Source organism: Myxocyprinus asiaticus, chromosome 3, assembly GCF_019703515.2.
Source record: "Myxocyprinus asiaticus isolate MX2 ecotype Aquarium Trade chromosome 3, UBuf_Myxa_2, whole genome shotgun sequence".
Lineage (NCBI taxonomy): Eukaryota > Metazoa > Chordata > Actinopteri > Cypriniformes > Catostomidae > Myxocyprinus > Myxocyprinus asiaticus.
The window spans coordinates 56,782,151-56,854,239 of record NC_059346.1 but is presented as its reverse complement, the minus strand read 5'-3'; the positions used below and the strand labels follow the sequence as shown (position 1 = coordinate 56,854,239).

The 72,089-nt window shown below is 41.0% G+C and overlaps 1 protein-coding gene across 3 annotated transcripts; it reads right to left on the bottom strand.

The window, feature by feature from the left end:
* Nucleotides 1–47,824: 47,824 nt before the first annotated feature.
* On the bottom strand, nt 47,825–67,611 carry LOC127431121 (fermitin family homolog 3-like). Of its 3 annotated transcripts, none has more exons than XM_051681395.1 (15): nt 67,428–67,611; nt 66,307–66,431; nt 63,732–63,965; nt 61,933–62,049; nt 61,476–61,644; nt 61,238–61,340; nt 58,771–58,878; nt 58,527–58,655; nt 57,090–57,136; nt 52,396–52,520; nt 52,210–52,316; nt 50,696–50,911; nt 50,454–50,578; nt 48,930–49,071; nt 47,825–48,797 (listed from the first exon to the last, which is right to left on the bottom strand). In XM_051681395.1, the coding sequence occupies exons 2-15, from the start codon at nt 66,428–66,430 to the stop codon at nt 48,618–48,620; spliced, it is 1,926 nt and encodes a 641-aa protein (XP_051537355.1). In that variant the 5' UTR covers nt 66,431; nt 67,428–67,611; the 3' UTR covers nt 47,825–48,617. The 3 variants fall into 3 exon arrangements, with proteins under 3 accessions (XP_051537355.1, XP_051537360.1, XP_051537367.1); XM_051681400.1 differs by lacking the exon at nt 67,428–67,611 and adding an exon at nt 67,360–67,427; XM_051681407.1 differs by lacking the exon at nt 67,428–67,611 and adding an exon at nt 67,166–67,312.
* Nucleotides 67,612–72,089: the final 4,478 nt, after the last annotated feature.

Below are 72,089 nucleotides of genomic sequence, written 5' to 3'. Positions count from 1 at the left end.
GGCCAATGAAAATTGGCGAGTGGTATTTGCATGCCACTCCCCCGAACATACGGGTATAAAAGGAGCTGGTATGCAACCACTCATTCAGGTTTTACGCTGAGGAGCCGATATAAGGTCCGGCCATTTCAGCGGGTAGTTCAGCATTGTGGCAGGAGGGACCAACGTCTCGTTCCCTCCATCAGGGAACGGAGGTTACACCAGTAACCATGACGTTCCCTATCTGTCACTCACTCGACGTTGGTGTCGATGTAGTGACACTAGGGGTCCCTATACAAAACGCCACAAGGCTGAACTGTGTTACGTGAACTGGCGGTGTGTGGTGGGCAGACTTGCTGTGTGCCTCATAGCCAGCACACCAGGTCGACACGTAACCTCCCCCAACACAGTTATGAGTGTCGAACGGCCCTTTTTGGGGACAAGTCGACTACCCAGAGATAGAGACAGGCTTAACCCAGTCATGGCCTCTTTCCCCTTCTCTTTTTCCACTCCCTAAAAAAGAAGGGGGATTATCCGACTGGGCCGCCAGGTCTAGTCGGGGGGTGTCCCTCCCAAGGGGAGGACACCGCGGAGACCACACCTCGCCCCAAGAGAGGGGGGATATTTAAGTGGAAGAATACATCACATGGTCTTTCCAACCATGTGGAGAGCCTTCAAGGTAGATCCTACCCAATGGGGGAGGAGTTACTACAACATGGAGACTGAGGGGCTCTGCCCAAGGAAGACGCAGTTTGCCAGTAGGGAAACGAACTAGCGGAAGATATAGATCGCATGGGGTTAGCCTTACAGGGAACCGCCACATGCGGAGCACCTACCCCAGAACCGGGCTCTTAGTTAGCGCGTGTACTGGGCCGGCAGCGAGTCTCTCCGAAAACTCGACTGCCACAGGGCTCGGAGGAAGTCAACCAGGGAACAACCTTTGTGAACACTACTGGGAATTAACAGCGCACGTCTTCAGCTCAAAGGAGGTGGAAGGCGCTATGTGCAAGCGATACACCCAGCCGGCTATCCCGGGCTTATCCGCTTGTGTTGCGTGCCACTACCTGGGACGAAACCGGTTCCACCCGGAGGTTGTAGAACCTTGCAAAGGTGTTGGGTGTTGCCCAGCCCGCTGCTCTGCAATGTCTGTTAGAGAGGCACCTCTGGCCAGGGCCCAAGAAGCCGCTACACCACGAGTAGAATGGGCTCGTAGCCCTACCGGGGGCGGCATGTTTTGGGCGAGACATGCCATAGTTATGGCGTCAATGAGCCAGTGGGCGATCCTCTGCTTGGAGACAGCGCTTCCTTTCCGCTGTGCACCGAAGCAGACAAAGAGCTGCTCAGAGAGTTTAAAGCTCTGCGTGCGATCCAAATAGATGCGCAAAGCGCGCACCGGACACAGCAACGCCAGGGCTGGGTCTGCCTCCTCCTGTGGCAGCGCTTGCAGGTTCACCACCTGGTCTCTAAAAGGAGTGGTGGGAACCTTGGGCACATAGCCCGGTCGGGGGTCTCAGGATCACATGAGAATAGCCCGGACCGAACTCCAGGCACGTTTCGCTGACAGAGAACGCTTGCAGGTCACCTACCCTCTTGATGGAAGTGAGCGCAGTCAGGAGGGCAGTCTTCAAGGAGAGTGCCTTAAGCCCGGCTGACTGCAAAACTCAAAGGGGGCTCTCTGTAGACCCTGAAAAACTACAGAGATCCGATGAGGGAACAAGGCGTGGCCTGGAGGGATTCAGCCTCCTGGCGCCTCTTAGGAACCTGATGATCAGATTATGCCTCCCTAAGGACTCACCGTCGACTGCGTCATGGTGTGCTGCTATGGCAGCAATGTACACCTTCAAGGTGGAAGGGGACAGCCTCCCTTCCAACCTCTCTTGCAGGAAGGAAAGCACTGATCTGACTGCGCACCTCTGGGGGTCTTCCTGATGGGAAGAACACCACTTAGCGAACAGACACCACTTAAAGGCATACAGGCGCCTCGTAGAGGAAGCCCTAGCCTGAGTGAATGTGTCTACCACCGCAGGTGGAAGACAGCTTAGGTCTTCCGCGTCCCGTCCAGCGGCCAGACATGGAGATTCCAGAGGTCTGGGCGCGGGTGCCGGATGGTGCCCCTTCCCTGAGAAAGAAGGGCCTTTCTCAGGGGAATTTGCCCGGGGGGAGCTGTCACGAGGAGCGTGAGGTCCGAGCACCACGTCTGGGCGGGCCAGTAGGGTGCTTACCAGGACGACCTTCTCTTCGTCCTCCCTGACCTTGCACAGGGTCTGTGCGAGCAGGCTCACTGGGGGAAAACGCATATTTGCGAATGCCAGGGGACCAGCTGTGTGCCAGCGCGTCTATGCCGAGGAAGGCCTCGGTGAGGTTTGCGTACCAGAGCGGGCAGTGGGAGGATTCTTGGGAGGCGAACAGGTGCACCTGTGCCTGACTGAATCGACTCCAAATCAGCTGGACCACCTGAAGGTGGAGTCTCCACTCTCCCTTGAGGGTAACCTGTTGTTACGGCGCGTCCGCCGAAGTGTTGAGGTTGCCCGGGATGTGAGTGGCTTGCAGCGACTTGGTGCTGCTAACTCCGTTGGAGGAGACGGCGGGCGAGTTATGACATACAGCGGGAGCGCAGACCGCCTTGGCGGTTGACATATACTACCGCTGCCGTGCTGTCTGTCCGAACTAGCACGTGCTTGCCCTGGATCAACGGCCGGAACCTCCGCAGGGCCAGCAGAATTGCCAGTAACTCGAGGCAGTTGATGTGCCAACACAGCTGCGGACCCGTCTAGAGGCCGGCGGCTGCGTGCCCGTTGCCAACAGCGCCCCAGCCCATTTTGGAGGCGTCTGTCGTGACCACGACGCGCCTGGAGACCAGTTCTAGCGGATCACCTGCTCGTGGAAACGAGAGGTCGGTCCAAGGGCTGAAAAGACGGTGACAGACCGACGTAATGGCCACGCGGTGTGTCCCGTGGCACCATGCCCATCTCGGGACTCGAGTCTGGAGCCAGTGCTGAAGCGGCCTCATATGCATCAACCCGAGCGGGGTGGCCACCGCCGAGGACGCCATATGCCCCAGGAGCCTCTGAAAATGTTTCAGTGGAACCGCTGTTTTCTGTTTGAACGCCTTCAAACAGGCCAGCACCGACTGGGCGCGCTCGTTCGTAAGGTGCGCCGTCAAGGAGACTGAGTCCAACTCCAAACCGAGAAAAGAGATGCTCTGAACCGGGAGGAGCTTGCTCTTCTCCCAGCTGACCCGAAGCCCTAGTCGGCTGAGGTGTGAGAGCACCAGGTCCCTGTGTGCGCATAACCCGTCTCGAGAGTGAGCTAGGATTAGCCAGTCGTCGAGATAGTTGAGAATGCGAATGCCCACCTCCCTTAACGGGGCAAGGGCAGCCTCTGCGATCTTCGTAAAGACGCGAGGAGACAGGGACAGGCCGAAAGGGAGGACTTGTACCGATACGCCTGACCCTCGAATGCAAACCGCAGGAAGGGTCTGTGTCGAGGAAGGATCGAGACGTGAAAGTACGCATCCTTCGGGTCTACCGCCGCGAACCAATCTTGATGCCGGACGCTCGCTAGAATGCGTCTTTGCGTCAGCATCCTGAACGGGAGTCTGTGTAAGGCCCGGTTCAGTACTCGCAGGTCCAAGATTGGCCGCAACCCACCGCCTTTTTTCGGTACAATGAAGTAGGGGCTGTAAAACCCCCTCTTCATCTCGGCTGGAGGGACAGGTTCTATCGCGTTCTTCCGTAGGAGGGTAGCGATCTCCGCGCAAGGTAGCAGCATTTCCATCTTTCACCAAGGTGAAGTGGACACCGCTGGACCTGGGCAGATGCCCAGCGAAGTGAATCGTGCAGCCGAGTCAGACGGTCCGGACCAGCCCTCGCGACGGACTGGAAAGCGCAAGCCATGCACCCGAGTTCCGCGCAAGGGGGACCAAAGGGACAACGTCATCGGATGTACCGGCGGGTGGGGCTTCGCGGCGGGGCGGAGCTTGAGGTGCCACACCACATCGTGGCCGTGCTGAGTCCGAGGACATCGAAGCACTTACCTGGCTCCTTGTGACCACCCCCGGAACAGCCTGGGACGGGGGAGGAAGAGGCCTGTCCTCATGACCCGTGGAGACTGTCACATCGGGGGCGGATTTGTGCCACAGCTGGGCGCTCAGGGCGGGAGACCGCCGCTGGAGCGCCAACCTGCCAAATGGAGTGGTGGACGGTGGTCGTGATGCCAGCCGTACACACCGAATATGTGACCCAGGGAACAAGGAAACCACTCTTGCGGAGCTCTTGAGTACTGCAGCCACTTGGGCATGCAGCGCAATTAAATGCAAAAGGTAACAAAAAGAAGATCTGCTTACCAGCTCCAGAGCAGCGGGTTTCGTTGTCCCTGGGTTGCCCGTCTCAGGGGCGCTTCGAAGACCTCCGTGGGTTCTTCGGTGCCGGCTGTGAGACGGGTGGCGTCGGCTTCCTGCGGTGGGCTCCACGCCGGGGCCGGGCCGGAGGGGCGGGCTGCGGCGGAGCCGGTCCAGTCACCGCAGGGGGACGCCCTCGGCGATGAGTAGATGGGGGGATCTTGAGCCACGCCGGGGCAGGACAAGCCGGCTAACATCCATCTACTGCTCTACCATCGAGAACTGCTGGGCAAAGTCCTCGACAGTGTCACCGAATAGGCCCGCCTGGAAAATGGGGGCAGCAAGGAATCGTGTCCTGTCGGCCTCACCCATCTCGACCAGGTTGAGCCAAAGGTGGCGCTCCTGGACCACTAGTGTGGCCATCGTCCGCCCGGGAGACCGCGCCGTGACCTCCGTCGCTCGGAGAGCGAGGTCGGTCGCCGAGCGCAGTTCCTGCATCAATCCCGGGGCGGAACTACCCTCGTGCAGTTCCTTTAGCTCCTTGGCGGACTTGCAGGAGAGCCATGGCGTGCAGGGCGGAGGCGGCTTGTCCAGCAGCGCCGTAGGCTTTGACCGTCAGAGATGACGTAAACCTACAGGCCTTGGACGGGGGCTTTGGGCACCCACGCCAGGTGGCGGCGCTCTGCGGGCATAGGTGCACCGCGAGCGCCTTTATCCACCGGGGGATTGCCGAATAACCCTTGGCCGCCCCACCATCGAGGGTAGTGAGAGCGGGGAAGCTGAAAAGATCGGGACCGGGCAGTAAAAGGTGCCTCCCACGATCTTGTCAGCTCTTCATGCACTTCCGGGAAGAAAGGAACGGGGCAGGGCGTGGCTTTGAGCGGCGCCGCGAGCCCAGGAACCAGTCACAGAGCCGCGAGGGTTCAGGGAAGAGCGGTGAAATCCGCTCTAACCGACGCTCGCGGCTGTCCCGGAAAGCATGTCGTCATCTCCGCGTCAGCCTGTGACTGGGCGATCGACCCCGAAGGGAGGAGCCCAGCCGAGGCTTCCGACTGGACGAGCCCGCTCTCCGATGCTGCGCTCGAGAGCTCATCACTTTCGCGGGCTCCAAATAAGAGGTCGAACTCGCCGTGAGACGAGCCGGCGGACTCACCCGGAAGCCCGATCGGGGCAGACGAGCGTGCTGGGGAATGGGAGGTCCGCGGGGGGATACCCGGCGGAGGCGGTCCCATTGGGTTCCCCAAATCGCCCCCAGTGCTAGCCGCGCTGGCCTCAAACCCGTGGGTAAAAGGACCGAGGCGGGAGCCTCTGGGGTGGCTCGCTTCCTTACGAAGGCGAGCCGCGACCGCAACGTTGCCATGGACACATTCTCGCAATGAGAATGTGACCATCCACGAACGCTGTCTCCGCGTGAGCAGTGCCCAGACACGAAAGACAGTGATCGTGACCGTTAGAAGGCGAGAGATAACGAGCACAACCAGGAATAACACACAATCGGAAAAGCATCTTTAAAAAGACGCGTCTTTAAAAAGACGTTCCGTGTGTGCGCTCTTTTAGAGAAATATATACTCTTTTAGAGGGGAAAAATGCTCTTTCAGAAAATATACTCTCTAGTTTTTCTGCCGAAGCGCCCAGGGGCGTTCTCTGCAGTGCACCAGTGCAGAGGAGGGAGAAGCCGCTGAAATGCGCCGTCAGATCCAGCAGGTGAATGAACAGTAGTATTCAGCTCAATGAGCATGACCGTTCGGCTCCGAAGAGAAAATCTGAATGAGTGGTTGCATACCAGCTCCTTTTATACCCGTATGTTCGGGGGAGTGGCATGCAAATACCACTCGCCAATTTTCATTGGCCTTTTATCAAAGACCAGAGGTGTCTCGGGCTCCCAAGAGTGACCCCTAGTGTCACTACATCGACACCAACGTCGAGTGAGTGACAGATAGGGAACCTTAGTGAATGAGACTTTAATGAGTAACATCACTGAGTTTAATATAAACCTTCACCACTGAGCGATCACATTTTTAACCACTTACAAATAATTTTACAAGGACATATTGTAAAATTTGGACAGATGACGCAAACAAAAAAACATTTATTTGCAACTCAAAACTACAATATTTAAACCCTTAGCAAGCAAGGAATATGTCAAAATTTGAGTCAAGTATGTCCATATAGACTTTACTTTATGCCTAATAGAACCCAAGTCATTAAAAAAGATTTGAGGACAAATGCAGTGAGGTAAGAAGAGGTTGAGAAAAGATAAGAAGCAAAAACTTAACTTAATAAACATAATAGTGCGGTTAAAAAAAAAAAAAAAAAAAGGAAAGGAATACAAAACTCCATAAGATGTTGGTTAAAGGAGAAAAATAGCCTTGGGGAAAACCAGGCTCACTGCGGAAGGCAGTTCCTCTCTGGCTAAACAGCATGCATATAATGCCAGTATTAGTTATTTATGTGTAGTACAAGTTAATATTTAAAATTAATAAATTAAGTAAGTGTTAGGGGCCAATATTTAAACATGAAGATATTGTATTAACTGTACGATTAATGACTAAAGTCTTAGAATTTCAATTCTTAATTAACTGCGGAGGTGCAAACAGATGTATTGTCTGTTGTTATTTGGCTGATGAAGGCTGCAATTCATTTATTATCTTCGTATTCCATTTTAAGAGTGTAGTCTAGACGTAAACTGAGAGAGTGTGTCTGAGTCCCGAACCATCTTCAGAAGACTATTCCATAGTTTACGAGCCAATTAGGAAAAGGATCTACCTCCTTTTGTGGATTTTGATATTCTAGGAATTACTAACAGGCCAAAATTGGAATATAATGTGATAGAAGGTCACAAAAGTACTGTGGAGCTAGACCATTCAAGGCTTTGTGAGTAGTTAGAAGTATTTTAAAATGAATATGAAATTTAACAGGTAGCCAATGTATTGATGCTAAGATTGGGCTGATATGATCATATTTCTTGGTTCTAGTCAGAACTCTAGCTGCTGCATTTTAAACTAACTGAAGTTTATTTATGGAACCTGCAGGACATCCTCCCAGTAATGCATTACAATAATCTAGTGTTGAGGTCATGAACACATGAATTTGTTTTTCTGCTTTAGAAACAGAGAGCATGTGTCGTATCTTAGCAATATTTCTGAGATGGAAAAATGCTGTTCTACGAACATTGGAAATGTGGTTTTCAAAGGACAGATTACTATCAAATATAATACCTGTAGAAGACGACATGACAGTACAACCATCAAGAGCCAAATTATATTTTAGCATCTTATTTTTTGAGGTTTTTGGTCCAATAATTAGTACCTCTGTTTTGTCAGAATTGAGTAGAAGGAAATTTCTAGCCATCCAATCTTTGATATCATTGATACACTCTGCTAACTTAGAGAATTGTGAAATTTCGTCAGGTTTCGAGGAAATATAAAGTTGGGTATCGTAGGCATAACAGTGAAAACTAATTCCACGGTTCCTGATAATGTCTCCCAGGGGAAGCATATATAAGGGGAAAAGGAGAGACCCTTAAACTGATCCCTGTGGCACCCCATACTTAACTTTAGTTTGATCTGACAATTCCTCATTTACACAGACAAAGTGGTAGCGGTTGGATAAATAGGACCTAAACCAAGCTAATGCCTGTCCACAAATGCCAACATAATTCTCAAGCCTATCCAAGAGAATTTCGTGATCTATGCTGTTGGTAGAGTGAACGCTGGTGTGTTTGTCTGCCGCTGTTCTCCAGGTTCTTTTCAATGATTTTAGATCCTTTTGTTTTAGTGGCCTTTTGTATGAGCGACCTCAGGAAATCGAGTTTTATACTTATCTTTTATGGAAAATCTTATGGACTATTGACTTTTTAGTTTGTTTGAAATCTACGCTACACCTCACATCTGACTGGATAACCTCAAAGGAAATTAACACCGCTGCACTCACCGATGGTCTTTGCCAGGACTGCTACGTGCAGTCTTAAATAGGTTGCTTGATTCCCTGTCCATCGTCGACATCCAGTGGGGCTGGAGCACGTGAACTTTGAATTTGAGTCGTGTTGGTGGATTCATTGAGGATGCTCTGCCTTCTGTTGCCCATCTTGGACTGTTGGAGTTTTACTGTTGGCCCTCACCAGTTTCAACGGAGAGCTCCCAGCTTTTTTGCAAGTTTATGCAATCATCTTTCTTCCGATATGGTTTTATTCTACACATCTCTGGATTTACGGAGTTTATAACTATTGCGCTGCTCTTGGAATTGCGCGTCGGCCCCGGTATGTCCATTGAGGGTCACGCTGACATCCCTGCAGATTACCGGCTAATTCCCCTGACAACCACCACATACCGGCCATATGGTCTTCATGCCGTCGCCCTCCTACTGGTGAAAGTGATGTGACCGGGGTGTCAATTTTGATTATCTCAGTTTGCTGAAACTCACATCTTTTATTTCACAGCAAAACACAGATGTTGCCACTATTAAGATGGCCCTTGTTAATGCACATTTAATATCGAACAAGTCTTTTATTCTGAATGACATTTTTATATCTTTGGACTTTTCATTCATCATTGAGACCTGGCTGAATCCTGGTGAATAAATGGCCCTGGGGGATCTAACACCACCAGGCTGTGACTTTTTAAGTTCCCCATGGACTTCAGGGCGAGGAGATGGTGTTGCCACTGTTTTTAGAAACTCTTTTAAATGCAGAATGCTGCCTATGGACATGTATTCCAGTTTTGAGGTCCAACTATTAAAGATTGACATCTTGGGTCCTGCTTTCTGTGCACTTGTGTACAGACCTCCCAGATTTAATAATGAATTCATCCAACAATTATCGGAAGTTCTCTGGACTGGTGTCTCATGGTGACAGACTCCTGATTCTTGGGGATTTTAATATTCATGTATGCAGTCCATCAAAATCTCTGGTAAATGAATTTATCTCCCGCACCGAGTCTTTAAATTTTGTACAACATGTCACTGGTCCTACTCACAATATGAATCATACATTAGATCTTGTGTTATCTTATGGTCTTTATGTATCCAACTTAGAGGTCTTAGATATTGGCATTTCTGACCATTATTCAATAATGTTTGAGTCTGTCTCTACTTGTCCCCTGCCTACTTTTTCTCAGCCCTTACGTCACTCCTAGTCCATTCACTCGTCTACTGCCAATCTTTTTTCAAAATTTTATCTGACGCATTTCACAGATGTTGGGCCCCATGTATTCAGATAGAAGACAAAGGCAGGCCTAACAGTCATAAAAACATTCCTCAAGCCCCCTCCTTCTAAGTCGTAAATTTTACTGATAAAAACCACACCAAAATCAAACAAAGGGAGTCCAAAACAGACTACAAATCCACGAAGCCTTGCTCACTAAAGGATCGAGTGCTCAACTCCTATAGGATGAGGCACACAACAGAACGTCCCTCAAACATGACATCATCAGGACTTCAAATAATTCTGAAATGCTTCCAAAGTTGCTTCCAGCGACTTAGTTCACCGAATACGGATGTAGCTTTTTGCTGCTCTCCGGTGCAACCTCGTGGCTTAAGGAAGTAATGTCCGACTTGAAACTGTGGCAATACAATCTCCATCTTGCTGGACGAGTTGAGATTACTCTGTGTTCAACCGAACACTCTAACGGATCCGAAGGAGACCGCCGAGCAATTCGCATCTTCATCCGTTGGCCTACAGAAGTGAAGAGATTAAAGATTTCTCTTCCATCTTCAATCAAGTTGACATTTCTGAGTTCTCCGCCAGCCAGCCAAGAATCAACAGCCATACCGCCCGCCGACAGCGCGAGGAAACGGCCTCCCGTCATCACACGAGCCTCAAGGAACTGGGTCAAAGTTAAAGGACGGAGGAAAACACATTCTACCTGTGTCCTCATGCGATTCAAGTAAGAGGTTACGTCTGGGCAGAGATAGAATATTATAGCATGTTATTCTTGTGTTTCAAGGTTTTTGCTTGTACAGTTTACGGACCGCCATGTCCGCTAATTATTAATACTCAGGGTATTAATTATCACAAATTTGTTTTGCTGTATTGTGGTCCAACCAAATTGGATTGTTGTGCATTTTCGCCATCGCGGGTGAGACAGCAACTGAGTTCATCCATTAGAGTCAAATAACGCAGGACTTTTACGAGCCCCGCTCGTAAAACCGCATCTCTGAATGATGAACACGGCTGCTTTATCTCCAGCTATCGCGAAATCAGCTTTCGGGCTGTCACTTAATAATCTCTCTCTCTCTCTCTCTCACTAACCACACTGACACACACACACACGCTGATACACACACACCTTATGTGTTATAGGATTATTTTTATTTCCATATCTAATCATATCACTGATTAGTTTGTAGTTGTAAGTCGGAAGTTTATTGACTGCATTGTATTAATTATTAATTGATATTACTGCATAAATAAACTTTGTTTATATTACAAAGAGAAGTGTTTTGGTTTGTTTTGCATACACCTGTGTCATGCTGACGGGATGTCAGTGCTCGGATTCAAACCTTCATTCATTGTTTTTTTTCCCCCGAACATCGATATTCTTCGGATGTCGATTTTCCTAAGAAAACAATCTAATATTGAGACTGTTTTAATATTTGGTTATTAGTCCCTGATTCCAGGGTGGTGCACCGTCAGTGTTAATCCTTATTAATATTCTATTGATTTTTGATAATTGATAATTATCTTTGATTGAATTTGAATGATCAATAAGCTAGTGTTAATTTTAATTAATGTTTCATCGACGTTAACAATTAACGATTATCTTTGATAACTGTTGATTTAAAGGATTAAAAGCTAACATTGATTCTAATCAATGTTCTATTGATTTTAATAATTAATAATTACCTTTGATAATTATTAATTATTGCTAATAACCAAACTTGCTCCTAAACGTAGCACACTACATTTACTGGAGTCCCATATGAGGTTTTAATGAGTTAGATCCAATTAATTAATTTAAATATTGATTAATAACTACAGAAATAATTATTAATTATTTCTGATAGTAACACTGATCTAAACAACCAGTAAAGCCCTACACAGATGATGTCTTAGCTGGACTCGACACTAAATCATTGGTTGAAGCTTTTAATAAATCTTGTACTTTTACACTTGATACTGTTGCTCCACTCAAGCCAAGGAGAGTTAAGGGTGTTTCACAGCCTTGGCTAAATGACGTCACCTGTGCTCTCAGACAAGAGTGCAGAAAAGCTGAATGCAAGTGGAAACGAGACAAGCTTCAGGTCTCTTATGACATTTTAAAGGAGTGTTTAACTAACTATCAGAGAACTGTAAAGGAAGCCAAAGCTAAGTTTCTCTCTAAATTAATCTCTGATAATGTAAATTGACCAAACATATTGTTCAAAACAATTGATTTTATTTTAAACCCAACTAGAAATGCTTTCCTGGACGCCACCCAAGAGACCTGTGAAACATTTGTAAACTTCTTTACTCACAAAATTTAGCAGATTAAAGGTGCAATTGTACTTTCATAATTTGATCAACCACTAATTGCTTCCCCATCCAGCTCCCTGACTCACTTTGAACCAGTTTCGTCAGCACAGTTAGCAGATGTAGTCTCCAAGATGAAGTGTTCCAGTTACAAGCTGGATATTTTTCATGACTATCAGTTCCAGAGTGACAGCTATGATTAACAGCTCATTAGCAAGTGGAGTTGTTCCAAGTAGTTTTAAACATGCAATTCTACATCCTTTGTTAAAAAAAAAAAAAAAACTTTTTTGGATCCGGCAATACACAACAATTACAGACCAATCTCCAAAATGCCTTTTATTTCCAAGATTTTGGAAAGAGTTGTTTATTTGCAGCTCTACTCCTATCTTAATACATTTAACATTTTAGATACATTTCAATCTGGTTTCAGACCCTTGCACAGCACTGAATCTGCATTATTGAATGTCATTAATGATATTTTTCTCTCCATGGATTCAGGTTTAACTGTCGTCTTAGTTTTATTAGATCTCAGTGCCGCGTTCGACACTATCGACCATAATATTCTTCTCAATCATCTAGAATGTATGGTTGGTATCCAGGGTATGGCCCTCTAGTGGTTTTCTTCCTATCTAAAAGAAAGGACGTTCTCTGTAAATTTAGGTAATCGTTCTCCTACATCAGCTCAATTACAGTGTGTTGTCCCTCAAGGGTAAATTTTAGGACCCTTGTTATTTTCCCTGTATATGCTTCCTCTGAGCTCTATTTTTCAGAAGTACAGCATATTATATCACTGTTATGCTGACGATTCCCAATTTTATTTTCCAGTGAGTGTAGACAAGAATTGTTCATGTGAGAACACCCTAAATTGCTTCAAAGATATTAAACATTGGCTGGCAAACTATTTCTTACAATTAAATGAAAGCAAAACCAAAGTTCTGATTTTAGGTTCCTCCATGTCCTCCATACCTGGCCTGGTTGCCCAGTTAGATCCTCTGTCATTGAATGTACAAGGGCATGTGAGAAACCTTGGAGTGATTTTAGACTCCTTGTTACTTTCCATAAGCAGATCAGTGCTGTTGTCAAGGGTAGCTTTTTCCACCTGAGATCTATCACTAAAATAAAAAAAATTATTTCCCATAAAGATTTGGAAATTGTGATCCACTCACTTATTACATCAAGGTTAGACTACTGTAACTCGTGGTACATTGGTCTGCCCCAAACTGCGTTATCCCGCCTACAGCTAGTTCAAAACGTGGCAGCTAGGCTTTTAACAGGGTCAAGAAAGAGGGATCACATTTCCCCAGTTTTAGCATCTCTACACTGGCTTCCTGTGAAATTCAGGGTTGATTTTCAAATTCTGATTTTTGTCTCGCCCACCAGAGCGCTCAGGTCTTCTGATCAACTTCTATTGAGGGTTCCTTGTTGCCGCTATAGATCTAAGGGTGACCATACCTTTTCTGTGATAGGTCTTAATCTATGGAATAGTCTCCCTTTCCATGTGAGGTCAGCTTCATCATTATCTATTTTTAAATCTTCTTTAAAAACATATTTTTATTCTGTAGCTTTTGAATAGACCTTTGAATAGTTTGATTTTTTTTTATTTTTTATTTTTTTATTTTTATTTTTTATGTTTTATATTTAACTTTAAATCAATCTGTTTTTATATCACTCTGTCATTTTGTTTGTTTGATCTGTAAAGCACTTTGGGTCAGCTTCTGTTGTTTTTAAATGTGTTCTATAAATAAAGGTTGACTTGACTTGTCAAAGGCAGCAGTAAGATCTAAAAGCACTAGAAGAGAAATGAAGCTGTGATCAGATGCAAGTAATTTGTAACTCTGATAAGTGCAGTCTCTGTACTATGATGGTGCTTAAATCCTGACTGAAATTCTTCATATATACCAATTTATTTTTGCAAAAATGAACATAGTTGAGAGGACACTAGCTTTTCTAGTATTTTCAACATAAATGGGAGATTTGAGAATGGTCTATAATTAGCCAACTCTCCAGGAACAAGCTGTGGTTTCTTGAAAAGCTGTTTAATAACTGCTATCCTAAATTTTCTTGGAAAATGCCCTAAGTATAATGAGGAGTTAATAATATTAAGAAGAGGTTCTAAGATTACAGGAAACACTTCTTTTAATAGCTTGGTTGGTATTGAACCTTAACATGCATGTTGTTGATTTTGATGTTTTGATAAGTTTGTTTAGCTCTTCCTGTACTGTGACAGCAAAGGATTGAAGTTGCTCTTGGGGAATAATATGAGACACTGTCTTCAAAGGTGCTATTGCAGATAGTTGCATAATTTCAATTTTGTTTCTGATGATTTCAATTTTATCAGTAAAAAAATCATAAAGTCATTACTACTGTGTTGCGAAGGAATATCTGGTTCAGTCAAAGATTTATTCCTTACTAATTTATCCACAGTACTAAATAAACACCTAGGATTATTGTGGTTATTTTCTATAAGTTTGCTAAAATATGCAGATCTGACAGCTTTTAGAGCCTTTCTGTAGCAAGAGACATTATAATTCCATGCACCACGAAAGACCTCTAATTTTGTACTCTTCCACTTGCACTCCATTTTTCTAGCTGCTCATGAGTGTGATCATTGTAAAAGCACCGCACCTTGGTACAGTGCTTTTCTCTTTAATTTTCTTTAATCAAAAGGGGGGCAACACTATCAAGAGTACTATAGAAGACTGTATCGATATTTTCTGTGATTAAATCAAGTTCTTCTAAATGTTTTGGTTTACTGTATTTGAGACAAATCTGGAAGGTTATTAGTGAAGCTGTCTTTAGTGGTTGAAAGAATAGTTCTACCCGATCGATAACATGGCGTAGATTGAGTGACCTTTGCTAAGCGCAGCATAAAAGAGAGGAGGTAATGATCTGAGATGTCATTGCTCTGCGGCAGAATTGCTATATTATCAACATCAATTCCATATGACAGAAATAAATCTAGCTTATGATTATGGCAATGAGTTGATCTTGTCACATTTTGTCTGACCCCAACAAAGTTAAGAATATTGATTAATGCTAATCCCAGTGTATCATTTTCTTTACCTATGTGAATGTTGAAGTCACCAACGATTAAAGCTCTATTCACAGTAACTACTAGATCTGACAAAAAAATCAGAAAATTATCTAAGGAAATCAGAATATGGCCCTGGTGGTCTATATACTGTAGCAAGGAGAAAAGATGACAAAGGTTTTTATTTATATCTGACAATGTCACATTAAGCATTATCAGTTCAAAACAACTGAACTTATATCCTGACCTCTGAGTAACACCAAAAACATCACTGTAAATTGTAGCAACACTTCCTCCTCGACCTTTCAGGTGAGGCTCATGTTTATAACAATAACCTTGGGGAGTAGACTCATTTAAACTAATATATTCATCCTGAATGGGGAACTAAACAAGAATTTCAACATAAAAGTCTAGACAAAAACAGGGAATACATGACACATACAATGCATGTGAATGGGTGGCAACATTTTAAAGCTAAACAAAATCACATAAGTCAGCATAAAAGTAATCCATAAGACTTCAGTGGTTAAATCAGTATCTTCAGAAGCGATGTGATTGGTGTGGATGAGAAACAGAGAAACAGATCACCTTCACATTCTTTTTGTGTTTTTGGTGATTCACATTCTTCTCTGCATATTGCCCCCTGCTGTCTAGCAAAAAATGACAAATATTGATCTGTTTCAGCCACACCTATCATATCACTTCTGAAGATATGGATTTAACCATTGAAGTCTTATGGATTACTTTTATGCTGCCTTTATGTGCTTTTTGGAGCATCAACATTTTCACCTACAGAGCTAAAAATACTTTTAATAATCTTAATTTGTGTTCTGCAGAAGAAAGGAAGTCATACACTTCTGGGATGGCATAAGGGTGAGTAAATGATGAGAGCATTTTCATTTTTGGGTAAACTATATCTTTGAAGTGATAGCTCAGCCATAATTTAATATTATGTCATAATTTCCCTACCCTCATGTTGTTCCAAACCAGTTTGACGCTTTGTATTATGTGGAACACAAAATATGTTAGACAGAATGTTAAGGACTGACAGTCTCAGTCACAATTCACTTTCATTTAATGTTTTTTTTTTCTCCATATTTTGAAAGTAAATAGTGACTCAGGCAAACATTCTGTCTAATATCTCCTTATTGTGTTGCATGGAAGAAAGAAAGTCATACGGGTTTGGAACAACATGATGGTGAATGATGACAGAATTTCCATTAATAATAATAATAATTCTGTAGTACATGTTCAATGTGTATTATGTAATGGAATATAGGGGAATTAACATCTATTATGTCATTTGTGAAAGTAACGAGTTACTCACTACTTGAGTACTCTTTTAATTGGATACTTTCTTACTCTTACTCAAGTAATTATTTATGTTATTACTTTTACTTGAGTAATTTTTTTAAGTAATTGTACTTTTACTTGAGTAGAGTTTTCGGCTACTCTACCCACCTCTGCTAATTACTTACATTTATCACATGTAAATCCCACACTGCTGACGGATGAGCTGTCATAAACATGTGACATGCTGTGCATTGTGTAATAACGTGTGCTGATGCCATGACTTACCGCAGTTTTTTGTTGTTGTGATTCTTCTTGGGAAGCATGGGTTTGAGATCGATGTGAATCCCTCACACAATTGTTTGTTGTAATGGTGATTCTTGATAAGCGGTGCTTTGAGATCGATGCAATAATCCGTGTAACACAGAGGAGAAAATGGGTGTGCACAGTAAAATGCACGCAGTTTAATCGCGCTAAAAATAGAAAGGGGATGCACGCAGTTGAATCGCGATAAGAGAATAATGCAGTAAAAAAGATGCATGCTGATAAATGGTAAATAGAGATTAAACGCTGAAAACAGAAAGATAATCAATGCTAAAAATGCTAGCAGGCTACAAACAAAGACTTGAGCTAGGCATCAGCAGAAACAGGAAGTGATGAACTCAGCTCTGTAGGTCCATACAATGCAAATGAATGGTGGCCAGAATTTTGAAGGTCCAAAAAGCATATAAAGTCATCATAAACGTAATCCAGTTGTTAAATCTATATTTTCAGAAGCGATTTGAAAGATGTGGTTGAGAAACAGGTAAATATTTAAATCTTTAAAGACTACTTCTTTACAATTTACTGGTAAAATAAACAGACGAAAAGCATTTAATTTTAACTGGACCTCCAGGGCCCTGCAATTGTAAATAAATCATGATTTGCCTCCAGCAAAATAACAACTTCTCAGTTTCTGTACAGTTAGTGAGGCAAACAAGCTTCGAGGGCTTGAGCAGAGGCACACATACACTCCACAGTTGCACAGAGAGCAAACTGACCTGTTTAACACCCAGTGTGCTGTCCGGAGGCCAAAGCGTGATGATGTGGTAACAATGCTTGGTGTGAACTCATGTAAAGCAGAGGTTTGTTTGAGTGCCAGGCTACTGTATATAAGCCCTTAATTACTCGAACCCAACTTGCGGTTCTCAGCACAATGCCTGCAGCAATGCCTGAGGCCAGAGCCTGATAGGGTCCAAAGACACGGACAGGCAGCACACCAGAGAAAACTGCTTCATTAGAGCATAATCCCTCTTTCACCTCACACAAACATTCTTAACTAGCTAATCAATGGAGGAGAGCAGCACTATATTATTAAAGTGCTTTTCCAACTGTCCATATACGTACATTCCTCTAACTGAAGAAATCACTAAATTGGTCTTGCTTCCTCATATACCTTAACAGACGATATTGGACGTATTCGATGGAATAATTACATCACTGTAACACAACCTTAATTGGCTTATTGCTTTAATTAAACAACATCATCCATTTTTTAGTTAAGTAATATCACTGGAGTAAGAATGCTGTTGTACTGAAAATATATAAACAGCTGTGATTTGGGTTTGGGCACAAAGATGCAGGTAATCTTAAAATTAAAGGGATAGTTCACACAAAAATGAAAATTACCTCATTTACTCACCCTCATGCAATCCCAGATGTGTATGACTTTGTTTCTTCGGCTGAACACAAACGTAGATTTTTAGAAGAATATTTCTGCTCTGTAGGTCCATACAATGCAAGTGAATGGTGGCCAGAACTTTGAAGGTCCAAAACACATATCAAGGCAGCATAAAAGTAATCCAAATGACTACAGTGGTTAAATCCATATCTTCAGAAGCGATATGATTAGTGTGGTTGAGAAACTGATAAATATTTAAGTCCTTTTTTACAATCAATCTCCACTTTCACATTCCTCTTCATCTGTTTCTGGCAATTTGCATTCTTTGTGCATATCGCCACCTACTGGGAAGCAAGGAGAATTTATGGTAAAAAAGGGCTGGTTTGAGTATTTCTGTAACTGCTGATGTCCTTGGATTTTCACACACAACAGTCTCTGGAACTTACTCAGAATGGTGCCAAAAACATCCAGTGAGTGGCATTTCTGCAGATGGAAATGCCTTGTTGATGAGAGAGGTCAACAGAAAATGGCCAGATTGGTTAGAACTGACAAAGTCTACGGTAACTCAGATAACTGCTCTGTACAATTGTGGTGAGAAGAATAGGGGGACCTACATAATATTAGGCAGGTGGTTTTAATGTTGTGGCTGATCGGTGTACAGTATATATATATATTTTTTTTCCCTTCAGTGTGTTTATACCCAAGAAGACTGGCTATGCTAGTCTTTTGAAATCCAAAACAGTACATCCAAATGTGAATAAAACAAACTTGACTTGACTTAAACTAGACTTAACATGACATGAACTATCCAACAAAGTTACAATCACAAACACATACAATCCTGACATATCCCCCACTCTAGGGGCGGCTCCTGACACCCCAAAACAAAAACACAAAGTGTGGCAGGCCATGGCAGGTGTGAGCGCTGGACCGTGGAGCAGAGGCGGGCCTGGACCGTGGAGCAGGGGCGGGCCAGGACAGTGGAGCAAAGGCTTACTTGTGACATGGCATGGAGCAGTCTGGGTCTTGGCAGAGACATGGCATGGAGCAGACTGAAGCTTGGTTGTGACATGGCATGGAGCAGACTGAGGTTCTGCTGTGACATGGCGTGAAGCAGACTGAGGCATTATTGTGAAAGGCTCAGGCATTGCTGTGACATGGCATGGAGCAGGCTAAGGAGTTGCTATGATATGGCATGGAGCAGGGTAAGGCATTGCTGTGACATGGCATGGAGCAGGCTGAGGTGTTGCTGTGACATGGCATGGAGCAGGCTGAGGTGTTGCTGTGACATGGCATGGAGCAGGCTGAGGTGTTGCTGTGACATGGCATGGAGCAGGCTAAGGCATTGCTGTGACATGGCATGGAGCAGGCTGAGGCGTTGCTGTGACATGGCATGGAGCAGGCTGAGGTATTGCTGTGACATGGCATGGAGCAGGCTGAGGCGTGGCTGTGACATGGCATGGAGCAGACTCAGGATCAGGGGCAGAAGGTGGGCGCAAGCTTGTCGACCATGACGTGGGACCCTGGCTCGTCGACCATGATGTGGGAAGCTGACTTATCAACCATGATGTGGGACTCCGGCTCGACATCCGCCTCCCCCACAGTGAACGTAGAAACAATAATCTGCAGGGCAAGGTCGGGTACTCTGACCGCCTGGCATCAGAGAAGAGATTGGCTCATTCAGTCCAAAACGGAAACAGTCCTTGAGGGCAATCTCATTAAAGTCAGCAAGGTAGCAAAGACCACAAAACTCTGTGACATAATCCTCCAGGGGACGATTCCCCTGGCATAAATGAAGAAGCTGGATTTCTGGGTTCATTTTGTTCGTTCAGGTATTCTGTAACATTGCTGGCGCTGGCAATGACAAAGACAATGAAGATGACGTGAACGTTGAGACCCCTGATATTTTACTAAATTCTACTGAAGTTCACCAAATTCCAGTTATTTAGCTAAAATAGGCAAGTTGCAAGTAAACTGGTCAGTTTTACTTATTTGCCAGAGACACTTTTTGCATTCACTTGACAAGAAAAGGAAAGAATTACCAGTCTCAATTTCGATTCCTAATGGGAATTTTAACCAAACAGATAAAAGAAAACCAGTGAGAGTGTCCCGCCTCCATAGAACAGGGTACTTCCATTAGGGGCTACTAGTTCCCTGTCTGTCACTCACTTGAAGTTGTGTCGATGTAGTGACACTGTCTTGGGTTCGATCTTGAGAGCCCCAATCACCTTTGCTTAAAATAGAAAAGGCCAATGAAAATTGGCAAGTGGAATTTGCATGCCACTCTCCGTCCCGGACATACGGGTATAAAACAAGATGGCGTGCATCACTCATTCAGATTTTTTCTTCGGAGCCGAATGCTTGTGTGTTCATCCTCTCACCCTTTGCTACGCTGCTGGATTCTTACGCCGCATATCAGCGGTCACCCTCACACGGTTGAGTGCTGTGTTTCCCCTGGGTGCTTCGGCAGCCTGAGTCTCACTCAGGGGCAAGGCACGCTCCAGCACCCATGGCCGGACCACTGGAATCTCCACGTCTGGCTCCTGGCAGGTCTTCTGCCAGTGGTGGTAGACACAATCACCCAGGCCAGGGCCCTCTCTACGAGACGGCTGTATGCCTTGACGTGGTGTCTTTTCGCTAACTGGTGTTCTTCCTGTGGGGAAGACCCACAGAGATGCGCCATCAGGTCTGTGCTGTCTTTTCTTCAGGAAGGGCTGGAGAGACAGATGTCTCCCTCTACCCTGAAAGCGTATGTGGCTGCCATAGCAGCTCCCCACGATACACTGGACGGCAATCCCTCACGACAGCACAACCTGATCAACAGTTTCCTCAAAGGCGTGAGGAGATTGAATCCTCCTAGACCGCGCCTGATCCCCTCTTGGGTAAAGGGTTTTAAGAAAATGAGAGACTAAATGAATTTTTGTAGTAATCAACATTATGCCACAAATGCTGTCGACTGAGCTTAACTTGTATTGAACCTGGAATATTCCTTCAAGTAAAGAAAACTAATTTCCAACACACTATTTACACAGCTATTTTTTTGTTGTTGAGTGAGTTCAGACATTCTGTTGCTTTAAAGGAATAGTTCACCCAAAAATGAAAATTCTCTCATTATTCTCTTCTCTAGTCTTTCTCCAGCAGAACACAAATGAAGATTTTTAGAAGGAGATAGAGCTCTGTCAGGTCCTTATAATGGATGTATACAGGTGCCAGCACTTTGACAGTCCAAAAGTCACATTTAAACAGCAATTAAGTAATCCACACGACTCCAGTCGATCAATGAATGTCTTCGGAAGCAAATCGTTTGTGTAAAAAAAAAAAAAAGTCTATAATTAAAACATTATTAACTTTTAAAAAGTGCTTCCTGCCAGCAGCTGACACGAAGTGTGATGTAAGCGTGTCTGCGAGTTCACGCGATAGTTTGGAAGTGGCGCTTATTTATAATAGAAGAACGAATGTCATGCGAGAGTTCGGGTGTTTCAAACTGCATCAGATCCCTGGATGGAAGCGTCGATTTAAAGATAAAAACTTTAAAATTATCAACTTGTTTCTTACATAAACCTATCGATTCGCTTCAGAAGACATTCATTGATCGACTGGAGTCATATGGATTACTTTTATGCTGCCTAAATGTGACTTTTGGACCATCATAGAGAACAGTAAGCATGTACATTATGCAACAGATTTATGAGGATCTCAGCCCAGGCTTGCTAAAGAGATTAGGTATTTTCTGAATGGTGCATTACAATGGTTTGTATTTTTCAGTGATCTGTGTCCATGAAACAGTTTTACCTATTCAAGGGTTTGATAGTTTTGTGATTTTTGAAAGATTCAGCTGTATAAACTTGCCAATTTTGCAACAATCAACAAATATATCAGGGAGATTATAATTGAAAAAGAAAATAATGGTTTTACTTTACCTTCCTGTCACTTCCTTAAAGGAATAGTTCACCCAAAACGTATAATTATCTTATTATTTACTCACCCTTATGCTGCCTCAAACTCTTTGAAAAAAACTTTCATCTGCAAAACACAAATGAAGAAATTTTGATGGCGATATGATGTGTTTATATCCATACAATGCAAGTCAATAGGGTCCAAAACCTTTAAGCTCCAAAAAGGACATAAATGAAGCATTTAATGCATGTTTTTGGAGCAATACGATCGGTTTTGCATAAGAAACTTAAATTTAAGTCCTTATTCACTTCAAAACTTGACATTAGCAGTCTCCTTGGCATGTTCATGAGAGAAGCTCGAATACACTTTACACTTGACGCATGCGTCTGTCACAGATCCACCTGACCCTCCTGCCACATACACACAACCCGCCTTCTCTCCTAAATACTGATCAATTGCACCTGCCTCTCATCACCACGTCAATCAGCTCCTCTACTTAAACCCTGTTCCCCCTTCACTCATTGTCTGGTTTCAACTCAGAATACAGACTAACTTACCTAAGACCTCTCCTCAATTCCTCTCCACCGTAACTCCAACGATCTCTCCAAACCTCCACTCCTATGTCTACCTTCCACTGTGTGTTTGTCACCCCGAGGATTATCACTACCTGCATCCACATGAACCATCATCAGGTTTCAGTTCATCACATCGACACCGACCTGCTTATTCACCACTCACCTGTTTTCACTCTTTGCGTTGTGTTAATACATATGCTTTAGGCTATAAATACCCTAACATGCTACTTATGTAAAATTTACATAAGTAATAATAAACTCACCTCTTCAATGGTGCATGGCAGCACAACATGGCTGAAAGAGAGTGAGAGTACAGAGATTTACATATGGACAAATAAACAAAGCACTACTTAAAGAAACTATTTTTGTTGAGTCAAGCATACAACAAGAACATTCCTGTGTTTAAGACTGGAAGTAACTGACACAATGTCATCATAAAAAAACTGAAATCAATTTGTAAAACTTTACTCAAATTAAAACAGAACAATTACTTTTTAACATAACATTGCATTATTTTTTTATCAAATCAAGTGCTTCTTTAAAGATCCTTACAGCACAGTCCAAAACACAACTGTAACAGCTCAAAAACAGAAGGCAAGGAGAACACAGGGAAGCAGGTTTTTCCAGGCTCAAGTAGGACTTTTAATCGGCCACTTCAATGCTTTACAACTTCACAAACTCGTCAGCTTCACAAGCACGTGTAACTTAAACACATCAGCTTCACAAACATAACAGATTAAACGTAGCAGCTTCAGGAGCACCGTGGCCTTCCTTGTGCCAGACTCTCTCTCTCTCTCTCTCTCTCTCTCTGCTGGTGGCGTGGCTGCTTATATGCCGCTCTCCCCATGCTCACTGGAAATAGAGACAGGTGTTACACATAATCTAGCTTGGGTGCAAGCACCCTTACCACTTTCTCTCTCTCCTGACGGACGCTTGACCACGCCCCCGCTGCCACAACAACATTGAAGTTATTTTTCTGTAAAATACTGTGCTGCACAGAAGAGCATCACAGCATTAATGGAATCATTGATAAAAGCTTATATTCAGTACAAAAGCACTCTTGCTTTTGAGATAGTGCTGAAATATAATGTAATTATTATTGATATATTTTTATTATTATTGATATTAATAATTATTACTATTTCTACTACATTGAATACTACATTTTACTATACAGTAGTAATTTCTTTCTGTCACAATTTCTTCAATTTCACACATCTAGTTAAATTGAGCTTTTATTTTGGACTAGCAGTTTGCTATATGATTTAATGTGCTTACTAAACCGTGAAAGGCTGCGATTTAATTATAGAAATATATAGACTGCATGTGCTGCACACTTCAATGTTAATGAGTGCTCTGCTCTTTGTAATTTGCTACACATTAGCCGCGTTTCCACTATCGGGCCAAATGAGGGTGTGCTAGTGCGTGCCAGGGCCAGTTGCATTCCCAGTGTTTTGCAGCACATGCAGACTGTATATTTATTTCATTAAACCACAGTCTTTTGTGGTTTAATCATCACACTAGGAAATATCACAATTTTAATTTGATTATTTATGCATTCATACGTTAATTTTATCCCAGATATGTCAAATTCCATGACATTCTGCATTTTACAGTATTAGTATAGCTATTTATTAGTAATTACATTGATTTGTAGAACAGGCAGTAAAACCGAACTCTCTCTTTAAGAATACCGGCAGTTCAGTGTTATTTGGTTGAGCGCATAATAACGAGAGTTTTAGAGCAAGGCTTCCTTATTGTATCAAAGCTATGTTTGATTGGAATTAAATGTTTCTATTTTTTTATTTTTTGATAAACTTACTTTAAAGAACAGAAGATATATTAAAAGAGATATTATTGAATGACAAATGGATTGTGTGGATCCCATGTTTGGAAACACATTACACGGAACGAGTCAAACCAAACTTTTACTCTCAACATGCAGTGAAAGGATCTCGGTGATGGACATCTTCATCACTTTACTAGTCAATCACTGCTGAGTGAAATCTGAACATTTACCAGTCACATAGCCTGAAATTTGTTTGCATATGCAAGTAATTTACTCACATTGTAGAGGGTTGCGTATAAAGAAAAAGATCAATCTTGGGATTTAAAGGTGCACGTAGTCATTTTTTCCTCATTTAAAAAGTTTTCCTCCTACAGAAATTGTTAATTTTCAAACATATTTATAAAATCATGAGCATACACATGAGATGAAGACACATAAAAGCTGCTTAAATCTACATGGAGAGGGTCCCCTCATGGGGGCTGTCATGTTAGGGTAAGAGGCTTTGCATGCTAGAATTAGCAGTGGTAGGAGCATATAGGAAGTTTCTGATTGAGCTGCTATTACCTACCCAAGAACAATGGCAATGGCAACATTACTGGTTCTAAAAGCAGTGGAGATAATTAAAGACGATGAATTCAGCGCATCTTGAATTAAAGTGGTTGCTTCTCACATAGGGATGCACATTTTGGCAAATTCTTTTAACCAATTCACCACCAGCTTTAACAGGTTATTAACCTGTTAACTGATAAACCATGAAACAAACAAGTGACCCAACAAGCATTTATACTGGCAAGGTCTATACTGGCTGAAACAAAACAGGCTCACATGTGTCACGTTTAATGTGTTTTTGTTCATGTTTTGTGTTTGTGTCTTTAATTTTGGAAGTCTAGTTCCCGTTCTATAGTCATGTGTTTAATGTCATGTGATTTCCTGTTTCCCTCCATGTTCATGTGTCTTGTTTTCATTGGTTTAATGTCTTGTTAACTCGTTATCAGTTCTAGTTTGTCGTTGGTTTAAGTTTATTAGTCTTGTTATCTTGTTTATAGTTCTGTCTGTTCATTGGTTGTTTTATTACCCTTGTCCATGTATTTAAACCCTCATGTTTGCCATGGTCCTTTGTCAGGTATTGTTAATGTAACGTTGGTTGGTTGTCATGTCCATGTTTATGTTTACGGTTTTTGGATTTCACATTTATAAATAAACTGCACTTGGGTTCTTCACATCATCATCGTCTGCTCCTGTGTCCAGTCTGCCTGTTACTGCCTTGCCAGCGCACGTTACAACATGACAGATGTGCATCTTTAGCAATAGTTATATAGCAATACGTCAACATTTGAATGAACAACCGTATATTTCCCTTTAAGGCCAATTTTTCGTAACAAACAAATTTGGAATGGATCACTTTCATGCCAAATTAACTTACGAGGCGATAACGAAGGCGATAACTTTTACCAGTTTAACAATGGAAGAATAAAAACAGCCAACCCTCCCACAAATTGTGCTTCTGGGCAATCCTAATCCTGTCTGAATATGCTATGCAGCTCCTGATCCGAGCTCTGGTCATTTCAAGACTGGATTACTGTAACGCCCTGTTGGCCAGTCTCACAGCTAGCACGATTAAGCCACTGCAGATGGTCCTGAACACTGCAGCACATCTGATCTTCTATCAGCCAAAGAGGACTCACATCACCCTACTGTTGATTTCACTTCACTGGCTGCCAGTAGCTGCCCAGATTAAATTCAAGGCTTTGACACTGGCCTTCAGAACAGCCAATGGAGCAGCACCCTCTTACTTCAATTCACTCCATCTGGTCTATGTCCCAATGGCAAGCCCAGCGACTGAAACACACTCTGAAAGCACTGATGTCCCGCCGAGCTTTGCACTCCCATCCCCCGTGCAAAATAAGTGAAATGCAGGGCTGAAAACATATGCTCTTACATGTCAAGGCTTGGAGATATTTGTTTCTTTATATGTTACCACATTTGTACCTGTGCTTCTACTGGGGCTGGATGTAGGCATGGGCAGGGGTGGGCTGAGCCCACCCAAACGTGAGTCTTGCCCACCCAATCAAATATTTTGGAAACATGGTTTTAAATAAAAAAATAAATAAAAATCTAATTTATGCATTGGTTAAAAGCAATATGGGGGCAGGCTGTGTGTTGCAAACATTAAGGGTGGGCTGTAGACTGCCCAACCAATCACAAAACAGCACAGGAAATGTGTAGTGTTTTTCTGTTTTGTCATTGTCCGAAAGCAACAACACACTCAAGAAGTGGCTGCTGTGGGGGGCCTGGGTAGCTCAGCAAGTAAAGACACTGACTACCACACTTGGAGTCACAAATTCGAATCCAGGGTGTGCTGAGTGACTCCAGTCAGGCTTCCTAAGCAACCAATTGGCCCGGTTGCTAGGGTGGGTAGTGTCACATTGGGTTAACCTCCTTGTGGTCACTATAAAGTGGTTCTCACTTTCGGTGGGGCATGTGGTGAGTTGTGCATCCACACGCGCTAGGTCTCCGCGGTAACACGCTCAACAAGCCACATGATAAGATGTGTGTATTGACTGTCTCAGACGCAGAGTCAACTGAGATTCATCCTCCGCCAACCGGATTGAGGCAAGTCACTACGCCACCACGAGGACCTATAGTGCATTGGGAATTGGGCATGCCAAATTGGGGAGAAAAGGGGACAAAATAAAAAAAATAAAAAAAGAAGCGGCTGCTGTGGGGGAGCACTTTGCTAGTTTTAATACTTTTTATGACATAAACCGGTGAGATTCGATACACTCTGTTCCATAACTGTTCTGGGAGGACAATGTGTCAAAGAATTAAAAATCCTCGGGCTCTCAGACATTAAAAGACACTTACATGCTCAAGTTGATGCCCCCGAGCAGGCCGCAAGCCAGGGAGTTGACTTGGTTGGAGAGATGTGGGAAATGCGGCAAGAGATGCTGAACATGTCAGCAATGCTGATGAAGATCGTTGCTGACTTGGAGGATCTTGCTGGGATACGTCGATCGATCACTGCCATGGAAGCAAAGTTCACTGAGATGGTTACAAGAGTGGGGATGTCGAGAAATGGATAGATTATCTGAAGTCATCAGAGAGGGAATAATATCTAATATCTGCTAGCAACCAAGGTGGATTTGGATTGTGTCAGGGAGAAGTTGGAGGACATGGAGGACATCATAGCCGGCGGAAAAACGTCTGTTTTGTCGGAATTCTTGAGGGTAAAGAAGGACATGATATGGTGAAATTCCTAGATGGGCTCCTTCCAAATCTGCTCGACATAGCAGGCCATAAGCTGGAAATTGAGCGAGCTCACATGGTTCCGGCTCGGAGATCGCGGAGGGAGGCAGGCCCCGATCAATTCTGGCCAAAGTTCTGAGATTATCCAATAAAGATCTTGTGTTACACGAGGCAAGGAGTAAAGGATTATTTCTTGGAAAAATCACAGCATTTTCTTGTTCCCAGATTTTGCGAATTCGACAAGACGAAAATGTGATAGATTCAAGGAATGCAAGAAACTTTTACATCAAGGGAAGGTCACTTTTACACTGATATTGAGAATAATGAGAATAGATGCTAAGGAGGGCCACAAAAATCTTCACATGCCCACAGCAAGCAATGTCTTTCATCAAGTCAATGGAGTATGTCATCTTGTGGTACTCACTTTGCAGCCGAGTGGCTGCACTGAACATTTGCTTGACTCTTTGAGGAAACTGAGTGCTTTTTTGTGTGTGTGTGCTGGTTCCACCTAGCTGCTGGTTTTTATTTTGTAGAGTGGCACACCTTCAGGACAGTTTTATGGATGAACCCACATGCTCTTTGTACTTATTCCTGCTATTGGCTGGATTTTGTTTAAACATGGCAAGAAAGAAAAAAATGAATTTCTGACAGGGTATGCAAACTTTTGAGCACAACTGTTGTGCTAAGAAGTTTGCATACCCTGGCAGAAATTGTGAAATTTTGACATTGATTTTGAAAATATGACTGATCATACAAAAAACTGTCTTTTATTTAAGGATAGTGATCATATGAAGCCATTTATCATCACATAGTTGTTTGGCTCCTTTTTAAATCATAATGATAACAGAAATCACCCAAATGGCCCTGATCAAAAGTTTACATACCCTTGAATGTTTGGCCTTGTTACAGACACACAAGGTGACACACAGGTTTAAATGGCAATTAAAGGTTAATTTCCCACACATGTGGCTTTTTAAATTGCAATTAGTGTCTGTGTATAAATAGTCAATGAGTTTGTTAGCTCTCATTTGGATGCACTGAGCAGGCAATATACTTAACCATGGGAGCAGAAAATAACTGTTAAAAGACCTGTGTAACAAGGTAGTGGAACTTTATAAAGATGGAAAAGGATATAAAAAGATATCCAAAGCCTTGAAAATGCCAGTCAGTACTGTTCAATCACTTATTAAGAAGTGGAAAATTCGGGGATCTCTTGATACCAAGCCAAGGTCAGGTAGACCTTCTTTCAGCCACAACTGCCAGAAAAATTGTTCGGGAAACAAAGAAAAACCCACAGGTAACCTCGAAAAAGACGGTGTGGTTGTTTCAAGGAGCACAATATGACGATACTTGAACAAAAATTAGCTGCATGGTTGAGTTGCCAGAAAGAAGCCTTTACTACGCCAGTGCCACAAAAAAGCCTGGTTACAATATGCCCGACAACAACTTGACAAGCCTCACAGCTTATGGCACACTGTAATTTGGAGTGACAAGACCAAAATAGAGCTTTATGGTCACAACCATAAGCGCTATGTTTGGAGAGGGGTCAACAAGGCCTATTGTGAAAAGAATACCATCCCCACTGTGAAGCATGGTGGTGGCTCACAGATGTTTTGAGGGTGTGTGAGCTCTAAAGGCACGGGGAATCTTGTGAAAATTGATGGCAAGATGAATGCAGCATGTTATCAGAAAATACTGGCAGACAATTTGCATTCTTCTGCACGAAAGCTGCGCATGGGAAGCTCTTGGACTTTCCAGCATGACAATGATCCTAAGCACAAGGCCAAGTTGACCCTCTAGTGGTTACAGCAGAAAAAGGTGAAGGTTCTGGAGTGGTCATCACAGTCTCCTGACCTTAATATCATCAAGCCACTCTGGGGAGATCACATACGTGTGGTTCATGCAAGACAACCAATAACTTTGCATGACCTTGAGGCATTTTGCCAAGATGAATGGGCAGCTATACCACCTGCAAGAATTTGGGGCCTCATAGACAACTATTACAAAAGACTGCACACTGTCATTGATGCTAAAGGGGGCAATACACAGTATTAAGAACTAAGGGTATGCAGAATTTTGAACAGGGGTCATTTCATTTTTTTCTTTGTTGCCATGTTTTGTTTTATGATTATGCCATTCTGTTATAACCTACAGTTGAAAATGAATCACATAAGGAATAAAAGAAATGTGTTTTGCCTGCTCACTCATGTTTTCTTTAAAAATGTTACATATATTACCAATTCTCCAAGGGTATGCAAACTTTTGAGCACAACTGTATATACACACTACCAGTCAAAAGTTTTGAAACACTTGACTGAAATGTTTCTCATGATCTTAAAAATCTTTTGATCTGAAGGCAGATGCTTAAATGTTTGAAATTAGTTTTGTGGACAAAAATACAATTGTGCCACCATATTAATTTATTTCATTATAAAAGTGAAATTGAATTAAAAAAATAAATAAATAAATAAATAAAATGTTTGACATTGATGACTTGGACCAAATAATAAAGCAGCCAATAAGTGCCTAACACAGATGGGAACTCCTTCAATACTGTTTAAAAAGTATCCCAGGGTGATACCTCAAGAAGTTGGTTGAGAAAATGTCAAGAGTACATGTCTGCAAATTCTAGGCAAAGGGTGACTACTTTGAAGATGCTAAAAATATAACACAGTTTTGATTTATTTGGGATTTTGTTTAGTCACAACATAATTCCCATAGTTCCATTTATGTTATTGCACAGTTTTGATGACTTTACTATTATTCTAAAATGTGAAGAAAAAAAAAAGATTATAATAAAGAATAAGTGTTTCAAAACTTTTGACCGGTAGTGTAAATAAATATATATATATATATATATATATATATATATAATATCTAAGTCCCTCATGTCATCTGTTGTTGATTGCTCAATTGAAAACATTTTAGTCTCAGATCACGCCCTGGTGTGTTTAGAGGTGTTACCACATACAGAGAAAAATAAATCATATAGTTGCCGCTTTAATATATCGGTTTTTGCTGTATCCCTTTTGCAAAATCCTGAATTCCAACAAATGCTAAAGACTGAAATCAATGTCTATATGGAGACCAACTGGTCCTCTGTGGGCGTGAATTGGGAGGCAATTAAGGCAGTTCTTAGGGGTCGGATCATACATTTTTCACCAAAAAATCCAAAGCACAAGAACTCGTGGAATTGGAAGGGAATATTAAAAGTGCTGAGGCAGAGCTGAAGTGCCGAATGTCATCTAATGGCCTCAGGGAATTGACCCGACAGAAATACAGATATAATTCAATTTTGTTACAGAAGGTGGAGTTTAGGCTCTTCAGGGCAAGACAGTCATACTTTGAGGGGGACAAAGCAGGGAAGCTTCTGGCTAGATATATAAAACAGAGAGAGTCTTTTTCTGCCATTCCCTCAGTGAAATCTGCTGGTGGTAAAATATTTACCTTAGCCATTGATATTAATTTTGCTTTTAAAGAATACTATCTTGATCTCTATTGTTCCATATCTTCATCTACTGATGAGGATATTAGAAACTTTGTGAAACCATTAGAACTTCCTAAACTGACGATTGAGCAAAGGAATTCTCTTGATTCTGAGATAACTTTGGAGGAGCTTGGTGAGGTAATTAAGGCCTTGCCTACAGGCAAGTCTCCAGGGCCAGATGTCTTTGCCGCTGAGTTTTTTAGATCTTATGCTACAGAACTGACTCCATTTTTGTTAGAAGTTTATACGGGATCATTAAAGAATGGGAAGATTCTGCCAGCCATGACGCAAGCCCGGATCAGTCTGATTCTTAAAAAGGACAAAGATTCAAGAAAGTGTAAGAGTTACCATCCAATTTCCCTGATCCAGCTAGACGTTAAAATATTGTCAAAAATTTTGGCTAACCGATTAAGTTATGACATCTTTATACATATAGATCAGGTGGTTTTATTTAGGGCCATAACTTTTCTTATAACATTAGGCGTTTCATTAATGTCATGTGAGCAGTGGCGAACGATCAGACTCCGGTCACTGCCATCTTACTTGACGCCGAAAAGGCATTTGATATGGTAGAATGGGATTATCTTTTTAAGATTTTGGAAATGTACGGGTTCAGGAATACTTTTATTGGGTGGATTAAGTTACTTCATAGACACCCAGTAGCGGCGGTTCAAACAAATGGATTAATTTCAGATTATTTTACTCTGGATAAGAGCATCCGGCAGGGTTGCCCTCTTTCCCCCTTATTGTTCTGTCTTGCCTTGAAACCATTAGCAGCCACGATAAGAAAGGAGGATGATTTTCCAGGGGTGGTGGCAGGAGGCGTGGTGCATAAGCTTTTGCTTTACGCAGATGATATTTTAATATTTGTCTCCGACCCTGCTAGATTTATGCCTTGCCTCCACAGAATTATTCATTCCTTTTCTAAGTGCTCAGGATACAGAGTGAATTGCTCTAAATCTGAAGCTTTGGCTCTGACAGCGTACAGCCCGGTAACGGCTTTTCAGCCAGGTGCCTTCCAGTGGCCCAAACAGGGCATTAAGTACTTGGATATTTTATTCCCAGAAAATTAGTATGATTTAGTTTGAGTTAATTTTGACCCTTTAATAAAACGTTTTTCGAGCAATGTGGGCAGGTGGGCTTCATTACATTTATCTATGATTGGGAAGGTTAATGTTATTAAAATGAATTGTATTCCAAAATTCAACTACCTGCTACAATCTCTCCCTATAGATGTCCCCCTCTCTTATTTCAAGCAATTTGATAGCATAGCGAATTCCTTCATTTGGAATGGTAAATGTCCCAGATTACATTTCAGTAAGTTACATAGGCCGATAGACAAAAGTGGGCTAGGCCTACACAAGATTTTGTTTTATTATTATGCATTCGGTCTCAGACATTTGGCTCATTGGTCACTCCCACCTGAGAGAACTCCTCCCTGGTTTTGTATTGAACAGGAAGTTCTTGCCCCTATTTCACCATTACAAAGCCTTTCTATCAAACTAACCGGAGAAGTTATGTTACACCCTGTTATCTCACATTTGCACTCTGTATGCACAAAAGTGTTCAGAGTGTTTAATTCAGATATTTATTTAAATGTTGCCTCGAGCATATGGCTGAACCCAAAATTATGTATTAATAAGTCCCCTTTCTGCTGGACAGAGTGGATTGTGAGGGAGGGTAATATGCTCGGTGACCTTGATGAGAATGGAGTGTTGAGATCCTTTGAAAATATGGTTCAACATTTTGGGATTCCCAGGTCTCAGTTCTTTAGGTATTTACAGCTGCGCCACCTGCTCTGTTCTATTTTTGGGAGAAGCATACACCCCCCCTAAAGCGGCAGATACTCTGGGAGTGGTTGATTACTGCTTTTGGAAAAGGTCATGAGGCATCAGTGTATTACTCCCTGCTAATTCAGAGTCTTGGGGACGGAGCTTCGGCTTCTCTCAAGAGATTATGGGAGAAAGAGGGGGGAAGGGTTTAATTTTATATCATTTGATTCCACTTTTTCTGTTGTTTATTTAATTTGTTGAATGGAATCAATAAAAATTGTTAATAATAATAAAAAAGAAGCGGCTGCTGCAAACCAGAGAGACATCACGCGAGCGAGAACAGTAATAAGAGATATTTTTGTGCAATGCATAGATTTTTTTAATGCCCATAAAGGTGGCCAGCCTGGTGCTGTCTCAGTGTGCAGTGACCATGTGGCTGCTGTTAATGTACCACAAGCTCCCTCTTATCAAATATCTCCCACTTCCTCCACATCAGCTACCCAAAATTTTACTGCGTGTGTTCGTGAAATACTGGACCTGAATTATAAAGTAGAGGTCTGCGCGGGATGGATTTTCAGACCCGTTCCCGTGAGATTCTGTCCCACTCCCGCAAAAAAATGTTATATTTTGTCCCGCTCCTGCCTGCAACTTTCACGTTTTGTCCCGCTCCCACCCGCAAGACCGCAGGTAGTGATCTGCACTAAATTTTCAGTCCCGGTCCCCAAAAATGCTGTCCTGCTCCGGTATCAGGTTTTTTTTTTTTTTACAATTCCCACCCGAAAAAAAATATTTTAAAAAATGGAGTATTAGAGTGATATTGTTATCACTCTAACATTGCCAAATATCTGATTGACCTTTGGTTGGTTTCAAAGTTTTGTTTGTACATGTCTTTAATAAAGCGTTAACATCCATATCACTTTCCACCACATGGAGCACAAGGAATAATTTGTAGGAATTTGCATTTAGATATTTATATTTTGCGGTAGTCCTGCAAGTCATTTCTTTCTCCCGCTCCCGAGTGCACATCATCCTGCGCCGCACTCTGTTGCCTCCGGTCCCATTGATTCCGCAGCCAATATTAGCTGATAGTAGGCTACCATACATGATCATGATTCATAGCTGGATACAGTGTTTTGCGGGACGTGTGCTTCTGTTTCCCCTGTTGTTAATTCGGTGTTGATGAGAGATGCTGTTTGTCTCCTTGTGTCTTACATCTCTTTTATATACACATTTTTACAGTGCTGTGATAGTTTGTTGTTTATTGTTTGTCACCGCGCTTTAAACTACTCTGTTTGCCATGAAAATAAGCTTTGGTGCTTACATTGCATAAATTTCCATCCAATCCAATCCAAATTCCTGTATTCCCTAAATGACTTTACACATAGGCTATAGTTACACTGGTAAAAAATATCAATACCCTTTACTACCCTACAAAGGCCATATTGAAAGTGAGAAAAGTGGCTTGAATTTTTTTGATGTGTATTTTGTACTTACTGTATTTTCACACAATGAATTTCAGCAAACGAGACAAACTCATCTGTCACCGGACAGATCATAAGAGACCTGTTTCATCCATAACTCTATTTTGTGTTTTGCCTTTGTGGGGCAGGATCATTGCTTATTACATTTCTGTCAAATAGAAAAGTCAAACAGTAAGAATCGTCATCATTTAATATTATATAATTACTTCTTTAAGCAGTTCCCATCTGTGTCAAATTTTAGGTTCTTAATCTTGATCTCTCTATTTAATATATTTCCTTTCACTCCATCTGTTTTTTCCTCCTTGATATTATTTCTCTCCACTCCATCCTTGCATTCGTGGGGATTTGTCTTTGTAATTTGCTTTAAGGCTGTAATTCTAATTACTCTGAAAGTGTAAAGTTGTCAGGGCCCACTTCAATCTTATGATTATATACAATGTTTATCAGTTTATTTATTTCAGTAATTTTTTTAATATGGGGAATAAGTGTAAAATATAGTTATATTAGGCCTTATGATCTTGACAATTACGCAATGTCATGCCAACTAAAGATATTAAATTAGTAGTCTGACTAACCCCAATACCAAATGCCCACCTATAATATCCCCCAGCCCACCCTAGCATAGCTGGCAGGAGCCGGCCCTGAGCTTTAGGGTCCTATTTTACAATTTGCATTGGATCATGTCGTCTTCATGGACTAAATGGTCCTACAGCGCATGCTTCATAGAGGAAGACAGTGGTTTATGTGTTAACAATGCCCTCTTGTGTACATCACATGGCCTTTGTGTACCCATCAAATTACCTCTCTGTTGTTTACCAGTAGTATTTGTCGAACAAACTGATAATGCCGGTCAGTCGGTTAACTGTCAACATATTCTCTCAGTAAATCTGGACAACATTTTTTGCTCATATCCATTATATCACTTGATTGTTTCAGTCTGTAACCACTAAATGCACATCTCTCAGAAATATTCAGCCAATCATTAAGCTCTTAACTTTCGTGTCTGTTCTCCTGTTCATTAGAAATTATGACATAAATAGTGAACAAAATGTGTGCCGTAATTAATAGGTATGTCATAAAATATTGATATATTGATTATTGATCGTCACGATAATTTGTCCATTGATATCTCAGTAACAATGTGTTGTGGAGTCAAAAGTCCAATTGTACAAATGTGTGTTTTCTCTAGCAGAGGTTTTGTATGTTGGTGTCAAACACCTAGTTCAAAACACTCTTAAATTAGATTTATTTATTTTATTTTATTTTTTTATTTTTTGTGAATTCTTCCCTTCAAAGTAAATTTTTATCATTATTTTTTTGTTATAGCTCTTGGGTAAACAAGCTAATATAATCAAACCACACTGGCTCAGGCAAGGGTCAACTATATCATGTTGTCATATTTTCACAGAGCATGTTGTCACATATTTTAATCTTCATAAATGAATACAATTTTACAATACTTGTTGCCCAAAACAATATTAAGATATTTTTGACCGTTACCTTTTCCATTTTTGTCGTCTTTTTTAAACTTTGCTGAAAAGCTTATATTAGCCGGTTTAATACAGGTGCGGATTTAAAGAGAGGTGTAGATTTTGTGGTGGCAAGTTGTCACAAAAGTTTAACGTGTTCAGTGAACTGTATGTTGATCTTGGGCTATAACGGTAAACATTTTCCATAGCTTTTTGTAGCCAAAGAGACTGAGTTATGTGGCTATGCAGAAATGTACTTAAATATTTTTACTAAAATAAAATGAAGTAAAAAGTGTCTAGCACCAGTCTCCCCAATTTTTTATCCTTTAAAGTAGATAAAAATTGCCTACTACTGCACAATTTAACTTAATGAGGTGCATCCTGGGAGCTCCCAGTTTGTTTTTCCAAAACAAAAATACTGTTATTTTCCAATTTTAAACTTGTGGAAAGAGCAAAAACAGTACAGCATTGGTGATAAGCGAGGTTTTTTGAAACAGTACTGAGGGATAAATTACAACAATTCACTCAATCTGAATTTGTAGGAGTTTCACGTGTAAATGTGTCAATTCATAAAAGAAACATGAATTTAATAAGAGTTGAAATTTATCTTTTTAATAAAAAATCGTTTTAGAATATTTTCCATTGTGGTACAGAGTTGCCATTTTCATGTCCAAAAATGTTATAGGAAAAATATTCCAATGTTAGGACATAATGCGTACATTACTGCTGAGTAGCGCTACTCAACACGCGGCCCATGTTATGATTTTATAATCAAAAACAGTGCCGGCCCTGCCTATTAAGCGACATATGCAGCTGCATAGGGCCCCCGCGGCCACCAGGGGCCACCCTACCATGGGTTCAGTATAGCCAAATAATTATTTGCCATAAGTGTAAATATCACTGGGCACACAGCCCAGCTATATGCACAGCAATAATCCAATGGAACCCATCAAAACTATTACAGTTATTGCATACGCTTCGAAGAAATGACATGGAGAGATAAGTATGTGAATTTGACCTTTCTCAGCCTAAGGTTTGATGTGGCAACATTAGTAAGATAATTAATCAGTTGTGTGTGCAATCCGGGTTCAAATCCACCTATTTCAAATCTGCCAATTTCACAATTCTCTCCTTATTGATTCATGTAAATGAAGACATACAGTGGCTGTACATGCCATCAGAAAGCCATTTATTTTAAATAAAAATGAACAGAAAAGGTGTAAAAATCTAAGTAAACACAGTGTTCTCGTTGTGATCGGGGGCACACATGCTTTTCCTGGTCTGCAACACGCGGCCCGGCATCTCAGAGGCCAGTGGAAAACGAGGGTCATGACTCATGGAGGCCATGCGGTTACCCGTTTTCTGGGCCTAAAGAGGCTGCTCAAAAGCCACATGCCGCATTTAAAGACAGCAGTGATGAGGTACCATTATGTGACACATCAGGTGCTATTCATCCAGCTGCCAGTGATGTAGTTAAGTTCCATCACAATACTTGTACTACGTAGGGGAGAGCTGAGCATAAACTAACTCAGGGCTAGTTGTAACACACATGGTTTAATCGTTTGCACACACACTAGTAAGACGCAACTTCATCTGTTTACTTGTTGCCATATCAACACAGTGTAGAGAAAAAAATTGCGACAAAATTCAAAAACCTTTGGAAGATGTTGCCAAAAGTTTATTTTAATGTAGCAAAAGTAAAATTTCACACGAAAGTTAATTTTCATCTCTGTTTTAGTGTTTTATTTAAAATGAGGCAAACTTGGTATCATTTTAATCTCCAATCTGTTACCTAGCATCTTGCATAGTTTTTCATTCTTAGCTAGCCTGGAGAAGTGACGAGCCAGGTTTAAATCCCAGTTGTGCTGATGGGCACGTTGTAACACTGCATTACAATGTGCCCCAATTAGAAAAAACTATATGTGCAGTCATATATGTAATTTACATAATTCCCCTTTATGCATGCGTATGTTGTTTCATCAATCAATGCATTATTTTGGCCAATGATGTGGCTTTGTTGTGTATTCATTGTCAAGTTATTAATATTGTTGCTATATTATATGACAAAGGTAGTAAAAAATTGCTTTTACTGACATAATATTTTAGTTTATTTTTTAGGTATTTTAATTTGATCAGATACAGTTGTTAGAGTCAGGATTTTAAGCTGTCAATTGGTCATGTTACAAGGTGCCCCTCAGCTGTTACAATGTGCCCTGCCTATGGGGCATGTTGTAAAATTATTTTTTCCTTTTTTTCCAGGTAGATGGCGGAAAAACTTTATACGCTGTATTCATGAAACAAGAGCACATATTTGTACCAGATCCATGTGAAATTATTGTGAAAAAAGAAAAATACTCTCCCCTACACTGATGTTGTTAGATTACATACTGTTTTATTATACACCAGGGTGCAAATAGTATGTTAGTATGTAGTGTAAATATCATCTACTGTAGCCTACCGTACATTAATTTGGTAATTTAATTCTTTCTTATTCATTTGCACATAACTTAATTTAATATATTTATTAAGTTGTGCATGTGATGTATTTGTTTGCTTGTTTGTTTGTTTAAAATATATTTTCTTTCTTTTTTGTACATCTGAAGTAGATATACCTACAGCTTATAAACTACAGTTGATAGTTTTGCTTTTTTTAAGCTTTATGCTTTTATATTAATAGACTTGTTTATTTGCACAATTTTAAGCTTGCTTAGTTACTGATGTTGGGCATGTTTGGATAGATGTATTTGTAGGTGGGGGGCCCCATTTGAAAAAAAAAAAATGCTAGGGCCAAACCTCATCAAAAATATGTCATAGCCAATCAAATGTGTATGACTTGTGAGGTGTCCATTTTCAAGAGTATTTACGGTAGTTTTCTGTATTGCTGAATCAGCACAGTTAGAGAGGGAAATAAACTGCAAAAGTATGCCGTGGAGTGCCAGTTAAAAAAGAATGAAGAAATAAATGATCAATCTATTAATTTGAAAATAAAAATGTGGATAAATAAACCAAATAAATGGACAAATAAGTAGACATTTAAATGTCTTTAATTCACATTTAAAAATTTAAATTATATTTAACAATTAAATTGTGCATTAATAAATAATTACCGTGGAGACGAAGCATGTGTGGAGGCCCACGCTATTCTCCACAGCATCCACACACAGCTGGATTCAAACTCGCGACACCAGGGGTGGTAGTCAGTGTCAATACTCGCTGAGCTACCCAGGCCCCCAATAAGTCACTTTTAAATGCAATTAATTTGCATTTTAAAAAAGCATTTGGCAATTGCTTTTCTTAATTCATTTGCTGGTTGCTTTTCTTTATCTATTTGACAATCGAGTTTAAAAATGCCATTGGACAGTTGACACATGGGAGCAACCAATGAACTTTCAAATCAGTTTTAAGACACACCCCCTCTCAAACATCCCACTTAAAGGAGTTGCAAGATGGTCTGTCATTGGACGGCTACTGATAGAGGTTTACGGTCTATGAAGTCAGTGCAAAAGAAACGGACGCGAGGCGTATCAGAAGTTAATGGTCACTTGCCGTTGCTAGTTAAATGTTGAGTGTGGTCCTCCCCGAACGTGCACAGTGGTACATGTCCAGGAAGGGAGCCGGTAACCACAATGCCATTAACAGAACCGATCCGTGTTACTGACTGAAAGCGCGTGGCCATTGGACTCGTTGGAGCAATTGGCCATGCTCGCACTCCAACAGCATTGAGAAAACTTCATGAAAATGTTTATTAGTGATCTGTGTTTCAAAGCAAAACACTAAAAAGGTTCTAATCTAATCTTTATGACTTGTCCCTGGAGCAGAACAATGAATAGAACTGCTCGGCTCTGAAGAGAAAATCTGAATGAGTGTTTGCATATCAGCTCCTTTTATACCCATATGTCCGGGGGAGTGGCATGCAAATATCACTCGCCAATTCTCATTGGCCTTTTAAAAAAAAAAAGATCAGAGGTGTTTGGGGCTCCCAAGAGTGTCACTACATCGACACAACGTCTTAAATCAAATCAAAATCAAATCACTTTTATTGTCACACAACCATATACACAAGTGCAATAGTGTGTGAAATTCTTGGGTGCAGTTCCGAGCAACATAGCAGTCGTGACAGTGATGAGACATATACCAATCTACAATAAACATCAAATTTACACAACACAATTTAAAATCTAATATACACATAATTACACACAACACAATATACAAATAATAACATACAATGTACATTATACAATACACACAATATAGAATACACATTATACAATAAAAAAAATAGTATATATAGTATTTAAAATGTACAGTAGGTTGTATTGTACTGTATTGACATTCAGGCTGTTGGTTGATAGTCAGTTGCCAGTGTGTTGTTAAGAGAATATAATTTATGACAGTCCAGTGTGAGATAATAAGATTAATAAAGTGCAGTGCTGATGTATATTGATCATGAGAGATCAAGAGTTCAAAAGTCTGATTGCTTGGGGGAAGAAGCTGTCATGAAGTCGGCTGGTGCGGGTCCTGATGCTGCGATACTGCCTGCCTGATGGTAACAGTGAGAGCAGCCCATGGCTTGGGTGGCTGGAGTCTCTGATGATCCTCCGAGCTTTTTTCACACACCGCCTGGTGTATATGTCCTGGAGGGAGGGAAGCTCACCTCCGATGATGTGTCTGGCAGTTCGCACCACCCTTTGCAGGGCTTTGCGGTTGTGGGCGGTGCTATTGCCATACCAGGCGGAGATGCAGCCAGTCAGGATGCTCTCTACAGTGCTGGTGTAGAACCGTGTGAGAATGTGGCGGTTCATTCCAAATTATCTCAGCCGTCTCAGGAAGAAGAGGTGCTGATGAGCCTTCTTCACAACGGCCTCAGTGTGGATGGACCATGTGAGTTCCTCAGTGATGTGGACACCCAGGAACTTGAAGCTGCTGACTCTCTCCACTGGTGCTCCATTGATGGTGATGGGGCTGTGTTCTCTTTCTCTTCTCCTGAAGTCCACCACAAGCTCCTTTGTCTTACTGACGTTGAGGGAGATGTTGTGCTCCTGACACCAGCATGTCAGAGTATGCACCTCCTCTCTGTAGGCTGTTTCATCATTGTCAGTGATCAGACCTACCACCGTCATATCATCAGCAAACTTAATGAAGGCATTGGAGCTATGTGTTGCCACACAGTCATGTGTGTACAGGGAATACAGGAGTGAGCTAAGAACACAGCCCTGCGGGGCTCCAGTGTTAAGGATCAGTGATGAGGAGATGTTACTGCCCATACTAACCACCTGGCGTCTGCTTGACAGGGAGTCCAGGATCCAGCTGCACAGCGAGCTGTTTAAGCCCAGAGCCTGGAGTTTCTCATCAAGCTTGGAGGCACTATGGTGTTGAATGCTGAGCTGTAGTCTACAAACAGCATTCTCACATAAGTGTTCTTTTTTCCAGGTGGAAAAAAGGAACCTTCAGGGAACGGAGGTTACGAAAGTAACCATGAAGTTCGCTTACCATCTAATCTATCAAGACCTTGACATGTGGGCCTTGTTAGGAGATGATCAGCGTTATTTGCTTCACCTGTGAATGGTCATAATGTTTTGACTCATCAGTGTATATACTATATATATATATATATATATATATATATATATATATATATATATATATATATATACATACACTGCCGGTTATAAGTTTTGAAACACTTGACCGAAATGTTTCTCATGTTCTTAAAAATCTTTTGATCCGAAGGTGTATGCTTAAATGTTTGAAATTAGTTTTGTAGACAAAAATATAATTGTGCCACCATATTAATTTATTTCATTATAAATTTAAATGTATAATTTAAAAAGTTTTTGAAATTGATGACTTGGACCAAATAATAAAGAAAAGCAGCCAATAAGTGCCCAACATATGATGGGAACTCCTTCAATACTGTTTAAAAAGTATCCCAGGGTGATACCTCAAGAAGTTGGTTGAGAAAATGTCAAGAGTACATTTCTGAAAATTCTAGGCAAAGGGTGAGTACTTTGAAGATGCTAAGATATAACACAGTTTTGATTTATTTTGGATTTTGTTTAGTCACAACATAATTCCCATAGTTCCATTTATGTTATTCCATAGTTTTAATGAATTTACTATTATTCTAAAATGTGAAAAAATAAAATTATAATAAATAATGAGTGTTTCAAAACTTTTGACCAGTAGTGTATATATATATATATATATATATATATATATATATATATATATATATATATATACACACACACCGGCCTAATATTGTGTAGGTCACCCCCCCCGTGCTGCCAAAACAGCGCCAACTCGCATCTTTCTGAGATGCTATTCTTCTCACCACAATTGTACAGAGTGATTATCTGAGTTACCGTAAACTGTTGTGTGTGAAAATCCCAGGAGATCAGCAGTTACAGAAATACTCAAACCAGCCCATCCGGCACCAACAATCATCCATGCGATTATCTACGAGTCAGGTGCTTCAGTTAATGTTCACATCAACCATCAGTATGGGGAAAAAGATTTTATCTCTGTGATTTCGACCTTGGCATGATTGTTGGTGACTTTTATTTTTCCAGGACTGATGGGCAAAAACCAGGACGATTCTGGAAAATCCTGAACCATGGCAACCCTGCTTAGAAGGGCTGTTAACAGGGCTTAGAAACTAAATTACAATTTTTACTTAAATATTAACTAAATTGTAATTATATTCAAATTTTAGACAATATTTTAGTTGGTGGAAAAAACTAAAATATCAGTTTCCACTATCGGGCCAAATGAGGGCGTCCTAGTGTGTGCCAGAGCCAGTTGCATTCCCACTGCACTTCTGGGGCTTCATCATGCCTCTGCGGGGCTGATTATCCTTGGGCCAAAGAAGGCCAGCTGGGGATAGAGGCAGGGTCAATGTCAAAGTCAGAGTTTTGCTGAGAAGGTCTCGCTTTCCACCAAGCAAAGACCTAAATAAGCAAACAAACGGCAGCTTCAGTCTCCACCATGTTCATTTCAAGGGCCAGCTAGTCTACAGAGTCTGATATCTGAGCTTCCTTCATGCTTGTGAAATGGACGGGGTGTGTGACATTGGCCTGATATTGGAAACGTGGCTAGTGAGCACCAGATTTTTAAATCGATGTTGTCTCCTAACTCCACAAGAGGGCGCAACAACTAAATAGTGACCAAGCAGCACTGTGTTATATTGAACATAACTGGCTGTTAGCAAAAGTGCATTTAATTTGAAATTAAAGTGCTTAAAATGATGGAATTAAATATTTAACCACTTAATGTTCTCTAATCTTAAGTAAAAAGTAAATGAGAAAAGATAGTGTTGCACAGTATACCAGTGCCACGGTACTACTCCGGACTCAAGCTTAATAATACAGGCAGTAGGCCCTAACACAGTGTTATACATTAATTACAATTGTATTTACAGTAGTATTATTCCCCACGATAGCGGTGGTATTTATTCGAACTCAACTCACTCGAGAAGCGGCATTTGTGGCTTAGACTCTATCTCAGTTATTTATCTGAGAGCTAAGATAGGGGCTTTTCCTGCTGTATTTTTTGTGTCTTGTGCAGGAGCACTTTGTCTTTTATTCGCCGTGTCAATTTAAAAAGAGATTTAGCCTTTAAATACATGTCTGGAAGGGGGGGGTCACGTGACGCCATGCAAGGAGCGGACATGTGAGCGACAAGCTCTGCGCACTTTGCTGAATTTTCGATTATTCTCATGTTATAATCTGGTGAAATTTGATACACCCAGTTACACATTTGCCCTTTGTTGCAAAACATGGCAAAGAAGTCAAAATCCTCAGGCTCTGGAGACATTAAAAGTCACTTACATGTTCAGGATGAAAGCCCCGACAGGCCTACAGACCGGGGACTCGATTTGGATGGCGCGGCGGGAGAAGGAATCCAACATGTCGGTGATGTTGATGAAGATTCTTGCTGACTAGGAGGATCTCACTGTAATACGTCGATCGATTACGGTGATGGAAACAAAATTCTCTGAGTTAGCTACAAGAGTGACTGATGTTGAAAAACGAATCGATTTTCTGGAATCTTCGGAGAGGGAATTAACCGCTAATCCGCCCGTGACCAAAGTTGATTTGGAACATCTCCTTGAAAAGCTTGAAGATCTTGAGAATAGAAACCGCAGGAATAACGTTCGAATTGTTGGAATTCCTGAGCATGAGGAGGGCAGAGATATGGTGAAATTTCTAGACGAGTTTTTCCCCGAGTCTGCTCGACATAACAGGCCACAATTTGGAAATCGAGCGAGCTCACCGAGTCCCAGCTCACAGATCTGCTGAGGGAGACAGGCCCCGATAGATTCTGGCCAGATTTCTGAGATCATCCGATAAAGATCTTGTGTTGCGCCAGGCGAGGAGCAAAGGGAAGCTTTCTTGGAAGAACCATAATATTTTCTTGTTCCCGGACTTTGCGAGTTTGACAAGAGAGAAATGCGATTGGTTCAAGGAATGCAAGAAACTCTTACATCAGAAAAAGATTACTCGTTTGCTCTAATGTTTCCTGCCAAACTGAGAATAGAAACGAAGGTTGGTCGCAAAGTATTCTCATGTCCAAATCAGGCAATATCTTTTATAGAATCAATGTCTGAGTAAACCATTGGATGTTTCTCATGTGAGCGGGCCTAACTCGCTGTACTTACTCTTGAGGAAGCTGGGCGACATTTTTTTTTTTTTTTGCGTTGGCTCTGCCGTGCGGCTGGAGCTTGTTTTGTGAATAACACTTTCCTTAAAGAAACTTTTGCATTTAAGTTCCCGGACAGATTGAGAGTGGACACTATGGATGACCGCAAAATATCTACATGCTTACACAAAGGATGTCTTTTATAAAGCTGACGGATTGTGTAAGTCATGGTATATACTTTTATGCAGCCTCTGAGTGAATTGACTCAATCATCCGGGGAACCAGGATGCCGGTTTTGTTTCTTTTTGTATTGGTTCCGCCTAGCGGCTGGAGCTTGTTCTGTTGAATAACGTTCTTTTGGAACAGCTGTTGATTCATCTGTTCCGTTCTTCGTGCTTACTCCTCCTGCTGGCTTTGGTTTGTTTTGTTGAGTTTTTTTTTTTTTTTTTTTTACGAGACATTGGAATGATTACGTCATCCGTTGAACTCATAACAGCCAGCTCACTGATCATTCGTTTGTTTGTCTGAGGAATCTGAATGATTTTATATCAGCTGGAATTTGTTTTGTGGAAGATCACATCTTTGAGACAGTTCTGTGAATGAATATACACATTCTTTGTGTTCATTCTTCCTATTGACTGGGTTTATTTATAAGTATTTTCTATGTAATTTTGCCTCACAAATTTGTGAGGCAAAATTGAGCAATCCGATGGCAAAGTTGTTGTGGGGACCTGTGGGCGTTCATGGGCCTTTTGAGTTTAGAGGGATTGACACCAGTTGGCGCTGTCGTGCACGGGGTTAATGCGCACGTTCTTTTTTTCTGTTTGTTTTGTTCGCCTTCCAGTGGCCCAAACAGGGCATTAAGTATTTGGGGATTTTATTCCCAGCAAATTTGTCTGATTTAGTTAGTGTTAATTTTGACCCTATAATAAAAAGTTTTTCGAGCGATGTCAGCAGGTGGGCTTCATTACATTTATCGATGATTGGAAAGGTTAATGTTATTAAAATGAATTGTATTCCAAAATTTAACTACCTGCTACAATCTCTCCCTGTAGATGTCCCCCTCTCTTATTTCAAGGAATTTGATAGCATAGCGAAGTCCTTCATTTGGAATTGTAAATGTCCCAGATTGCATTTTAATAAGTTACATAGGCCGATAGACAAAGGAGGGCTAGGCCTACCCAAGATTTTGTTTTATTACTATGCGTTCAGTCTCAGAAATTTGGCACATTTGTCACTTCCACCTGAGAGAGCCCCTCCCTGGTTTGTTATTGAACAGGCAGTTCGTGCCCCTATTTCACCATTACAAAGCATCTCTATCAAACTAATCAGAAAAGTTAAGTTACACCCCATTATTTCACATTTACACTCGGTATGGACTAAAGTGTCCAGATTGTTTAAATTGGACACTTATTTAAATGCTGCCTCGAGCATATGGCAGAACTCAAGACTGTGTATTGGCAAGTCTCCTTTCTACTGGCCGGAGTGGATTGTGAGGGGGGTTGCTACACTCGGTGACCTATATGAAAGTGGTGTGTTGAGATCATTTGAAAACTTGGTCCAACACTTTGGGATCCCCAGACCTCAGTTTTATAGGTATTTACAACTGCACCATCTGCTTTGCACTATTTTTGGGAGTAGCACACATCCCCCTAAGGAGGCAGATGCCTTGGGAGAGGTGATTGCGGCTTTTGGAAAAGGTCGTGATGCATCAGTGTACTACTCCCTGTTAATTCATAGTATGGGGGACGGAGCCTTAATTTCTCTCAAGAGAGTATGGGAGAAAGATTTCAACTTGGCATTGGAGGAAGGAGTGTGGGCTAAGATTCTTAAAAACGTTAAGTCTGCATCTAGTGATGCAAGGGTGCGTCTTATACAATTCAAAATTTTGCATAGATTTTATTGGACCCCCTCTAGACTGTATAGGCTTGGTCTTAAAGGCACACCCACCTGCTGGAGATGCCAATCGGAGGATGGAGACATGGCCCATGTTTTTTGGTGGTATGTTGAGATCCAGAAATTCTGGTCGAAGGTTCAGAATTTTGTGTGCAACGTGGTGGGCACTCAGGTTTCATTTTGCCCCAGACTTTGTGTTCTGGGCGATGGGGCGGTCATCGATGTGGGGGATGGCCATATAGGGAACTGGGTTCTGACATGTGTGATGATCGCCAGGCAGGTTATTTTGAGGGGTTGGAGGTCAGCTGGTGCGCCCTCATATCCGGAGTGGTGCACGGAGGTGGGGAGGGTGGCAGCTTATGAGGAGGTGTCATCGGGAAGACGGGGTGGCTTGGATAAGTTTGTTCGGAAATGGGGCAAGTATTTGGAGTTTTTGGAGGGCTCTTGGGTATATATGTATATGTATTTATGTTTGTATATGTATGTATGTATATTGACCACAGGGTTGTTTTTTTTTGGGGGGGGGCGGGGTCGGGGAGGGGTGGTCGTGGGGTTTGAATGTTGATTTTTTATATATATATATATATATATATATGTTTACATTTTATTGTAAAAAAAAAATAAATGTCTGCGTGCTAGCTTTTTTTTAGCACAAGAATGCAATTGGTCTGAAGTCATCGTCAGCAATAGGCACACATCCAAAATTAGAATGCAAAATGTTTGCATTCAACTGTGCATTTTTAATTTAAATTATTAAGGACAAATTTACAAATTTTAATTTTAAAGCTTAACTACTCAGTCCCCATTGAATTTCATGGTATGGTAAAGGGCAGTGTTCACATTCTTCAAAATTTCTCATCTTGTGTTCCACAGAAAACAGAAAGTCATACAAGTTTCGAAATGACATGAGGGTGCGTTAACTCTCTAACGGCTGTTCAAAGAGGTTGGTATCTGTACTGTTACATATACAACAGGCTCTGTTACATGCATATTTAGGCATTCATAATAAAAGTAAAGGAATGCTCTATGTTCAATACATTAAATTTGTTGATTTAACAGTGTTGTTAAAATGGAGTTGTAAATGTAAAATATAAACGCAATGATGTGCAGAGAATTTGGATGACCCTTTTATGTATATGTGTTTCATTTGTAATTAATGAATTATTTGTTACATTATGAATTTACTGTTAATCTTTGTTTATTCAAGTTAGAGTGTATTATTCCTACAGCCAATCCACAGTGCAGTCAGATGAACTCAACTTCAGAAGTGGCACTGGCACTGACATCATCGATGAAGTTCATGTAATATCTTTAAACTCTAAGTACACCACTAAATGACTGCAGTGGGCTGAGCGCCCTCAAAGTGTGCTTCATTTGATGCATTACACTTATTTTAGTGCACAAGATGGAGCAAGAAATGCAGCTCTGCAACTGCAGTACACAATGCTTGTGAAACTTGTGGTTTCCTCTGCTAAATTATGTCATCACAATGTATCCTTTGAGCTGCAAACTTGAACATCATAACCTACCTGGGCTACACTGCTTTTAACACTATAGTCTTTCAATGATGCTATATTAGACTAAAAAAGCATGAACTTTGAGGTTGATATATGCAGTCTATACATGAATTGCACTGCACTACTTTGCACCACAAAATCTAAGTCAGTCCGTCATCTATCTAGATAGATCTGTCTATCTATCTGTCTGTCTGTCTGTTTGTCTACTCTGTCTGTCTGTCTGCCTTTGCACAAATAAAGTGATAATGGATGCACCAGAAACTAAACTTTAAAAAAAAAAAAAAAAAAAAAAAAAAAAGCCTTACAAGGTTTGAAAGTGAAATTTAATAACTACAAGATGGGGTGGGGGGATTATAAATGTATTTGTGTTGGTGTTAACACTGAAAATAACCTAAAATGAGAACTATTAAAGCTAAAGAGAAAGAAAGAGACATTCCACACACTGCTGAATATCACAGATTTAAAAACCTCAGCATTTAAAAGTCTTACAATCCTGACACAAGACACAATAGTGTTGTTTTTCAGATGAAGCACATGAAAGTCAGCTGGTCATATCTTAATGTGTTTTGACACTTTCTAGGTTATTAAAGACCCCATGAAATCCAGATTTTTCTGCTTTTAGTTCATGTATGTTAGCTTTTATGCCATCTTTAAGCTAGTGTACTCATTCAAGTTGAAAAATAAACAAAAACAAAAAACTAATTTGCAGATATACACATTCAAAATTTACAGTCTTTCTTTTCTGGCAAAAAAGGACTAAAAATATTGTTCATCTTGTATGTAGGGGAGTATACACATTTTTGTCCACTAAAATGCTTAGAAGCAATAACAAGGAGCAAATCATGGTTTTGCTGCACTGTGACTGAACATTACTGGCTGTATAAAAAAAGGAAAATCCATTCAAAATATAATGCACAACCTCCTTCAATAGAAATACGTCAACACAGGAAGGAAAATTCCATTCATTCAACTATTTCACATAGACTTTAATTACCATTTTTCTCTCTCTCTCTCTCTCTCTCTCTCTCTCTCTCTCTCTCTCTCTCTGTTTAGCAGATCTAATTTTTGGGGCAGTCCATAAGTGTACAAACTTTCTTTCTTCTCACAAAGCTTCATGGCCTCCTGTCAGTTTGTGGAACAGCTCTTCATTCAGGGTGTCACTCTGGTCTCGACTTCTTGTGGACATGAAGATGTACCCGCCGATGTACTCATGGACAATCTTACAATCTGCTGTCACACAGCTAAAGGCGATATTTATGTTCCCATCAAACTCAATGGCAACCTGACACAGATATGGGAGGGATTTATTACCTTGCAATATGGGGCCTTTGAAGAAGCTTTTGCACACAAAAAGTGTCAAATCTCATTGGTATAGAGAAATAGATTAAGATAGAAAATGCTATAGACAGATTACCTGTTTGATGTCCCAGTTGACATTCCATTGCCTCATGGTGTTATATCTCCAGGTTTTCACTACGTCTCCCACACCCAGGTCAATTCGGATTAAACGATTATTGGCGATGCCAAGCACCTCATCCTTGCGGCAACCCTTAAACCTGCATTCGTGTGGACAGATTTTTTTTTTTGTACATATAATTTTTGATCAGTTTTAATGAGTCAGTTGTACATGAAATGTCTTACTTTAATAGCTATCAATAATAATCAATGATCAGGACATGGTAATGTTTTACTCATGGATGTACATAATCAAAAAATATATTGTTTTCAAAACAGTTAAAAGTAAAGTGTGTGATTTTTTTATTTATTTTTTTTAATTTATTTTTTTATTATCCCATTTTCTCCCAATTTGGAATGCCCAATTCCCACTACTTAGCAGGTCCTCGTGGTGGCGTGGTTGCTCACTTCAATCCGGGTGGCGGAGGACAAGTCTCAGTTGCCTCCGCTTCTGAGACCGTCAATCCACGCATCTTATCACGTGGCTCGTTGTGCATGACACCGCGGAGACTCCGCATGTGGAGGCTCACCCCACTCTCCACAATCCACGCACAATTTACCACGTGCCCCATTGAGAGCAAGAACCACTAATCACGACCATGAGGAGGTTACACCATGTGAACTCTACCCTCCCTAGCAACCGGGCCAATTTGGTTGCTTAGGAGACCTGGCTGGAGTCACTCAGCACACCCTGGATTCAAACAAGTGACTCCAGGGGTGGTAGTCAGCGTCAGTACTCAATGAGCCACCCAGGCCCCAAGTGTGTGATTTCTTTGCCAAACGTAACTGCAAACAAAACTACATTTTTACATTTTCTGAAGAAAATTTAGCTTAAGTATTGTGTTATGAGTGGTCGCCATGGTGCTAAGATGTTCTGGGTGGTTCCTAGGGCATTTCTAGGGTGTTCTGGGTAGTTGTCAGGTGGTTGCTTACTGCCCCAATTTTAAAGGGCCCACCCCCAAGTCTCTATGATATCCTGGTCCCCAGATATGGTTTGGGTCCATCCTTTAATGTAAGTCTATGGGAATTTTTTTCAGATAATTGTTCTTTTACCAGGTAAAAATTGTAGTTCTGATCATTCTGAAAAGTTAGCTTACCACAAGCCACAACATTCAAGGTATCATTCATGTCACAAATGATTGTAACCAAGCTGTGCAAGTCCCTAACCGTAATTATGCAATAATAATAGTGATAACTGAAGTTAAGATCTTCTGTGAATAATGATTTAAATAATAAAAAAAGCTATTTTATGGATTCTTAAGACTTGGAATTTAGCCAATAGGCATATGGACTACTTTTATGGCACTTTTGTGGTGTTTTTTATTCATTTTAGGAGCTGGACAGATGTAGTCACTCTGAACTGTCATTGTATGGACAAGCACAGCATGAACATTCCTCAAAGTCTCTGCTTTTGTATTCCATGGAAAAATAACAGTATATGGGTTTTGAATGGCATGAAGTTGAGTCTGCCTACTAAACTCACCTGACCACAATATAGGAGAGCCCAAAATCAGGCAGAGCCTGCCAGATCTGAAGAAACCTCTGAATAGCATCTGTTAATGAGAGCTGAGCTACATTCTGATAGGCTTCCAGGATCCTCGTTGTGAGCTGAACAATGAAAAAGAGAGAGAGAGAAAAATAAAGAAAAACCAAACAAAGAGATGAGATGTCAAACTAAACAGTAGTAATCCAGTAATTGATCAGTTACCATTCAGACTGCAGTACCTGCTTGGGTTTGTACTTCTTCTGGTATCGTGGAGAGACAAGACTGTGTGTATTAATGCTGTCATCAGTCTGAGCTGTTTTATTACAAGGTGAGGTTTTCTGCATGGCCAGGAATGATTGGATACTCTGCACCTCATTGGAGAATGAGCTGTCTACTAAAGTCTTGCCTTTCGAGGCCAAGCGACATGCTGCCATCCATTGGCTGTACTGCTGTTCCTACAGAATAAGACAGAGATGTTTTTATGTGGTTTTTATAGTACTGTGACACACATGATTAGTGACAGACTGAAATACACTCACTTAACACTTTATTAGGAACACCTGTACACCTACTTATTCATGCGATTATCAGCAAATCGGATACGGGTTAGGAGTTTCCCCCCCATCAGAATGGGGGGAAAATGTGATCTCAGTGACTTTGACTGTTGCATGATTGTTGGTGCCAGATGGGCTGGTTTGAGTATTTCTGTAACTGCTGATCTCCTGGGATTTTCACACACAACAGTCTCATGAAGTTTTCTCAGAATTGTGACAACCCCCCCCAAAAAAAACATCAAATGAGCGGCAGTTCTGTGGAAGCCTTGTTGATGAGAGAGGTCAACGGAGAATGGTCAGACTGGTTCGAGCTGACAGAAAGGCTATGGTAACTCAGATAACCACTCTTTACTAGGGTCTGTTCACCACAAAGGCATTTTTGCGTCCATCTGCGCTGTTTCTTTTTATTGTTTTTTTATGTATACATGCACTAGACGGAGATCATTTTTCAGCATCTCGCGCATGAGTGCTCTGTTTTTAAGAGGCCGTGTCAAGTTAAAAGTTCAACTTTTAAAAACGCACCACAATACACCTGTTTTCTGTTCCATTCTTTGTGCTGCATCTAGCTTCTGTAACACAATAACGATAATGCAAAATAGCTTGTCCTAATGGACCCTTTTCACAGACCTGTTATGATGCGTTTCTGCCTTCTTTAACAATGTAATGTAACTTTTTTATATTTCCAATTTCCAAATATTAAGTGTAAATTTACAACATTGTGCTTTGTATTATATTACCCTGGAATAAGTTTTAAAAAATCAGTTTCCATAGCTGCGATGAGGCATCTGACACAGCTGTTGAGGAAGTGACAGAAAATTTGGCCTGTTTCTCTCTTCTTACTGCTGTTATCCAGTGCTATATATTTTTATCTTCTTTTGCAAAGCTGTGAAAGCGTAATTGCTGATTTTTTATTTTGCTGTTGGAGCAAACAGGTAAGCAAAAATGTAATTTGTTGTGGTCCCCCATTCACCACCACTATGACGGCTTCCGCTTCGCGAACGCTGACATGTGAAAAGGGTCCATAGAAAATAAGCAATATATAAGCAACTAAATTTGCGCATTGTTTGAAAGGAGAGATTTGAGAAAGATGCGGTGTATTCGATAAATCAGAAAAATACTCATGATGAATCAATTGTCAAAATAGTTGTTGTTTGCAGCTCTACAGTCAAGCTGTTCTACACAGAGGATCATTGACATACCTGCTCACAGCGCAGGTAGGCCTCATTCATTCCCTCCGGTCCCGGGATCAGCAGCCTGATACAAAACTTCTGCTCGGCAACACTCACATCAGGGGCTACTTCACAACCTGTGATGATGAGAAAGTCATTGTGTGTCTGTGCAGGTCATGTGCATACATGTGTTTGTATACATGTGTGAGAGATCACCTTTAAGGTTAATCTGTTGAATCGGCTCTTTACAGCTCTCCTCTTTACTCTTGTAGTAGGAGAGGGTTGTATCCTTAAAAGTAAACCAGAATTGTTTATATCCTTTCAGGGTGAGCCTCTTTGGCCTGAGAGAAAATAAAACCACAGGAGAAACATTAATAACATAAACCAGAATACCACAAACATTAAGTGTGTATGTGGTGATGTGAGCATGGCCGAGCAACATCTGTGGAGAGCGAGGCCAGGAAAGAAAGAACGGTAAAGATTGACACCTGTGGGAAATTATCTCTAACAGCTGTTCTGTGTTACAGTGAGAGCTGGAGAGGGATACAATGGGAGTCCAGAGTGCCAGAGGAGGGAGAGCGACGCACGAAACTGAGTTCTTGTGTGTGTGTGCATTTATTAAGCTGAAAAGCAAACCCATTTATGTTACACTGAAAAGTGTGTGAAAATAAAGACTTGTGTTGAACATTTACTTTGCCCTCGCTTCCTCCTTGAGAAAGTCAGAGACCTTGTCACAGTGGTGCCAAAACCCGGGAATTTGAAGGAAGTTATGCCATCATGGAGTCCTCGACCTTCACCGATCTGATCAGGACCCTCGCCAGCATCGACCAAACACAACATCAAACTCTGCTTCAGCTGCGCCAGGAATAGGAGCAGCAATTCCAGGTTATCCTTTAAGCTCAACCAGAGGACTGGCAGGTGCTACAGAGCTTGATACCCCAGGGGAATTCCACTGGCTTGACATTGGCCACCGTCCCCGCCATGACCCACTTCACTCTCGCCAAGTTGGGGCCAGAGGACAACCCGGAGGCATTTGTGGAGATGTTTGAGCATGCAGTGGAAGCAGCGGGATGGCCAGAGTCCCAGTGGGTGGTCCATCTGCTGCCGCAGTTGTTAGGAAATGCGTGGCTGGCGGCCCTGCAACTACCCGTCACCAACCTCCTGGGGTATCAGGACTTGAGGTATGCCTTCTTGCAACGGGTCAGCTGCTGCGCAGAGCAGGTTCTGCTGGTGGGGCTGCTGGCAGCATAACACGATGCCGCTGCGTAGTTGACCTGACTGACTGACTACCGAAAGGGATGCCAGAATGGGTCCAGTGCCACCGCCCGGTGTCGCTGGATGAGGTGATCCAGCTGGCTGAGGACCATATGGTGACATACTTGTGTGCTGGAGAGCCCTCTTCTCCTCTCTCTCTCTCTCCCTCTCCTTCTTTCTCTCCTCCCTCCCCCTCTTCTTCCCCTCTTCCTGTTCCTGTTCCCCGTAAACAGGGAATTCCTACCCCAAAACTGGTTCCCTGGTCCTGTGGGCCGTTCAACCCACTGGTTTTCCCCAACCCTCTCTGCTCTCCCACACAGGCTAGTGAAGGCATGAAGCGTGAAGTCTGGGCTGGTCTACTGGAGCAGTGGGGAACCTGGACATTTCCAGGACCAATGCTCGTGATGGAGGTGGAGACATTGGTCCAGGTGTCCGACGTGCCACAGGCCACCCCAATCAAGCAGGAGTGTACCGGATACCTGTGAGTTTTAAGGGGGGTACATATCAAGCCTTGGTGGATTCAGGTTGTAATCAAACCTCCATTCACCAAAGCTTGGTTCAATCTGAGGCTTTGGATACAAGCCAGCGGGTGAAGGTAAGGTGTGGGCACAGGGATATTCAAAACTATCCTGTAGTTTACCCTGTAAATTACAATTTCGGGGACAAAAGCATAGTGTCGAGGCTGCAGTTTGCCCCCGCCTCTCCCATCCACTAATACTGGGTATGAATTGGCTGACATTTACTATTTTATTAAGGGGAATGTGTAAGGATGGGTCCTGCAACAAAATGTATCGGTGTGTGGTGTGTGATTCACTGGCTGGAGAGGCGGTGCCAGGGCCGTCTATGTAAGCTCCACATCAGGAGGATGCAAGGGAGGGGGAATTCTTGGCTTCCCCAGCCCTAAGAGGATTCCCTGTAGGGGATTTCCCTCTAGTGACCCTTCAGCACGCCTTTGATCAAGTGAAAGTGATGGTCAATGCCTCCAGCCAGACATTACACTCGCATTTCCGTATTTTTCAATTATCAAGGATAGGTTGTATCAAGTGACGCAGGACATTCAGACAAAGGAGGATACAACCCAATTGTTAATACTGCAGAGCCATCGGGAAATGTTATTCCAGACAGCTCATCCGATGGCAGGTCACTTAGGGCAGGAAAAGACGCTAAACCATCTAATGGCCCGTTTCTATTTGCCGTGCATTCGCAGAGATGTTCGCAGATGGCGTGCGGCATGCCGTGAATATGAACTGGTGAATCTGCCGGCCACCTCAAGAGTGCCATTGTGCCCCCATCCATTGATTGAGGTCACCTTCAAAAGAATTGGTATGGACCTCGTCGGGCCATTAGAACGGACGGCACGTGGGCATCACTTTGTGTTGGTTCTGGTGGACTATGCAATGTGATATTTTGAAGCTGTGCCTCTGTGCAACATTTGTCAGTTAAAGTGTTGCGGAGGCACTCTTCAGAATTACTTCCCGAGTGGGGATTCAGAAAGAAATCCTCACTACACAAACTGTATGAATTATTGGGGATTAAATCGATTCGGACCAGCATTTACCATGCCCAAACGGATGGCTTGGTCAAACATGATTCATAAGTTCATGCAAGAAGATGCTCGAAATTGGGACAAGTGGCTCGAGCCCCTAATATTTACAGTTCGAAAGGTCCCGCAAGCCTCCATGTGGTTGTCACCATTTTAATTATTGTATGGGCATCAACTGCTCGGCGTGCTCGATGTCCTACGGGAAAATTGGGAGGATGGACCTTCAAACAGCAAAAATGAAATTCAATACATTCTTGACCTGAGAGCAAAACTCCACACATTGGGGCAATTAACACTGGAGAATTTGCTCCAGGCTCAAGAATGTCAAAGCCGGCTGTATAATGGGGTACTCGACTACGGGAATTTACATCGGGAGATAAAGTCCTTGTATTGCTCCCCACATCGAGCTCTAAATTACTCGCCAAGTGGCAAGGACCCTTTGAGGTCACATGGTGAGTTGGGGAAATTGATTATAAGGTGAAATGAATGAATAGGTGGTCCCTGTGACTTTGGTTCCGGTGGTTCCAGAGAGGGAGGAGCTCGGACCGGAGTTGAACTTAAAAGTCATCAATCAAATCATCCCGGTCACTTGTGGAGACCACCTCTCAAAATCCCAAATCACGGAGGTTGCCAGGTTGCAAGGAGAATTCTCTGACGTGTTTTCGCCTCTTTCTGGTCGTACGAATCTCATAGAGCACCATATCGAAACGACCCCAGGAGTAGTGGTACGTATTTGTCCCTACCAATTACCCGAGCACAAAAAAAGAGGTATGGGAAAAATTAAAGGCCATGATGGATATGGGGGTAATAGAAGAATCCCACAGTGACTGGGCCAGCTGGTGGTTTTGGTTCCTAAGAGTGATGGTGCGGTCCAGTTCTGTATGGAAGTCAATGTGGTATCTAAATTTGCTGCATACCCCATGCCTCAGATTGATGAGCTGCTCGATCAGTTAGGCACCGTTCACTTTTATTCAACACTGGATTTAACAAAGGGATATTGGTAGATTCCCTTAACACACATGTCTCGTGAAAAGACGGCATTTTACACACCACTCAGATTACACCAATTCATGACGCTTCCGTTCAGTTTGTATTGGGCCCTGGCTACGTTTCAGCGGCTCATAGACCGAATTCTCTGACCACACGCTGCTTACGCCGCTGCCTATCTGGATGACAAAATTATTTACGGTAATGATTGGCAGCAGCACTTGCAGCATCTGAGGGCTGTCCTGAGGTCATTGAGATGGGCGGGACTCACAACAAACCCAAAAAAGTGTGCAATTGGGAGGGTGGAAGTACGGTATCTGGGCTTCCACTTGGGTCACGGGCAGGTGCAGCCCCAAATTGATAAAACCGCAGCGATTGCAGCCTGCCTGAGACCTAAGACCAAAAAAGGAGGTGAGACAGTTCCTGGGGCTGTTTGGCTATTATCGCAGGTTTGTGCCTAGTTATTCGACTATCACCAGCCTGCTGACAGATTTGACTAAAAAGGGGGCACTAGATCCAGTCCAGTGGATAGAGCCATGTCAACATGCATTCATGCGGGTGAAAACTGCACTTTGCAGTGGCCCGTTATTGCACTATCCTAACTTCTCTCTCCCTTTTATCTTGCAGACAGACACACCGGACAGGGGGTTGGAAGTGGTACTGTTCCAGATGGTGGAGGGGGAGGAGCGCCCTGTGCTGTACATTAGTCACAAACTTTCACTGAGGGAGACTAAGCACGATAGAGAAGGATTGTTTGGCCATCAAGTGGGCGGTCCTCACCGTCCGGTACTATCTGTTGGGCCATGCTTTCACCCTCTGTTCAGACCACGCCCATCGCAAGGATGCCAACGCATGGATCACCCGTTGATATCTAGCTCTCCAGCCTTTTAAGTTTGAGGTGGTCCACAGACCGGGGGCACAGATGGCTGTGGCAGATTTCTTTTCTAGAATTGGGGGGGGGGGGGATTAATTCACAGGCCAGATGGCTCCCCGGCCTGAGTCGATGATGGGGGTATGTGGTGATGTGGGTGTGTTGAACATTTACCCGGCCCTTGCTTCCTCCTTGAGAAGAAAGTCAGAGACCTTGTCACAGTGTATATGACGGGGGTTGGAGTTTGTATCTTACCTGAATATTTTCAGGTAGTCGTGTAGTTCTGGTGCTGTCATTGTTTGCTGTGTACACACATTAAATGTTACAGAGGTTGACAGTTAATTTTAGATGACCCTTATGTGTAACTGAAAGTTGGCATATGCAAAGGCCCTGATATACTTCATACAAAATTGAAGAACGAACAGATGTGACGTCATTTAGAACAAAATTGGGCCAAAAAATCTGGTGTTTTTTAGTTTGTTTTGGTGGTTTGTAACAGCTCGCTTAGGCAAACTTTTAGGAAAACTAACAGGCTGCTAAACACCTTACTACCATTGGTCCACATCATCGATAGGTATGATCTGAAGCTTCACCTACTTTGTTTACGTTGTTTAGTCAGTCAAGATCAGTCAACAGCGTGCAGATTTATTAGCGAGCTGGTGCAAATTTACCTACATCTGTACGATCGTTCACGTAGAGACATTTTCCAAGACCATGTCATTGATTGATCATTGACATTTTTTTTATTTATTTTTTTATTAATCTCAAGAGGAATGAAATCTACTCAAATACTCTTAAGTGCCCATTCACTTATGTGCTATCTGCAGTGAAAGCCAATCACACATCTGCCCATAGTAAGATATGCCGGTCTTATCATAATTTTTTTTTGTCTGTGTTCTGCACATTAACACTCTTTTATACATCGATCTTTGCAGTAGTATCATTGTCATCATAAATTACAATAACAGAGTGCAATCGGCACATATGTTGGCCGCATATAGCGTGTTAGCTCAATAGCTCCAGTAATTCAGAATGTAAACAAGACAAATTACACATTATCTGCTGCATATATGTTACTTTAAATCATCATTGAGTGGTTAAAACAGCTTCTTTTACTGACCTCATATGAATTCTAATTATAGAATGAGGCATAAAGTCATTGATAACACATTTTAATGTCACATTAGTGAAGGTTTGTGGTGGGTGTCTGAATGTTCACAAACAGTATACCATTGCTCGGCTGTTCGAACATATTTTTACCCCTGAATGAAGAACGAAGAAGAACTTCTCCGGAAGTATATAAGGGCCTTAAGTCAGCATGAAAATCAAGCAAAATGAATAATGTTAGCAGCAAAAAATATGAACTCATTAATTTCTAATGCATAGGGTAGACCAGGGCTTATTGTTGCATGGGTATATTGTCACAAGGGCTATATCTCTGTAATTATAAGTTTTTGAGTGAAAAATCCAAAACAAATGTGTTTTCTCAAACAGTGTTTTTTTATGCTGATTTCAAAGCCCTAGTTCTGAAGTCAAGATATTTACATTGGAAGAAACCAGCAAAAACAAAGACTGTTTTGCAGGAATATAATATGAAAGCATGTGATTGGTTTGTGATTAGCTTGATGCTCTAATCATTTATCATGTGAATATTTGTTAAAGTAAAGAACATGTTTGTGCTTTGAAACTAACCAGCATGTCATCAGCACTGCTCTCTCCATCCATCTTCACCTCCAGACACTGAAGAGCCAAATCTAAATCTTCCATAGCAGGACATGAATCCACAAACTGCTCCGTCAGCGACACTTTCCCAATGTGGTACTGGTGTGATCACACACACAAAGATCATACAGAACCATTCATACATTCAGCCCAGTTGTGATTAGATTATTGTTCATGTGTATGAGAAGCAGGTAACTGCTCTCCATCACTTTACCTGTAAAGCAGCAAAGACCATCATCTCCTCCTCTGTGCATTCAATCTCCTCCAGCAGAATGGCCCATCTCGCCTGCTCGTACAGCTGTGTCAGACGCACCGCGTCACTCTGATGGAGAGATACACATGTTTCTCTTTCATGTATTTTTATAAGGAGAAAAAAGACCAAAGGACCGACATCTACGTATATGGTCTGCTGATATGATTAACAGAGGGGAAAAAATGACAGATAGTGAAAGTCACATTATTTGATAGTTTTAACTCTATTGTGTGTAATGCAAAATAAATTTTAGAATAAAACAGTTTGATTTGCCATTTTTTTGGGTGAAATATCAGCCAACGTGCATGTCTCCATTCATCACCATTACATTGTAATGGATTATGGTAATGTACATTGAATTGTACCTTAATTTTGCTTTTATTGAAATTAAAATATCATGCTTTCTCTGTCTGTGAAGTACTTTCTAAAATGTTTTGTGCAGAAATGCTATGTTTATGAGAAAGCATGTTTTCTAACAACTTTCTTTTCAACCCCATTGTCTGATGTTTTATTGCAAATCTTTTTTACATCATATTTGATTGACATCATCAAAGACTTTTTGAGCACATACAGAAGCAAGATTCTTTATAGTCTATATTGGTATTTATTTTTTTATCTAATATATATACACTATATTGCCAAAAGTATTCGCTCATCTGCCTTTAGACTCATATGAACTTAAGTGACATCCCATTCTTAATCCATAGGGTTTAATATGACGTCGGCCCACCCTTTGCAGCTATAACAGCTTCAACTCTTCTGGGAAGGCTTTCCACAAGGTTTAGGAGTGTGTTTATGGGAATGTTTGACCATTCTTCCAGAAGTGCATTTGTGAGGTCAGACACTGATGTTGGACGAGAAGGCCTGGCTCGCAGTCTTCGCTCTAATTCATCCCAAAGGTGCTCTATCGGGTTGAGGTCAGGACTCTGTGCAGGCCAGTCAAGTTCTTCCACACCAAACTCGCTCATCCATGTCTTTATGGACCTTGCTTTGTGCACTGGTGCGCAGTCATGTTGGAACAGGAAGGGGCCATCCCCAAACTGTTCCCACAAAGTTGGGAGCATGGAATTGTCCAAAATCTCTTGGTATGCTGAAGCATTCAGAGTTCCTTTCACTGGAACTAAGGGGCCAAGCCCAGCTCCTGAAAAACAACCCCACACCATAATCCCCCCTCCACCAAACTTCACAGTTGGCACAATGCAGTCAGACAAGTACCGTTCTCCTGGCAACCACCAAACCCAGACTCGTCCATCAGATTGCCAGATGGAGAAGCGTGATTCATCACTCCAGAGAACGCGTCTCCACTGCTCTAGAGTCCAGTGGCGGCATGCTTTACACCACTGCATCTGACGCTTTGCATTTCACTTGGTGATGTATGGCTTGGATGCAGCTGCTCGGCCATGGTAACCCATTCCATGAAGCTCTCTAAACACTGTTCTTGAGCTAATCTGAAGGCCACATGAACTTTGGAGGTCTGTAGCGATTGACTCTGCAGAAAGTTGACGACCTCTGCGCACTATGCGCCTCAGCATCCACTGACCCCGCTCTGTCATTTTACGTGGCCTTGGAGTTGCTGTCATTCCCAATCGCTTCCACTTTGTTATAATACCACTGACAGTTGACTGTGGAATATTTTGTAGAGAGGAAATTTCACGACTGGACTTGTTGCACAGGTGGCATCCTATCACAGTACCACGCTGGAATTCACTGAGCTCCTGAGAGCGGCCCATTCTTTCACAAATGTTTGTAGAAGCAGTCTGCATGCCTAGGTGCTTCATTTTATACACCTGTGGCCATGGAAGTGATTGGAACACCTGAATTCAATTATTTGGATGGGTGAGCGAATACTTTTGGCAATATACTGTATATATATATATATATAATCAACTCTGTTATGGGACAATAATAAATTTTTTTATTATTTGTTTTTTATTTTTTATTTTACAACATACAAAAATATTGCCTGTAAATAATGTGGCGTGATGCTAATTGATAGTTAAGGCTATTATTAACAATTTTTACACTGATTTGTGAGAATCTTTGGCAACATTCAGTATATACAGCTAAAATACTCAATAATAACAAAATGCGGTAACACTTTTCAATAAGGTTCCATTTGTTAACATTATTTAACAAAATTAGTTAACATGAACTAACAATACTTCTACCATTTTATTAACCTTGGTTAATTTCAACATATAGTAATACATTTTTAAAATCAAACGTTGTATATGTTAACATTAGTTAATGCATGAACTAACAATAAACAACTGTATTTTTATTAACTAACATTAACAAATATTATTAATAATATATGTTTAATTGTTAGTTCATGTCTAATGCATTAACTAATGATTGGAACCTTACTGTAAAGTGTTACCCAAAATACTATGGCCAGCTATTATGAGCAATACACAATAATGACTACCTGTGGTATGATGTCATGAAAGGTGTAGTATTTGAAGCGCAGAAGGAGTTTGTCATTTTCTTTGATCCCTTGTTTCAGAAGTGAACGGGACGAGTCCAACCACCTGGAGCAAAAATGAAAAAAATGTGACAGATATTTAAAATGTGGTTGTAAAAATGCCTCACTTTTTCACCCTAAAGTGAATTTAGTGGCCCATACACTGCACACTTCCATCACTGCTATTAGTACATTTGCTTACCTGCTGTTAACTTGTGCTTTCTCCACTATAGTTGTCGACCTGTACATCTTCGCAATGTTTTCTGGTGCTGGTACAGGCTGACTGACGGACAGCGTCTTGTACACAGCCTCAGATTCAGGTGACTCAGCAAAGAAAGCAGGCATGCCACTGCCAAGCTTCAGGATTGTGCCTGTAATGGCACAAATGAGCAAATATAAACAACTGTGGCACACAGTGACATTTTAACAGTAGACCTGCTTTACATGACCTTTTACTGTATTGATACATCTGAAATCTACCTGTTTGAAGTAATCTCAGGTGCTAACACTATAACAAGTCTATCAGGAATGTATACACGGACAAACAGAAGTGCATACTGTATTTTAATACCACCTATGTTCAGTTGAGTGAGCTCAAGTGTTTATATTTTTAATTGATGTGTATTGGTTTGGACTACAAATGTGCAGGTATTTCTCACTTGAAGGAAGTGGTGCGCATGTGATGTCATACACCTCTTCCTCAACACCTTTATCTTTCTTTTTCTTCTTCGCTTCCACTGGCCAAAGGAGGGATAGTTCCTCTGGATGGCGAATATCTAAAGGAAAGATATCAAAATCAGTCAAATCCAAGTGTAACGTGCATTCATTTTCACACATTGAAGTATGTCCATTTAGTCATCTGAATTTTTAAAAAACTGTTTGAAAAAAAGTCAAAACATGTTTTCCTATGGTTTAGAAAAGCTGCCATGGATCCAAAGCCTGACGCTGACCATTCCTGAAGTTAAAATGATTCCATATCATCTTTGTGTCATCATTGGACTGTCTCCATAGTGATTTGGGTGCAAAACAAACTCCACGCGAGTATGTGTCACAATTCATAACAACCAAAGTATGTGTTGCATTCTCAGCACCACCACATGAGGTGCTATAGCAAGAATTAGTATAAACAGAGTTCTTCTATGGTTACTTTTCCCATTCAGGTCAACTACAGGGTGTTTCTCAATTCTCAGAACGCAAAGAATGAACTTGCGTTCTTATGAAGACCATTCTTACCAAGCTATCTTGGAAGAACGAACTCAGAAGGACAGGAGGACGCAGAACGCATCTATTGCGAGCTTTGAGATGTGCTGAGATCATCCTGTTGCGCAATTAACCATCACAGCTCATTTGAAACCAGTGAGAGAACTACTGGCATTCACACCGGTGACAGCCTTAATATCATCACACCAATGACAGCCTTAATATCATCACACCAGTGAGGTTTGTAAAAAAAGTCCTTGAACACTTGTTTTCTCTGTTTATTCCTGTATTAACATTATGCCCAAAAAAACAACAAATGTTGACGGAGTATAAAGACTCTCACGAGCTGTCAGACTTTCACGAGCTTACAGCGGGAAACTCTTGAGGAAAAAACAAAATGATAAATGTCCTTCATCTGCTACCGAGTTCTTGATTTCAAGGACACATCCGGGTAATTTCCTACGTTCTCGGTACTTGTGTTCTTGAGGATTGGAATCGTACTTCGGCAGTGGAAGAACGCACATTGAGAAACAGCCAATGTCTTGGCGGAGAAACAGTTTGAAGATAATCTGAGCAAGTTAGTTAAAGTTAAAGTAAAACTGTTGATATGTTTATAGCTAGCCATCTGAATAATAACATATCCGGTTCTAAGACCCCATAAAATAGCTTGACAAGCTCAGTTTTATTTCCTGTGTTGATGTATTTCCTACTGAAACAGGAAGCTGCTGCAGTCCATATTGTCCTTTTTTATTTTTTTATTTATTTAGCCAAAAGTCTTTAGTTTTCGTCACAGCTATGAACCATATTTGCTACATGCTATTGCTAATCAGTGACAGATGGTTTGAGAGGAAGGAAATGTTCTCATTCTAGAGAGTACCTGATAGGACAAAAAATTGCCCAAGAGTGCAAAATAAGTCATCAAAATTTTTGGTCCATTTTCCTGTAAGAAAGATTTTAAATGTGTGTATCTGCTTAAAGAAATTTTTGGTCAACTTTAAGAAGTACACTATCATAAAGATGGCCTTAAAACTAACAGTCATGGACTAAAAGCCACAAAACTCTAATTTTGATTTCATGGGGTCTTTTATGGCACAGACATTTGAAGGCAACTCTATATCCCCCTTGAGTACTGAGGTTTGTTACTGCTACAAAAACACATTACTTGCAATGTATTCATGTCTGAGACTGTTTACTTGCATAAAGCATGTTTCTGGCCTTATACAAATAAATAGTCTTGTCTACCATTCTCATCACTCACTCAGAAGTTTGCAGATGCCCATGACAGTACGGAACACAGGGCTGGAGAAGCAGGCTCTCAGCCGTAGCGTGGTGCCATTGGGCAAACCCAGCCGCAGGGGCTTGTGCTGGGGCGTGAGGCAGAGTCGGGCATCTGCATGAATCCCACATTTATCCAGCGTCCAGGACGGCTTCAACAACCACTGCTGCTTCTGTTCCCACCACAGAGCATGATCGGACCAATCCTTCTTTAATTCTACACAAAAGAAAATAGCGAAAGTTCACCTAAAAATTACAGTTCTGTCATGATTTATTCATCCTCATGGTATTCTAAACCCATGTGATTTTCTTTCTAAAATGGCACAGCCAGGCCCTGTCCTAAATGGCACCCTACACCCAGACTTTGGTGACGTAAGTGAGTGCAGAGTGATGGGGTGCTAGTCAACAAGGCCATTAGGGTGCATGAGTAATTAAAGTGTGCATTTGGGACAGACTTCAAGACTTCAATCAGATGATGCATTTTTATTATGTTTTTCATATACATTAAATGTGACATATTATTATTAGAAAAAGTCATGACATTGATAGTGTAAAGGAACACTTTGATGAACACTCACTCATGAATTTTTGTTTTTATTTAATAATTCCAAGCAAAACACTGACAATAAGACATTACAAATTTAGTTATAAACCTCTGAAATACAAAGCGCACATATAATAGCAAAAAATATATTTATAAATATTTAGAGAAGAAATAAACATGACCCAGACCCAATGTAAGAGAACATACATCTCACACATAGATCGCAAAAATAATTATATTTAAATATACAGCCAGACTTCTTCAGGTACATATCTCGCAGGTAGACCGAACGTTGCTATTTAAATATTATAATGAATCTTGCAAGCTACGGCTATGTGCAGGAACAAACTCTCTCATTTCTCATTTCTCCAAAGCCAATCAGATGAGCCAAAATGTAGTATAGGACTGCCTTTGTGCAAGCATTCCCTAGCGATCACACGAAAAGTGGAAGCAAACTTTGGTGTGAAGAGACCCTACAAATGAACACATAATTCATATAGGCCTACTTTTTTTTTTTTTTTTTTTTTTTGTTAATTACGCACATTTAAGAGATCAATAGTTTGATCTATGCTGTATTGTTTCATCATGTATCATCTGACCATTTTTTTCTAGCATCTCACTTTGTCTCTGGCATGCATGCATATAAGCACCACATTGCTGTGGTTTAAATTTGACAGAATCAATTCTGAATTTTTGAGAATCGATTCAGAATCGTTGGAGAAAGAATCGCGATGCATCAAAGAATCGATTTTTTCTCCAGAGTGTCTATTTGCACCCAGGTGTAAATAACATCTGCCACACAGCACAGCTGTTCACACCCCAATAGTCTTTTGGAAACAAAGAAATTTACGACAAACTGCATTATGAGTGTTGCTTCAGTAGCGTTGGATGTAACGCTGGTGAGACTGTTGCTTTTCGATTTGGGTTCGATTCCGCGTTTGTCGCACTCTTTTTCCCCTTCTTTTTTCTGTCTACTCTCTTAATATTTTCTTTAATTCTATTTATAATAATGCATAAAAGTGAATATAACTGTAGTTTTACTACAGTAATATTGTAGTAACCATGTTTTTTGGTGGAAACATAGATTTGATGCAATTAACAATGATATTACTTCAGTAATATGGTGTTTATTTAGTAACCATGTTTCATTTTGTGGTTACTATGATTTTACTACAAATTACCATGGTGATACTATGGTTACTGTAGTAAAATCATTGTTAATTTTTGTAAGGGGAGGTTAGGGTTAGGTTTAGGGGTAGGGGTTGGTGTAGGGTGTCTGTGGGACTCTAAATAAACACAATAAACACGCTGCAGTGATGCCCCTATACTGTTAGTATTTAATTAGATGTGTAAATAGTATCTGCACCTGTGTGCACCAGGGTGCAAACAGCATCTATCATTATTATAATCAGGGTGCAAATAGCATCAACATTTTTTTCTCCCACCCCTATTAAAGAGTGTTGCCAACTTTTCACCACGTGGGACGCTTGAGCATTTTTTAAGGCTTCAGTGCGGGACATGATGCCTTCAATACGGGATGTTTTTGTTGCGTTTCACCGTCCGACCGGGAGTTCACCGCTAACATACGGGACAATCTATTGTACAAAACATGTGACGTCCCTTCTAATGAGGGAAAGTTGGCAACCCAAATCTTGAATGCACTGTATGTAGGCTCTGGCCAAATGCATAAAGTAATGTGAATTTGCCAGATTTGAATGTGCGGACAATATTGTATATAAGCTGTATGGACAGCCATTATGATACTTTGTTGTTTTGTTTATTTATTTATTATTAAAAATTAACAAATTAACTTACATTGTATTGAAAAAAAGCACCTTGGACATTCTGCTTTATATGTCCTGCTGAAGGTAAGTAAATAAAGATTTTTCGTTATTGGGTGAACTATCCTTTTAACTGTACTGAGAACAGTGATAGTACTAACGCTATTAAAGTCAGCGTGAATAAATAAATAAATAAACAAAATTAAAATCACAGTCAAGCATCAGAAACTCACGTGACTTTTCCACAACTTTGAGGATGACTCCGCCAATATGCAGATCTGAGGTGACACTGATTTTAAGAGGCGGGGCCTCTGGTCCCAGTTCCTCTACAGTGATTGACAGGTCCCACGCTGCCATTCTGTTTTGAATAGAGATGACAAAGAATGTCATATTTCCACAATCTCAACTAATTCCCTTTTTCTATAGCTCTATAGCCATTTTATCGACTTAACTTACATTCAGAGTTCAGAGTATGAACTCCAGAGGAGAATCAAACATACAGTAAGAAAGGAGTGCAATTTAAAACTATTGCTTTTGTCAAGAATTTATTATTATTAAGTCTCTGAAAATGCCCGTGTTTGTTTTTGTTTGTTTTTTTAGGTTAAAATGCATTTATATGGTTAAGTGTATATTTTAAGTAGGCCTACTTTGTGTGTGTGTGTGTGTGTGTGTGTGTGTGTGTGTATCACTTCTTTTGCTTTGTGTAGTTAACTTACATAAATAGTCCTTCTGATAGACAATTTAATCAAATAAAAAATAAAAAAATAAAAAATGTAGTCTTTCAATTATAATAATATGAGGTCATTAAACATTGCATAAATATAGCAAAATGATCCAAAACTAGACAAGGAAAGTTTGTCAAGACAAAACATTTGTTCATGAAAGTTTAAACAAATTTAAAAAGCTTTATAGAAGTTTAGAAGTTGTAGGCTTTGTATACTGTGAATAGACAGATGATAGATAGACAGATAGATATGATTTTCAAAATAATTAATCTCTCACTAACTTATAAATAGTGATAAACAGTTAAAGAAACATGCTGTGCAAGTAGTAATTCGATCAATGCCCTTTGCATTATTTCAATATACTCACACTGGAAAGAGCTGAAAAAAAAAAAAAAAAATCTTACAAGTAAGCCACAGATAAATTAAAAATCCTCTTCATTTGTGATATTAATCAATAATGAATTTAAAAAATCAACAGGTGAATCAGACAAAGAGTCTGTCCACGGTATCCTCACTAGGCCTGAAGGCCCATACACACCCAACCCTCCTTTTAATGCTCACCTCGACCATCACACTGAGCATCCCACCCTTCCTTTCAACTTTCTTTCACTTTTTTCTGCATTTCTTACCTTCTATGGTTGTGGTTCCAAAATCCGTCAAGCGATTTACAGGCTACGCCCTTGGTTTCTGGCACTTTCTATCTCAAAAACTTGTGAGACATGTGTTGTCACTTCCTCTTGCCTCTTTCTTTCTTTCCCCATTGAGGTTTTGCTCCGTAGCTGAGAGAGAATGGCTGTTCTGTTTTTTAAACTGATTCCTTAAGTGTCCAGCTGACCATAAATAGGTTTCTCTTCCTCTTCCTGTGATGGAGATCAGTGATGCTCCCCTAAACCGAAAACAAAACCATGCATACTGATACAGATTTATATCTCCCTTTTGTACATACTTTATTCATATTGATAGAAATGTGTCAGAATTTAACAAAATATTGTTAATTTTGCTCATCACATGGTTGTCAATGAGATCTTGCAGACTTCTGTGGCTGCTAGCTCAATACATCTTAATAAATTAGATTTTACTCAAGATTACTGCAGTAAACTGCAACATATCTATCTGTTTCAAATTTCTAGTATACAGGTAAGTATACAGTGCTCTCTGCTGGGTGGATTTTGTATCACTGTCATTTACACCTTTCTTTAGGTTTTACACCTAAACCTTTCTTTAGGTTTTACATCTAAAGAAACAATAACACTTTAAAATTATGTGAACTCAAATGAGACACCAGTCATATCAGTGACCTAGACAACACTGTTTTTTTCTAACTAAGGTGGGTTGCCCTTCTTCATGGCCGCCATGTTGAGACAGGGCCATCTTTGTCTTTCAATTCAATTGAGTAATAAAACCTTCATGCATCCATGCCAACAGGTGTCAGTATAAGACCACTAGTGCTGGGTAGATTACTTCTGAATTGTACTCTAGTACTGATTACAAATTACATGACTAAAATTGTATTTAGCAACATAATTTATTGGATTACATTTTTAAATTAATTTAATCTAATTGCTTTAAAGGGATAGTTCACCCAAAAATAAAACTTCTCTCATATAAATGAAAAGCATATAAAGGCAGCATAAATAGTAATCCATACGACTCCAGTGGTTAAATCCATATCTTAAGAAGCGATTTGATAGGTGTGTGTGAGAAACAGATCAGTATTTAAAATTGTCTTACTCTGGCAATTTTGGCAGTACAAACACTATCTATGTGTGGTAACAGATCAGACCAGTTATATTTGTGAATTTAAAAGATGTCACAAAAGCAAAAGCACATTCATGTACAATTTTATAAAGCAAAGTACAAAAGCAGACTTTACCCCACTAATGCAATAATTTCGGTATTTACAGTATGTGTGGATTATCGCTCCATCTTCAATGTAATTATTAGCTCGTATCAGGTCTGTGTATGCAATTCCACAACCTACTTCCCCCTACCGTTACCCCTCCACCACTCTGAACCGGCAAGTGTGTCTTATCTCCAACTGAAGAGAGCAAGATCCCCACAAAACAGTCAGTAAGTGTTACACCCTTGGCCAAAATCAAGTTGTTTGGAATCGGCCAGCATTACAGAATGTACTGTATATAAAATGTAGGTTGTTTTAGAATTAAAAAAATTTTAATATTTAAAAAGAAGAACAATTTACTGCAGTTGCCTGATTAATATGTAATCCACAAAAGTAACTATAATCAGATTTTTTGTAATCAGATTGCATAATCCATATTACATGTAATCTGTTACTACCCAGCACTGAAGACCACCACGTATCAAAGGGGTCAAGGTTTGGCTGGTTAGCATGCACTGTCTAGTTAGCGCCTGCTGGTGGATACCGTAAATGCACAATCTGGACTCAAAAAGCATTTTTCTCCATTCGGCCATTCAAAAGTAGCTGTATATTCAGACAAAAATGCTTGAAAGTAGCATGTAAATGATAATGCAGCATGCAAATATTTTGAAGACTCATATCGGTAACCTTAAAAAACTGTTTAACATAACATAAGAGGGTCCCCTCATGGGGATGGCCATGCTAGGAACAAATGACCAGCCAAATACTTGCTTAATCTTAGTAACCGCACTGTTATTGTACAATTGAACTCGTGGATTAAATCAATCACAGCAGACTGTGAATACTGAATTTCTACAACGACATCAGTAATGGAAAACTATTGCCTTTGAATGATGTCATTAAAAACTTAGCTAAATTATTTACTTATTTATTTATTTGTAGCAATTTGTTGCTCAAGATGACGTCACAGTGACGTAATTTTGTTGTTTACAAAAAGTCGTAGAAGTACGCCAAAAATCGTGCAAACGCCTTTACGCCTATATGAGCAATCAAACGTAGTGACCGCATTTTTGTAAGGCCACCCTGTTCATACGGCTTGGTCAAAGCAGCTTTTTCACAACACTGTAATTTCCAACACTTTTGTAACATGGCACCTGAAGACGATTTTGCTATTTTATTGCTTTAATTCCAGATATTGCAGAGTTGTTGCTGTTTTTGTTTCCTTAACTTTCCATCACAACCTGCGGAATTGCGCTGCAATAGTGGGGTTTCCCTCATCCATCAAACTCTGGGATTCTACCAATGTACTTGAGCGCATATATGCGGATGTGAGGGGCAGTAGTTGATATTTTAAATTGAAGTGTATAAATTGGAATTGTTTTATAGTGTGTGTGAATTTCCCTTTTCCCACTGTACTCCCAGAAATGTTAAATTCTTTCTGCTGTGTTGACTTGTTGGGCTCCACCCTGTGATGTTTGTTCTCCATTCTGTTCCACGCACATGCGCACTCTTCAAAAACCTGTAAGAACCACTCTTATGTGTTTGCGTGACCACATTAGCCACATTTTCCGGGTTAAACCACTTTCTCTAAGTCCTTATAACAGCATAAGAAAATGTTATTTGCATTTACATTATGTTTCAGAATGCCACTTTTTTAGGCACCCTGGAATAAACTGTTTTCTTAAGTGCATGTGAATGGGGTCACTGTAAGCAAAGTCCCTTTAAAGAAATATAACGGGTTCAATACAAGTTAAGCTCAGTCGACACTTGACAATGTGTGGCATAATGTTGATTACCACAACTAAGTTGGATTAACTTTTTTTTTTTTTTTAAGTAAAATCGAGGTTACAGTGAGGCACGTACAATGGAATTGAATGGGGCCAATTTCTGGAGAGTTTAAACACAGAAATGTGAAACGTATAATTTTATAAAAGCACTTATATACATTTTTCTGTTCAATGGCATCATAAATAGTGTTCTTTAGCTCAGGTCATGCATAAAATAAAACATGTCCAGCTAATGTGCATGCGTGTTCTAAATGAAAAATGTGATGTCTTTATCTAAAAGGTGATTTGCTCTTTTACTTGTCAGGCGGGACTTCATTCTAAAGCTGCCATATTCAGCATTACAATTTCTCCCATTCATAAGTATACCAGTGACCTGTCTCCTCCTATACTGTCTCTGATGTAAGTCCAAGACAACTGCCATATTGACCGGCACACCATAATAAATTACTTTGTGCACCTTTAAAGTGGTACCTTTTAAAACATGGTTTCTTGCAGATCCATGTTGGTCATTAGCTGGACCAAGCTGGTTTAGAAGGTAGGCTAGCTAGACTACCAGCTGGTGGGGACCTGGCTGAGATGGTAGACCATCTTAGACCAGAAAGGTCTAATCTACCATGCTACAAAAAAACAGCCAAAATTGAGAGAACCACCTAGGTTAGACTTCCTCTCTCACACCAATGACCATCTATAACCCGTGACTGGACCTTTGCAACTTCCTTGCATGCTTCCTCATCAATGTTCTTTTCCCCAAAACACTGAAGAACACAAGCTCTTTTAAGGACCTAAAGTTAGGAAATCACCTAGTCCAGACTGTGTCTTGAACTTGTGATTGTGGACATCTGTGACCTGTGACTGGATCGTCACGATTTCCCTGCATGCTTTAAACCTTGAATCATTGTTCCTGTCAGGGACTAAAAATGAAATGTTTTTCATTTAGTTTCTTTGAGCAGAACGTTTTTTTTTCTTCCCCATTTCGGTTCAAACATTCCGCAGGCTCCTTTTCAATTGGTAACTGGTTTAAATTAAATAAAATAATGGTTAACAACGTTCTTTTTGAAAATAAAAGTACTCTGTGCTAAGGGTAGGTGATATACCAGTTGCAGCGTTGCCAGATCTCACAAGAGAAACAAGTGTCCTGGTCTGGAAAAACAAGCTCAAAATAAGGGACTTGCCTCAACCAAAATAAGTGAAAATATAAGAATGTTTTTAAAAAATGTCCCCCATGTGGGAGAATTCTTAGCATAGAAAAAATATCAAGCATAGTATACAATAGCTTATAAAACAACATCTCTTCAATAAATGTATTCGTAATGTTAAAAATATCTCAACAAAATATTTAAAATATGCATCTGGCCATCTAAAATCAATTAATAGCCAATATTCTCTCTCTCCAGTTTACATGCACACACTGCGTGGGCACGTTTGGACTAGATGTCATTTTATGCTAATTATTTTATTTAAATTATTTTTTTTAATAACAGATCTGATTCTCAAAATCCAGCAGCATCAAATCTGTACTAATGCATCCTATCTAAAAATAATTAAGACTTTGAAACAACTGAGAAATGTACTTCTTATCTCAATTTTCCTTGCATTTAGATTAATCATGTATGTGTATGTAGTAATTATATATAGTTGCCAAAAAGGTCTTCAGCTGGTCACGG

What these genes read in the sequence shown, in the direction of transcription:
- LOC127431121 (XM_051681395.1), bottom strand. Translation starts at nt 66,430, where the DNA reads ATGGCAGCGTGGGACCTGTCAATCACTGTAGAGGAACTGGGACCAGAG. An exon ending in TGGTCTTTGCTGCTTTACAG is followed by an intron (nt 58,656 to 58,770) that starts GTAAAGTGATGG and finishes TGATCACACCAG; the next exon opens with TACCACATTGGGAAAGTGTC. An exon ending in TCAACTGGGACATCAAACAG is followed by an intron (nt 48,798 to 48,929) that starts GTAATCTGTCTA and finishes TATCTGTGTCAG; the next exon opens with GTTGCCATTGAGTTTGATGG.